The sequence below is a fragment of the Dreissena polymorpha genome, chromosome 7 (genome assembly GCF_020536995.1).
Source record: "Dreissena polymorpha isolate Duluth1 chromosome 7, UMN_Dpol_1.0, whole genome shotgun sequence".
Classification (NCBI taxonomy): Eukaryota; Metazoa; Mollusca; class Bivalvia; order Myida; family Dreissenidae; genus Dreissena; species Dreissena polymorpha.
Genome location: NC_068361.1, coordinates 111,194,745 through 111,266,363, shown reverse-complemented (window position 1 = coordinate 111,266,363; position 71,619 = coordinate 111,194,745). Strand labels below are relative to the sequence as shown.

Sequence of the window (71,619 nt, the reverse complement as noted above, 5' to 3'; positions counted from 1 at the left end):
CACGCTCTCTTGATTTCCATTGTTTTAAGTCAATTTATGCTCATCTTTCAACGTTCCTTATTGCTTATCAGGAATTGTAATTTTATATTCCGTGTGTCTCTGTTCAGATTGTCGCACATTATCTATATTGATCTATGCCTTGTGACATGTAGCTATATGACCTACCTGCATTGAATATCGTAAAGACATTGCGTATATAATGTAAAGATGACCATGATGTACTTTGTAATGTTCAATAGAGACAGACAAATAACATAACTTTAGAAGAAGCCACACGTATTTGCAAAAACCAAATAAATGGGTCGATAGCATTTGGCACAATGGCGTCAATGACAGTCAGTGAGAACAAGGAGGAAGTCATTGCAGATTGTATATTTGATGTACAGGTAACCACTGATTTAATTAGTATACGCTTAGAACAATGCAATCATATCAATTGAAATATATCCGTATCCACATGCCAGTTGTGCATTTTGCACTAAAACCTTTAACCTTTATTCTTAACTCTCATACGAGAAAAAGAATGTTGTGTATACATACCTTGACGTTTCTCCATTACGCTACGTTATACCTGTATATAATTGCGTAAGCATTTATTTCAAACGTGCTTACACTAAGATATAGTCCGCGGAAGTGCGAAATTATTTCTAAACAAGTGTACGTTCTTGATTTTGTATAAAACGTAATGTTTTAACGCGAAAACGTTAACATTGTATGATTATACAACACTGGAAAGAGTGTTTTTATACATATTCAAAAAATACTTGTTCTTACATCGTCATGCAGCTTCGACTTTCCCTTCTGAATCCGTATACAAGCATATAAATTTAAGTAGAAAGCATATATTTATTTATTTAATCCGGTTGAAATGCATTTTAAAATTGATTTATATCATGCAAGTTGTGAGTGTAATAACATTATACATCGAACCAATATGCAGATGATGTTTATTGGAAGCATATCATGCTCGTGTTATCGCAAAATAAAAATAGTACTTCATTTCGCATCAAACAACGAGCATAAGTACGCAAGTTAGTTGAGAAGCGACACATGTGGACAACTTGGACATTGTTAAGCAAAACTCATGTTCTATAATGCACGGTGAGGCAAACTTCACCTGTACATTATTCTGCATTGCGCAGCGCAGTAAAAACATTAGTAATACAAGTTGTATATCGTAGTCGATCATAATCGTTGAGATAATTTGGGATCTAATTCGCATTTATTAACAAAATATGTAACAACACCAATGACGTCACATCGATTATTCAATGATAATCAATGAAGTCGACTTTTTGTATGTTGTATTTTGTATGTTGTGTTGACGTCAAACAAACATTTGCAGATTAAAATAGTTTTGCTAGTGTACAGACCTATAGCAAATAATAAAAAAATTATTAACAGCTACGTACGAGTTATTGCGGTAATAAAATAACGGTTTGTAATATAGATTTTGTTGTATTCAAACCTCTCGCGATATTACCTTCGTGGTTTAATTTCTACTCATCGGAACTCTAACACGTTTGTTTTAACCGCAATTAGCAACACCTAGCCTTAAAGTATTTCTCAAATAATTACAGGGGCCTTTCCACGTTTTGGTAAATTGACAAAATATTTAATAAATGTTTCAGATTCGCACATTTTGGTTGTAGTTTTGATATTTTTGAGGAAACAGTAATACTGAATATTTACAGTGCTCTAAAATATCCATTATATGTATCTTTTGACGATTTAAAAACCTGAAAATTATAAAGCGCTGCAACGCGAAACGATTGAATAATTTGGAGAGTTCTGTTTTTGTCGTTATATTTTGTGATACTACGAGGATGGTTTATATAAAGTATAAAATACATCGATCGATCATTGTATGAGTACGGATGGCCGAGTGGTCTAAGCGATAGACTTTTACTCCCGGGGTCTGTGATTCGAGCCCTGTTGATGGTTACTTTTTTTTCTTTCTTTAATTTTATTCTTGTTTTTTTTTTACTGGAGCTTTTTAGATCCAATGTTAACATTTATCAATATAAAGCATTTAATGACAAACTTCAATACATTCCAAAATCTGTGAAAAGGCCCCGTTAATATATTTGATCGTGCAGATATCTGGTGATCCACTTCTGGCAGATGTTCATGTCGATACTGTCAACAACGTTGTGAAGACAATGCTGTACAACCAGCCAGATTTTGCAACAAACAACACGGAAAATGTAAATTTGTTTATGGAAGCGTCATGTCCATTGAATTGCTCGGGTGCAGGGAACTGTACATTGAAAAACGAAGAAGGTAATAACAAATAAAGGTTTACCCAATATTTATGGCTGAACACATCTGTGTACATACGGTTATTGTTGTTGCTCTTGATATAAATGGTACGTCTGAATTTATGTTATTTATTAACCAGGTGTTTGCTCGTGCAATCAATTCTATCATGGTGCTGCGTGCACAATAGATGAACGCACCCCAGTGATGATTGATGACATCGAGGGTGGAGGTGAATGTGACATCTCTGAGGGAGAAGATTGTACGTGCTTCACCATTCGCGTTGAAGCTCTTCTTCCAAATTTTAGATGCAATATCACAACTTATAAGGTATTGTTATTTTGTGATTAAAATAATTAATATTTGATTGAATAAAGTAAGCCATGTTCTTATTGACTGCGTTTATAAAGAATCTTCTGAATAGTGCAACGTTTGTATTTCCAGCATAACAAAAATGGCAGTGCACATTTAATCGATTCAAACCAAGTATTAGGCATACATGAGGACATATATACAGGACGCTGTTGTGCATTACAGGTTGGTTATAAATTGGTTCAAGGATTTATATTTGTGATTGTTTTGAGATCTTATTTTAATTTGTTTAATTATTGACTTAATTGTAATGTAAATAGTTCCAAAGGGGTTAATGTATAAAAAGACGTTTACACACTTTGAAAAACGCATGATTATTAGTTTTTAGAAAATTACCGAAATACGTTTTATCGTAATTGTGTATCCAGTATTTGAGCGTCATGTGTTTGTTTTTTATTTATCATAATGCTTTTGTCATTTGTAGACTGTTAAATTAAGATAATCATTAAATCTAGTGAAAGCAAAACAAACACGGTTATAAACGGGAAATGTACGCTCCCTTTATAATACCAACATGAGATTGTGTTTCTGAATACATACTCTTAAATTGACAAAGCATATCACAGCTAAATATTGCACATATACATAAAGTAAAACTCCAGCTGTCCCAGCATGAGTGAAACCTTAGTATGGTATACGGTCCTTAATATATGCCAAGCAACAAATTGCCAAACAGTGAAACACAAAACAAAATACACTACACAAGAGGCACTCAATAATAAATAAAACAGGTGTCATCGCCTTGGAATGGTCAATACACAGATTTGTGGGTTTAAGTCGATTTTAAGGAGCTCTAAATCACACACTATGTCCAATTGATTAAAAACTCGTTTCAGTATGTATACAAATTAAAGTCATTACATCAACATTCACAATACCCATAGTTAAGGGTAATTAAAATGGATAGATAGTAATAGTAGGACATAATTGCATCTGCTAAGTGCTGATTTTGTCAGGTAAAAACTGCAACTAGTATTTACGTTTAAAACTATACAAAGTTCTTATACAATCAATAAATGGGACTTAAAACATAAAGATAGTAGTTGGTAAACATTGCACCTAAATGTTCATTCTCTTACAATACAATACAATACACTAATCTGTAACAATGTGTCAGTCATACTTTTTCATCTCTTGTTGTGTCATCAAATGAGTTATGTTTCTGCAGGGTATAATCGATATCCAGGACGCATTTTCTATATCATATACCATAGCAGTCAGCAACGATGGTGTAAACTATGGGGAGGAAAAACACGCCTACGTGTACAACTCACTTTGTCAGAGAATCGAAGAGCCAGAAAACAAAAAAATCGTGCTCGTAGCAGCGGTATGACTTCTGTCTTAGTAATCAATTCATATTAATAAATTCATGTTGCCCACATAAAATGTTTTGTTCACACTTAAACACATTATGTGATTTACAGGATCGTGGTTGCTACATTGATGGAGGCTGCATTGTAAATGATCAGACTGCTGGATTCGACAGTTGCCTGGCATGCAATGGAACGCTAGATCCATTTTCATATGCACAAGGTATACATAAGTGAAATTATCCAATGAAACACAGTAACACTCCTTTTTTAACTAACACACTTTGAAGTCAGATATGTGTGTTCTTTCAGTGGTGTGCACAACTACAACCCCCAATATAAATGATAAAACCACTGCTGTTCAGGACAAAACAACGAATCAAGAAACAACTACTTTACCGAACACTGCCACTGAACCGACCACAACTACAGTGCCGACCACAACTACAATCCCCACAACAACTACAGAATCGACCACGACTACAGTGCCGACCACAACTACAATGCCGACCACAACTACAATGCCGACCACAACAACAGTTCCGACCACAACTACAATCCCGACCACAACTACAGAACCGACCACGACTACAATGCCGACCACAACTACAGTGCCGACCACAACTACAATGCCGACCACAACAACAATGCCGCCCACAACTACAGAGCCGACCACAACGACAGTACCGACCACAACTACAGTGCCGACCACAACTACAGTGCCGACCATAACTACAGTGCCAACTACAACTACAGTGCCGACCACAACTACAGTGCCCACCACAACTACAGAAACGACCACAACTACAATGCCAACCACATCTACAGTTCCGACAACAACTACAGTTCCGACCACATTTACCGTTCCAACCACAACTTCAGTGCCCACCACAACTTCAGTGCCGACCACTACAACAGTGTCGACCACCACAACTACATTGCCGACCACAACTACAGTGCCGACCACCGCAACTACATTGCGGACCACAACTACAGTGTCAACCACAACTACAGTGCCGACCACAACTACAGTGTCGACCACAACTGTACCGGACACAACCTCGGTTACTGACACAACTGTTGTACCGCAGACAACAAACACGGTGCAGGACAACACTACAGTACATGATAAAAATTCAACCACAAGTGCACATGAAGATTATGCCTTTATTACGCTTGTTGCTGTGATACCATCAGCCATTATTGGAAGCATAATCTTGGTTGTTGCAATCGCGCTTTGTATTGGTTGGCGACGAGCTCGATCAAAAAAGCATATTTTGAGGTATGTTAAAGTTTTTCCTCGTAAGCTGTGTATCATAAATATTATTTTGATATTAAATATTAATTTCAAACATACTATACAAACGAACCGGTACGTAACTAATCGTTGGACATCGTTTTTCCAGCAAGGCAGATACGAACTCGGACCCTAGTTTCCCGCCTCAAAAATGTAGTGTGTATTCGGCCAGCCAAGATAATAACACTTATCCGAGATCTTACTCGTCGCCTGCTTTTGTTTCAAGATACGGAACTAGAGATACGGACCTATGAAGAATATGTAAGTATTCGCTCTCTGGATTTGTTGCTTTGAAACAAATCGCTGCTGTTATCGGTTACAATTTGGAAAGATACAATTTTAAACTTGAACAATCAATTATATATTTTTTCAGGAGTCCATCTTCATCAAAGCAAGGCTGTTGCTACATGAGATGAATTGAAGACTGTGTTTTTTTGTTCTTAGCATAATTCTTCTGGAGTTTACTCTTTCTCTACTTGTTTGATCCGAAAATGTTTTTTGGGAATAATGACAATCCCGAATAATGCTCTCAAATACACGTGCTATGCTAAAGCCTTATCAAACATAAAGCCGGACAATCGTGTTTTAAAATATGTTTGAAACTATACAATATAATTGTACATAGTATATTATTTACATGTATAAGTTTTTGACAAATAACCTTGATGCCATATTTATGTGTTCACGAAAATGTATGTGTCATAATAAAGCAAATTAATGATTTACAATACTGAATTTCAAGTAAAATAATCACACATGTAAGAACCTGATGAAATTTTCTGTTATCATAGAGTTATTATTGAGTGGTCGCGTGTATCAGGAAGTTTGGGACTGGTATAAGAAATATAATGCTAGGTCAAAGATGAATAAGATATGTTTATGTTCTGTCCTTGAAAACACAAACCAGTCGCAAAAGCTCAGGTTAAGGTTTTCCTAACGTCGTTTACTAATCTCCATTACATACTATTTGCGCGTTCACAATATGTGTGCACATAATCTATTCTACAACCAAATTAATTCTTCACTCAGAAAAGAATAAACGTTTTCAGTTGCACTATTTGCAAACTTTGTGATAGATGAGGTATGAGTATATTATCTTCCTGTTCTATCCAAACTTAAAATGCAAACACAGTAACTATAGATGTGAGGAGATTATAAAAGCGCAAATTACACTATATTCATTTATATTTACTTTTTTATAGTCCAATAATTCAATGCAAAATCAGCACAAAGTACTTTGTAAACAACCAATGCAGCAAACACCTATTTCGGAAAAGCCACACACACACATGTTTGCCGAAAGTTAATTTAGTTGTGTATGGATGTGTAGGGATGTATGGGGGCGGCATATTTGCTGTGTCATATGGTTTGGCTTTTTTTACTTTGGGTGCACAAAGGACCTCATACTAATAATACAATTTATATCAGTTTAGCCCAAGTTCGTTTCACTTTGTTTACATTTTAGCTTAGGAGGAAGGCAATGTAAATGTACATAAATAACTCAAGTGTAAATAGTTAATAAAAATAATTGAAAATGTGTTTTTTGTGTGTTTAGATTAACTTTGTATAGCTATATGGCGGTTGTCGTGGTTTGTTGTGAGTTAAAATTTAGAACATTAACACGGTTTCAAACACTAAACCATAGGAATCTGCCTACACCTTCATGTCACGTTATTGTATGTCAAAATTCGTCTTGAATAGATTTTGACGCATATGCTATTTATGCTATTTTTTTAATTTTAACGAACGATGACTTCCATAACTCATTTCCTATCACAGTAGAAACGAATGGAATATGAATGGGTTTCATCCCGATGGTCTTTTCATAAGCAACTGTAAAAGGGCACTGTACCGTTAGCTTCCAATACATGTATTTGACAAACGACTTAAAATTGTATGAAATGTAATCAGATCTTTTGTTGCTATTGTGAAAATTTTCTAGTTACTGAATAAAACTGAATGGACGTTGTTTACGTTTTTCATCATCATCATCCCAATACACCCCTTATAGAACCTTAAAAAACGAAAAACAAAAACAAGTGTGGACATAATGGCTATGCTTCAAAATTTGGTGTATATGCGTAATGTCGCTTATTTGTGTGTCGATTTACAAACAGTTCAGCTGTCATTCAGCTTTGTCAGGATGCAAAATGCCATACTAAAATTGAATGAAATGTAAATGAATCATACATACCACCAACAACATACAGAAATTATCAGGTCATTCGTAGCTGATGACTTTTTCGATAAGTATTGCCAGTGAAGGGTGTTTTGTCATCTATCGTTGTTTAAGCGTACCTGAAGGTTTCTGCCTATGAAATATTACGTCTGTTCGTCCGCTTCGTATAACTGTGTATCATTCAGAATCTCTGTCAGAAAAAAACGTGATCCTGTCTGCAATAACTCAGAAAGTGCTTCAGATACTTTCATCAAACTTAGTAAACATAAAAACGAGAGAAGGGCCTTGCAGGATATTTTCCAAAATAAATCAATATCAGAACGCTGTAATTTAAAGCAGAGCAAACAACGGAATTATTTAAATTATTTAAAAATTACATACAGTGTATATGGTCATCATTTCAATATACAAATTTTACATTATTTCGGGATGTTTGTATGTCCAATAGATAACATGTCATTTTATAAATCAGCAACAAAAGAAAATTCACAAGATATTATCATAATACACATACATTGCATTTGGTATACATGAACATAATACTTGGTATACACATACATGATATTCGGTATACAAAAACACTATACTTGGTTTACACATACACGATACTTGGTATACACATACACGATGCTTAGTTTACATACATGATACTTTGTTTACGCATACACGACACTTAGAATACGCATACATGAAACTTGGTATACACTTACATGATACTTGTAATACACTTACATAATACTTCGTATAGATATACATAAAACGTGTATACAAATACACGATACTTAGTATACACATGCATTATACTTGGTTTACACATACATGATACTTGGTATACACATACATGACAATTGTATACACATACACGATACATGGTAAAGGCATACACGATTCTTGGTGTACACATACACGATACTTAGTATACACATACATGGTACTTGGTATTCACATACAAGATACTTGGTATACACATTCAAGATACTTGGTTTAGACAAACACGATTCTTGATATACACATACACGACACTTGGTATACACATGCATGATACTTGGATTGCACATATATGATACTTGGTATACACATACATGATACTTTGTATATGCATACCTGATACTTGTATACACATACACGATACATGGTTTGGGCATACACATTACTTGATGTACACATACACGATACTTGGTATACCCATACATATAACTTGGTATACACATACCTGGTACTTGGTATACCCATACATGATACTTGGTATACACATTCATGATACTTGGTATACACATACACGATACTTGGTATACACATTCATGATACTTGTATACACATTCATGATACTTGTATACACATTCATGATACTTGGTATACACATACATATTACTTGGTATACACATACATGATACTTGGTATACACATACACGATACTTGGTATACCCATACACGATACTTGGTATACCCATACATGATACTTGGTATACACATACATGATACTTGGTATACACATACATGACAATTGTATACACATACACGATACATGGTAAAGGCATACACGATTCTTGGTGTACACATACACGATACTTAGTACACACATACATGGTACTTGGTATTCACATACAAGATACTTGGTATACACATTCAAGATACTTGGTTTAGACAAACACGATTCTTGATATACACATACACGACACTTGGTATACACATTCATGATACTTGGTATACACATACATATTACTTGGTATACACATACATGATACTTGGTATACACATACACGATACTTGGTATACCCATACACGATACTTGGTATACCCATACATATAACTTGGTATACACATACATGATACTTGGTATACACATACATGATACTTGGTATACACATACACGATACTTGGTATACCCATACACGATACTTGGTATACACATTCATGATACTTGGTATACACATACACGATACTTGGTATACCCATACACGATACTTGGTATACCCATACATGATACTTGGTATACACATTCATGATACTTGGTATACACATACATGATACTTGGTATACACATACACGATACTTGGTATACCCATACACGATACTTGGTATACACATTCATGATACTTGGTATACACATACACGATACTTGGTATACCCATACATGATACTTGGTATACACATTCATGATACTTGGTATACACATACACGATACTTGGTATACACATTCATGATACTTGGTATACACATATGCGATACTTGGTATACACATACATATTACTTGGTATACACATACATGATACTCGGAAAACACATGCATGATACTTGGTAGACAGTTACATACTTGTTATACACAAACATGATACTTGGTTTACACATTTATTATACTTTGTATGCCCATGCAAGATACTTGTTATACACATACATGATACTCAGTATGCTCATACACGATATTTGAATGCTTGTTGTTTTTTAAGTTTGTAGTGGACTACTTCTTTGCATGCAATACTGCCAAAAACCTGTTTTTTGTTTGGCCCATATACTTCCCGCAATTAGATTGCGTGAGGCACGACAGTATCACGTCTAATATAGAGGTTCACAATTTTCAATTGTAATGCTAAGCAAACCTTTATGCGGCCGGTCAAGTCTATAAAGAATAAATTAAAACAGGCAGTGTTAAAGGGAACTTATATCTAATACAATACAATTTCTTACACCTACAGGGATTTCATCATACATTTTCAATGTGGTGTTTGCGGTTTTCCCATTTTATGTGCAAGCAGAGGTCAAGTAGATGGCCAATCGTAAAAAGGCATGAAGACAATTCAGGCATGGTTAACTTTCCATTTAAGGGTCAAATTTGAGTATTATATAATTGGCCTACAATACATTCATAGCAAACAAAAGCGTGACCTCTTACTGGCAAAACTGTATCTGGCTAACAATTTTCTGACGTGACGTGACAGTGATTTCTTATTGCTGCAGCTAAATACCGCGGAAATGATATGCAATTACTTCATGTTGAATTTCTATTTTTAACATTGATCATGGTAATGACGCATTACCTGGTCAATGTGGGCTTAATTTTATGTCTTTAACAGATAAAGGTATATACACCTAGATATAAGGAAATCGCTTCCCAATAACGATTAGGCTGTGGCTTTGAGATCAATTTGCGTAATCATTTGAGAGTTATCGATGCTACTGTCAAAGATTCGAAACCGTTGTTGTAGTTCATAGCACAAATAGTTTATTTACTGTTTATACAGCATTACTATAGACAAGTACCATACATGATAGCCGACGAATATGTAACCATATTTTTTCATAACTGAAAAAAAGACAAACACATGCCGCTTAAATGGTATGTAAACAAATGGAGATATTTTAAATTAGAAGTCACACTGGTTAAGAATCGAGCCCTTGCTTGTTTCAGCGCAATTTGATTCTTTTGAAACTCGTTTTTCAGGTTTAAAGTTTCAACCACTATTAATGTAAAATACTTGTTTGAATAGTTGACGCTCAATCCGTTCAGGACAAGGAAGTTTTCTTGCTACTTGTTTATTTCGATCCAGTCAAATGTAAGCATCTGCAATTCTCTGGTCTTGTATGGTATTGAATTTTAATTCAATGTAATTGTATCATGCATACAAAGATCGCAACTTGAATTATTATATCAGCTGAATGTTTGCCTTGAGCTGCCTGGGTGGTATGCAAAAATACGAACGTCGCAATAGTTATTGGAATAATGCCAAAATGGTTTGGATGTATTCCAAGAATAAAAAATGCCTATATTGTTATATAGCGTCGAAAATACATTAAACCATTTGAACAAGCAATCAATATATGTTTTGTGATTATTCCTCAATGAATTAAGTAAGCTTTGATGACAAACCGTATTGTTTACTTGTTATATACACCTAAGTCTGACCTTAATCCCGTGTAATTGCACATTCAAATGTGTTCATACAATCTCCATATTGTGTTGCCATGTTTCTATTTTTCTCCGGATTTAACAATGGGCTAGTTAAGGTATCGGTTAGTTTCAGCTGAACATAATAGTTTCCGTTGCATGTGTTGACGCATGTAATTGTATCAGGTTGCTTGCAGGTGCTTTTTCGATTACCGATTCAAACGCTTCATGACGATCCGGCAGGTAGATTGAATACCTTTAAGGCTAAATGTGTAATTTATGTTTACAAAAAGGAAGTTTTAAATATCATAAGTGGAATTTTATTCTTCCACAAACTGCTTGTGTTAAGATGTTTTACGGAGTATTATGGATTCACGACTGCAGATATACTGTGTTGTTTTAGTGGCGTTTTCTGTCGGTAAGTTCTTCTTTATAATATACAAATAAATGAAACTTTTGTTAGATACTATAAGCAACAATATCTTTCAAAAATATTAATATATATGAATCTACGTGTATAAATAGGTATGACATCACGTTTATTTTTGTAATTAGGTATAAACTCGTTTAGCAAGTCAGATTTTCTACTTCTACTTCGTACTTCATACAGTCAATTGCTGACTATTGCAGGAAGGCTTATTATAGGCAGATATGGACACTGTCGAGTCCGTTTCCTGGGAAGAACCAGTACTTGGTGTCTATGGAGGAGATAACAAAGCTTTCCATGAGTAGGGAGCGAACCCACAAACTCCCGATCGCTAGGCGAACACCTCATCCACTACACCACCGCGACCTCCGCGCATCTATACACAGAATGGTTCAGTAAACCACTCAATACCGTTATAAAACGCAGTATCAATTTTTCACAACATAACAAAACATGTGTCATGTTCATGATGGCGAGCTATAAACATGTAACACACTCTGATTTTCGGGAACAACGAATTTGATTTTTTTTGGGGCTTATTATACCATTAAACAAAATAACAATTCTACAAGACATTATTTACTTAAGAAAGGAATAGCATTTTTCTGCATTTCATCGGTAGGAACTTACAGGAAAATTACGCCTAATGCATAAATTAGGTGTATTTTTACCGACAGTTAATACACCGATGAAATGCAGAAAAAATGCAATTCAATTCTTATAATTACAACACAAAATGATCTTAAAGCTGAAATTCTATCGTGGTAAGGGTCATAAAAGTCCTTTTTAATCTAGCGTATGAATCTATTTTCAGTTTCGGTTTCATCTCCGTCAAACGGGTATATCGTTGAAGTTCGCGCAAAAAAATAACGTCATTTCGCTATGGACCAATAAAAAACAACAGCATTAAGTTTCGCGCAAAACATAACGTCATTTTGGCAACTTGTTTATGACCAGATAGTAGCGCCATGAATATTCATGTTTAACTTTGCATACGAAGTGGGTTCATTGAAAAACCGGCCTCGTGAACAAATTATCCAATCAGAATGCAGCATTTATATGAATGTGACACAAGTAATTATATAATTATGGTCTTTCCTCAAAAACAATATTACAGATAAGCAGCGAGAAATTAATATTCATACCAAAGAGCATGCCAGAAAATGTTAATTACCTTTTTGATGCCACTTACGATAAAGGGGAGATAACATAACAATTTTGTAACATTAATTTTAGTATTGTAAAAATCGCTCCCCCTGAATTGCAAACCCAAAGCGATATAATATTGCAATAAGTCATTGTTATTGTTTGAATTCTGTATTTAATTTATAAAATTTGCCTCTGTGAACACATCCGTTTTACTGACCCGTCGAAACCCCTTTGTCGGTCTTATACTTGGTATACACTTGCATGACACTTGGACTAAAATTGAGTTTAAACCGACTTGCACACATCAATGATTTCACTACTTGTTAACAAACCATACACCAATTCATAATAATAATGGCTAAGGCTACACAAACCTATAAGTGAACATAGTAAACACAAAGTTTCGCTATAATTAACGTCAATTTCATCATAATACATAAATAAAAGGAAAAGGAAAGCCGTGTTTCGAATAATGCACGCCCATACTTATTTAATTTGAAGACAATCGTTAAAGAACTAGGGATTGCAATTCTGATGAAAATAAACACAGCATTTTAGCATGTCCTGTATGTCTTGTACGCAATAAATGATGATCGCGAACTGATGACCTTGCATGTTGGTTAAAATATAAGCAATCCACCAAGTCCTTTAAGAAAACGTGATTATTGTGTCAACCGCCAATTTTTGTTTACGTTTTTAATTACCATTTCCGTTTGTGCATGTTGGTTAAAGATAAGCAATCAACCAAACTTCAACTCTTTATAGAACACGTGATCCTCGAGTCATCCGCCCATGTCCTGTATGTTATTAATTATAATTTCAGTTCGTTCGTGTCGGTTAAACGATAACCCATCACTCGGTAATATATCGGAGAGGCTGGTCAAGAACAATGCATCTGACGATTATCTCAGCGATTTCCAACTGTATGTAGGGTGGTATCGGGCTACGCAAAATGGGAGACTGTACACATTGGCCGATACCTCAACCAATATATCATATGGAATTTGTGGAACCTTCTATCCAACGTACTTGAAAGGTAAATATGTGCGTGTACAGACAAAGTAATAACTTATTAAAACACATCATTTACATCTGAAATGTACATGTAATTATTATATAACGCTAATATATTTACATGGCTGTTAAAATATTTGATTAAAATGAACTAAATGTATTTTGCATTTAAGACTTACATCCTAATCTCTCGTCAATACACTTCGATTATACTGACGTCAAGGCATGTGTCTTTGATGGCACGGAAGACTGCAGCATGGAATACAATTTACGTATTCGGAGATGTGGCCTGGACGTAGAGTACTATCTTCAAAGCACTGTTCCGTATTCGGCGTATTGTTTAGGTAATTTATTTGTGGCGGGCAATTTACATATTTATCATAGCACCAAGTGAATGAATACCTTATACACATGTGTCTGAGATAATTTTACTACATCAGATTGATCGAAGTCATGTGTAACATTTTGATAATTTCTCAATGAGGTTAAACCGGTAACGGTTTTATATCAAAGTTAAATCATAGTCAGTGGACCTGCTAAAGTGGGCCCCAAATAATATATACTGCATGTGCCTGGTAAGAACGTCTACTTTCAAACTATAATTATAAGGAATATGAACGAGATTTAAGTTATGATAATTGTATATGACTGATATCTTGTTCTGTTGTCCCTTTATTAGAAAATCGTCAATGGGATCATTCATATCAGTCTTACCAGATCACTATTTGTTATTATTCAAAGTTACAGATTTTTTTTCGTTATATTGTGAAAACAGTTTTAACGTTACAAGAACATTTGATCTTGACCACTGACTGTTCGACCTAAAAAGTAACAGGTTTCTTCCCTTTCTAAAGAAGAACCAACATGCTTATTTTTAAGTTTTTAAGGTCAAGACATTCTCTAACTGTTATGCAAAAAACTGGTATATTGAGAAACGTGTTCATGAACAAGCCTCCGCGACCTTGAACTTGTACCTGTTAAAACTTAGTAGAGGTTTACCTTCTATCTTTAATAAAAATCATATCAATTTGTCTGATCTTGTGTCAACCAATTTCAGAAGATACTTCGCGAAATGGAGCTTCGTGTTAAAAGGTCTTGCAGTCTTCCTTTCCTGCAGTCCCAGTTTTCAAGCATACCAATTTAGATGACAATCTGTCAAAACATTTTGTGGTTATCGTTTAAAGTAAGAATAACATCTTACACACCTTTGTTTGATTGAACAATTACATACAAATGTCTTCCATTCATCCAATCAGTGAACTAAATAACATTTTAGATGATCATAAGTCGAAGGGTTCCGTAGATATTGTGAAGAAATAATTTTCAATTAGTATGCACCTGTAACATTTACCTGTTGACTTCAAAGTCAAAACATGTCTTCATCTCATCTTTGTAACCAGAAGATCAATTTGATGATCTGATGGTAGAAAGTTTTCTTTACATCATGCAGTAGTTGATATCCAATTACACGCCCCTTTAACATTTTCCTTTTACCTGTTGATCTTTAAACCAGTGACTAGTGACCAGCTTACGACTTTGTATGCTGTTAAAACATGATGAAGTACGAAACGGACAAACGTAAACAACATGCCTTATATTCTTTCCTCTCATGTGGTACAAAAATAACGCATAAACATAACTTATTTTGAACAATTATAAATCGTTACAGGGAATCTTTATTTAAAATTGCAGTGCAGCAATGTGAACAAGGGTTTTATGGCCCCGATTGTCAACATGCGTGCCAGTGTAAAGCGCCTGGGACACACGTCTGCTTCCCGGACACGGGAGAATGTGAATGTCACATTGGATTCCATGGCCCATTGTGCGCAAACGACTTGGACGAATGCTCGACTGGCCCACATAATTGTTCGAGAGATATGATGTGCTACAACACACTGGGCTCGTATAAATGTCTGTGTCGAGTTGGTATGTCTTTTGACAATGCCAGTGGCAAGTGCATCTATCCAGGTGATTATATAATAAGTTGATTCTCTTCAATATCAAGTTACACATTCAGTTTTTGTGTGCATATTCCTTATCTTGGATTAAAGTTAATATACCCATTGTTTAATTACTAGGGGCTTATAAATGTAATCACCATTCATTTGAGGCAACTATTAGTTCATTTCATTCAACAATTTCATTACAAGCTTCTAAACCTTTCCTCTAATGATATTCATTACAATATACCCGTTCGACAAAATATTATTTTTCCTCGTGTATTTTGGGGGGATGGCATGATTTTTTAATATGGTTTATAGTGTTATTGTATACCTTATATATTTTTAATAGAGCGGCATTTGCAATCTTATCATGATTTCATCCGCCCATGTCCTGTATGCTATTAGTTATGATTTCAGTTCATTCGTGTCGGTTAAACGATAACCCATCACTTGGTAATATATCGGAGAGGCTGGTCAAGAACAATGCATCTGACGATTATCTCAGCGATTTCCAACTGAATGTAGGGTGGTATCGGGCTGCGCAAAATGGGAGACTGTACAAATTGGCCGATACCTCAACCAATATATCACATGGACTTTGTGGAACCTTCTATCCAATTTACTTGAAAGGTAAATATGTGCGTGTACAAAAAAAGTCATAACTTATCAAAACACATCATTTGCATCTGAAAGGTCCATGTAATTATTATAACGCTAATATATTTACATGGATGTTTAAATATTCGATTAAAATCAACTTAATGATATTTGCATTTAAGAATCACATCCTAATCTCTCGTCAATACACTTCGATTACACTGACGTAAAGGCATGTGTCTATGATGACACGGAAGACTGCACCATGGAATACAATTTACGTATTCGAAGATGTGGCCTGGACGTAGAGTACTATCTTCAAAGCACTGTTCCGTATTCGGCGTATTGTTTAGGTAAATTATTTGTGGCGGGCATTTACATATTTATCATAGCACCAAGTGGATGAATACCTAATACAAATGTGTCTGATATAATTTTTACTAAATCAGATTGATCACAGTCATGTGTAACATTTTGATAAATTCTCAATGAGGTTAAGCCGGTATCGGTTTTATATCAAAGTTAAATCTAAGTAATCATAAGGATTAATATAGTTCATAATAAGTAGTCCTGCCAAAGTGGGTTCCAAATAATATAAACTGCATATGCCTTGTACGAACATCTACTTTCAAAATATAATTATAAGGAATATGAACGAGATTTAAGTTATGATAATTGTATATGTCTGATATTTTGTTCTTTTATCCCTTTATTAGAAAATCGTCAATGGGATCATTCATATAAGTCTTACCAGATCATTATTTGTTATTATTCAAAGTTACAGATTTTTTTCCTTATATTGTGGAAACAGTTTTCACGTTACAAGAACCTTTGATATTGACCACTGACTGATTGACCTTAAAAATGACATGTTTCTTGCCTTTCTAAAGAAGAACCAAAATGCTTATTTAGATATTTAAGGTCAATACATTCTCTGTCATGCACAAAACTGGTTTATTGAGAAACGTGTTCATTAACAGGCCTCTGTGACCTTGAACTTGTACCTGTTGAAACTTAGTAGAGGTTTACCTTCTCTGTTTAATAAAAATCATATCAATCTGTCAGATCGTGTGTCAACAGTTTCCGAAGACACTTGGCGTAATGGAGCTTCGTGTTAAAATGTCTTAAAGTCTTTCTTTCCTGCAGTCCTATTTATCAAGCATACCAATTTAGATGACCATCGGTCAAAACGTTTTGTGTTTATCTTTTATATTAAGAATAACATCATAAACACCTTTGTTAGATTGAACACTTACCTACAAATGTCTTCCATTCATCCAGCCAGCGAACGAAATAACATTTTGGATGATCGTTAGTCGAAGGGTTCCGTAGGTATTGTGAAAAATAAATTTCAATAAGAATGCACTTGTAACATTTTCCTGTTGACTTCAAACGCAATACATGTCTTCATTTCATCTGTTTAACCAGAAGATAAATTTGATGATCTGATGGTAGAGCGTTCTCTTTACAACAAACAGAAGTTGATATCCAATTACACGCCCCTTTAACATTGACCTTACACCTGTTGATCTTTAAACTAGTGACTAGTGACCAGCTTACGACTTTGTATGTTGTTAGAAAATGATGAAGTACGATACGGACTTACGCAAACCACATGCCTTATATTTCGCCTCTCATGTGATACGTAAAATACGCATACACATGACTAATTTTGTACAATTATAAATCGCTAAGGGGAATCTTGATTTTAAATTTCAGTGCAGCAATGTGAACAAGGGTTTTATGGACCCGATTGTCAACATGCGTGCCAGTGTAAAGCGCCTGGGACACACGTCTGCTTCCCGGACACGGGAGAATGTGAATGTAACGTTGGATTCCATGGCCCACATTGCGAAAACGACGTGGACGAATGCTCGACTGGCACACATAATTGTTCAAGAGATATGATGTGCTACAACACACTGGGCTCGTATAAATGTCTGTGTCGAGATGGTATTACATTTGACAATGCCAGTGGCAAGTGCATCTATCCAGGTGATTATATAATAAGTTGATTCTCTTCAATATCAAGTTACACATTCAGTTTTTTGTGCATATTTCTTATCTTGGATTAAAGTCGATATACCCACTGTTTAATTACTAGGGGCTTATAAATATAATCATCATTCATTTGAGGCAACTATCAGTTCATTTCATTCAACAATTTCATTACAAGCTTCTAAACCTTTCCTCTGATGATATTCATTACAATATAACCGTTCGACAAAATATTATTTCTACTCCTATACTTTGGGGGGATTGCATGATTTTTAAATATGGTTTATAGTGTTATTGTATACCTTGAATATTTATAATACAGCGGCATTTGCAATCTTATCATGATGTCATCCGCCCATGTCCTGTATGCTTTTAGTAATGATTTCAGTTCGTTCGTGTCGGTAAAACGATAACCCATCACTTGGTAATATATCGGAGAGGCTGGTCAAGCACAATGCATCTGACGATTATCTCAGCGATTTCCAACTGAATGTAGGGTGGTATCGGGCTGCGCAAAATGGGAGACTGTACACATTGGCCGATACCCCAACCAATATATCACATGAACTTTGTGGAACCTTCTATCCAATTTACTTGAAAGGTAAATATGTGCGTGTACAGAAAAAGTCATAACTTATCAAAACACATCATTTGCATCTGAAATGTCCATGTAATTATTATAACGCTAATATATTTACATGGATGTTTAAATATTCGATTAAAATCAACTTAATGATATTTGCATTTAAGAATCACATCCTAATCTCTCGTCAATACACTTCGATTACACTGACGTAAAGGCATGTGTCTATGATGACACGGAAGACTGCAGCATGGAATACAATTTACGTATTCAAAGATGTTGCCTGGACGTAGAGTACTATCTTCAAAGCACTGTTCCGTATTCGGCGTATTGTTTAGGTAAATTATTTGTGGCGGGCAATTTGCATATTTATCATAGCAGCAAGTGAATGAATACCTAATACAAATGTGTCTGATATAATATTTACTAAATTAGATTGATCACAGTCATGTGTAACATTTTGATCAATTCTCAATGAGGTTAAGCCGGTATCGGTTTTATATCAAAGTTAAATCTAAGTAATCATAAGGATTAATATAGTTCATAATAAGTGGTCCTGCCAAAGTGGGTTCCAAATAATATATACTGCACGTGCCTTGTACAAACATCTACTTTCAAAATATAATTATAAGTAATATGAACGAGATTTAAGTTATGATATTTGTATATGTCTGATATCTTGTTCTTTTATCCCTTTATTAGAAAATTGTCTATTGGATCATTCAAATAAGTCTTACCAGATCATTATTCGTTATTATTCAAAGTTACAGATTTGATTCGTTTTATTGTGAAAAACACTCTTAACGTTACCTTTGATCATGACCACTGACTGGTTGAGCTTAAAAGTGACAGGTTTCTTCCCTTTCTAAAGAAGAGCAAACATGCTTATTTAGGTATTTAAGGTCAATACATTCTCTAACTGTTATGGAGAAAAAAACTGGTATATTGAGAAACGTGTTCATTAGCAAGCCTCCGCGACCTTGAACTTGTACCTGTTGAAACTTAGTAGAAGTTTACCATCTCTCCTTAATAAAAATCATACCAATTTGTCTGATAGTGTGTCAACAATTTCCGAAGATACTTTGCGGAATGGAGCTTTGTGTCTAATGGTCTTACAGTCTTCCTTTCATGCAATTCCAGTTTTCAAGCATACCAATTTAGATGACCATCGGTCAAAACATTTTGTGGTTATCGTTTATATAAAGAATAACATCTTACACGCCTTTGTTAGATTGAACACTTACCTACAAATGTCTTCCATTCATCCAATCAGTGAACAAAATAACATTTTAGATGATCGTAAGTCGAAGGGTTCCGTATATATTGTGAAGAAATACATTTCAATAAGTATGCACCTGTTACATTTACCTGTTGACTTCAAAGTCAATACATGCCTTCATTTCATCTTTGTAACCAGAAGATTAATTTGATGATTTGACGGTAGATCGTTCTCTTTACATCATGCAGAAGTTGATATCCAATTACACGCCCCTTTAACATTGACCTTACACCTGTTGATCTTTAAACCAGTGACTAGTGACCAGCTTACGACTTTGTATGATGTTAAAACATGATGAAGTACAATACGGACTTACGCAAACCACATGCCTTATATTTTGCATCTCATGTGATACAAAAAAAAACTCATAAACATAACTTATTTTGAACAATTATAAACCGTTACAGGTAATCTTTATTTAAAATTGCAGTGCAGCAATGTGAACAAGGGTTTTATGGCCCCGATTGTCAACATGCGTGCCAGTGTAAAGCGCCTGGGACACACGTCTGCTTTCCGGACACGGGAGAATGTGAATGTAACGTTGGATTCCATGGCCCACCTTGCGAAAACGACGTGGACGAATGCTCGACTGGCACACATAATTGTTCAAGAGATATGATGTGCTACAACACACTGGGCTCGTATAAATGTCTGTGTCGAGATGGTATGTCTTTTGACAATGCCAGAGTCAAATGCATCTATCCAGGTGATTATATAACGTGTTGATTCAACCCAATATCAAGTAACATATCCTGTGGCTGGTACCTATTATTAACATTCGATGAAAGTTTACATGCCCTTTTCTATTATTAGGGGCTTATTGGTTTAAACATAAATAATCACTTTTAAGACAAACACCAGTTTATTTCATTAAACATTTTTTTCATAATCTTTTATATTCAAAAACTTTTTTCCTTGTGATATTTTATTAAAATAAACTCGCAGTTGAATCGTGTTATTGTATACATTTATCGCGAAGCAGCTTTTGTAATCTGAAGTATTTGTTGTTGTGTTTTGATGTCGATGGAAAATCAGTACGATGTTAATTATGTATTGGACATAACGAAAACAATTTAATATAAAATATATGTAAAAAAACAATAATATTTGATAATATAAATGTGCCATTTAATGCTAAAACCACGACAAAAGCTATTAAAAATAGCGAAGATAGATGCACTCGCAAATTTACTTGTAAATATCTTTGCAGAATGTTTCAATGACACCTACGGAAATGGTTGCTCCTTAAGATGCAAATGTAATACAGAACACAGTATCAAACACAAAGGCAGCCAATGGTGTAACCCACTGTTTGGTGATTGCACCTGCAAACAAGGATGGACGGGATTCACATGCGATGCTGATATCGACGAATGCAATGACAACGGAGATTGCAATAAGGATAACAGTGTCTGCAAGAACATTCCCGGTATATTTTCATGTGAATGTAAAGAAGGCTACTCAAATGTAGGAGGGGAATGCGTAAGCGGTAAGAAATATATACCATATTTTCATTGTGTTATGCTTAAAGACTATTAGGTGCGAGATGCTAATTTACGCCTGAGATGTCGATACAATCAACTAATTAAGTTATAAGCATGGTAAATTTATAATTAAAATTTACTTGTTTGCTTATTAATAGTCTGTTGCTTCATCCTTGAACGGTAAATGTTCATCGCTTTAATTGTTTTATTTACTATTCAAAACATACAATGCGCTTATAAACCAGTTGTTAGTGGGTTTTTTATTCAATGCGTTTGTTTTGAATGGGGTAAATGTTGATACAGATGGGTAGTTACGTAAAGAAAAGCACGTGCAGCTAAGAAAGACACCAACCAAGATGTACATATACACAAAGATGAAATGAAGCATTATGCTTAAAATATGTTACATGTTTAGTTAAATTAATACAACAGGACTGGTTGTATTTTCAATGTATTCTTTACATATATTGTGTATGCTAGATTCCCGTAAAAGAACAGTAAATCACAGGCATGTTGTCTTCATGGAGAATTCACGATACTATGGTCAATACAACATTTAACTTTCGGGTGCGTGCCATTGACCTATAATTAAATAAAACGTTTGTGAAGCACATTGCTTCAACACTTGGAGGAAATACGCATTAATCTGAGCATAATCTGTAAGCATTTTTCTACAAACACTGAAAACTGGTGGCCAACAACATTTCAAAAGAATTTAAGTTTATAAATTATTGATAAATGAACATGTGTATATGAAAAGCATGAAACTTGTACAAATAGCCATACTTATCAAAGCAACTGTTTATTATACGTTACATTTGGAGGAAAAGGTTTTTTAAGGCTTTTTAAGAAATGGAATTTATTTTGTTTTTTTCTTGAATTGGGCTGAAACTGCTTAAAAGATCCGTAAACCTCATCGACGCAAGTGTAAAATACGTTTGTCTCTTTAAACCGTTTATTCCACTTTCACCATTTTCACCTTTTTGGGGGCATTAACGTAGTTCTATCTCACTAAACCTATTATTTAATTTCAGAACCTACAATTAATTACACAGCTGTGATTACATCATGTTCCGTCCTTCTTGTCGCAAGTTTGATTCTTGCCACCTTCATTGCTCTGTGGAAATGCAAAGGTAGCGTGTTTGAAAAGTTGTATACTGAATAGGTATAACCATTTCGAACCTTTGAGGTGTATTACTTGTTTTGTGTTATCAACACAGACGCTCCCGCAAAGAAACACTTGAGTCATGCATATATTCTATATATAATGCAGCCCGCATACATTTATATACCTTATACATACGTTAAATAATTCTGGGCATTGGTTCCTACGGACAATGGTTCCTATGTTTTTTAAACAAAAGACGAACATTGGTTCGTACGTTATTTTAATAACCCGGACAGTGGTTCCTTCTTGATTTTGACAGCCCGGAAATTGGCTCTTACATGTAATTGACAGTCCAGCTATTGATTCCTACATTACATTGATACCCGGACATTGGTTCCTACATAATTGGAAGTGAATTTTAAGGAGTGTCACATTACTATATATACACGTTGTCTTTACAGTTATGTATATTAGCCCTTAAAGGGGCCTTTTCACAGATTTTGGCATTTTTTTGAAGTTTGTCATTAAATGCTTTATACTGATAAATGTTAACATTGGGTCTAAAAAACTCCAGTAAAAAAACAAGAAAACAAAGAATTAAAAAAAAGTTACCCTCAACAGGGCTCGAACCACTGACCCTTGGAGCCATGGAGCAAAAGTCTACTGCTCTTTCCACTAGTCCATCGGCGCTCATAACATCAATGTCGAATTTTTTAAATTATATATGCAATCCTCGTAGTATCAAAAAATACAACGACAACAACAGAATTTTCCAAATTATTCAATCGTTTCGCGTTGCAACGCTTTATAATTTTCAGGTTTTTAAATCGTCAAAAGATGCACATAATGGATATTTTAGAGCATGGTAAATGTTCAGTATTACTGCTTCCTCACAAATATCATAACTTCAACGAAAATTTGCGAATCTGAAACATTTTTTTTTCAATTTTGTCAATTTAGCAAAGCGTGAAAAGGCCCCTTTAACGAATCTACTAATTGTCATTTAATTACATAATTAGTCAATTATTGAAATAACACTTGTTAACTTCTTATAAATCGTCTTACTTAAAACAATTTATATTAATTGAACTGTCGGCTAATTATGAGCTGACAACCGTTGATCAACGTAAACTATGTTGTAAAGTTTGGCATCTAATACAAGGAACTAATGTCAGGCGTGTAAATATAATATTGGAACCCATGTTTGGACTGTCAAAATAACGTTGCAGCAATTTGTCCGGGGTTTCAAAATAAATTGGGAGACCCACTGTCCACGTTGTAAAAAAAAAGTAGCAACAAATGTCCACCTGTGCCAAAACTAGCATAGGAAGTTTTGTCCGTAGGAAACAATGTCCGGATACCAAGTTTTGTAGGTACATACCAGTAAACCGTTTTAGAACTCGTAGAAATTTTAGTCAACAGTTATTATTAATAATGGGTTAAAGCTCTCTCATTTCGAACGGCAAATATAAATTATGTTAATAATTTGCAAAATTTTCTGCGAATCTATGTTTTTAATAATAGTTTGTTTTTGTTTTCTTTTCAGGCAAACACTTGTTAAAGAGAACAGCTCCCTATACGTACGTTTAAGTTTTCAATAATTGATGAACATAAACACACGTAAATTGTATAATAAATTTAAAAACCAAATATGAAAATATGTGAATAATTATTAACGCAATACAATTTATTGCAATCTTATTACAGATGCGCAGGTAGTGTTGATAGTTCGATCGACCTCCACTCGAACGACTATAGCTGTATCGGCGAAATCGGAGAGTTGCAGGCAGCTTCCAACCACATGTACAATGGATACCTTCAAGCACCTGGAAATACCCACACGGATCCGTTGAAGAACGTGTTTATAGTTCGCGATAACACCTGCTCATCGCCTTACGCCAAATGTGCTTATCAATGAGATTGCCCGGATGAACACGTTTACCTATCTCTCCAAACACAGAGCAAATAAAACACTCCTGTGTCGTATATGTTACGTATAGAATACGAGTTTTCATTTCATACCATTTTTATGTGCAATTAGTCGAGGCATTTTGTAAGCGAGAAAACTAGTTAAATAACTGTAGCTAGCTTAATCCAATATCGCACGTAATGATGACTATTGCCAGCTATTGTTCATCGCTAACTTTAAAATTGTGTAAGTTATCAAATCATCAATATCAAAGCTGAAAGTTGTATACTTACGTGCTTCGTCAGGCAAAACATTCGTAGTGTCGGTATATCATTTAACAAATCACATGTTATATTAATTATATTCACATGTAATCAATGTTGCATGTTTACCGTACATTAAGTTCAAGGATATCTGAATTAGTTATAACATAATATTTTATTTGTAAGTAGTGATGCATTTATTTAATACCAGATTTAGTCTGTTTACTCACATAGTATTGGTTTAAATTCATTGAGTGGATTAGTAGTATCTGCAAAACGTTGTTTAAAATATTTTCTTAAATAGTGTGTACCAATTGTCTTATATTATATTTAGCTATAAGAATTAGACTGTGATATGACTACGTTTTAAACAGCACGTTAATGAACGCTGTGATACGATATTTATATTTTTAAAAATCGTACGCAATTATGTTAACGTAAAACAAGCACGTTCATCTGTTTTTATTGAGAAAAGCTATTAAAGGCTTAAAAAGTGACACACACGTTTTATTTAACTGTGCATTGGCATAGACATTTAAAGATAATAAGACAAAGCCCTTGATAATTTGGGGTTTACAATGTAGGTTTGTCATTGTTAAATAACATGTGTTAACAAAGAAATGTAATATTAACACAATTTAATCTGATTTTTGCTGTAAATTTCGACACGGTTTCTTACATATCGTCACGCTTAGATAATTTACCCATTACATGGGCTTGTGTCAAAGCGATAAATAACGAATCCAAAGATACCACTAAATTTTACAAATAAGAATTACTTGTTATAATTTATATTTTGTTTTAATATATTTTTAATGTTCTTAATAAACTCTAATAGCTGTTTAATATGTTGTTTTACTGAAAAATGAACACGTTATTGGGCTCATCGACGCTATTTCGAAGAAAAGTTGCATACTTGATTCCGAAACAATTGTTGGAACAGTTAGTAAATATATTTTTTTCTATCATTGTAAAACATTTTCTCAGTAAAGGGAGACAATAATATATTCAAGAGCGAAAGTAAGTAACAAATACATACATATTGGTTATACTATTAATAACTAATTACTAAGCAGTATGTATGGGTCGCCTTTCCTATCAATTCCATATGGAAGCTCCATAACAGATGTACATAAGAAAAGTCCTTACATACCCCCTCGATGGCGTTTCATCACAACGAAGCACTTAAAACGCATGTGTTGATTTTATCGTATTATCTTTAATGAACATGACTTTTAAACATGAGTATTTCCTACATTTTTTTCGAATTTATAAATGCACGAACCCTTGCTCCTTATTCATTCAATGTTCAATAATAATGAATAACTCTTACCATGATTCCTGCACTGATATTCGTATCGATTTTTAAACATGTCAATTATTAAACCTCGTCCAGGTTCACTGACCAGCGTACGTAATAAAACTTATCGCAATAGCGATCTTATACAAACATCACTTAATGGATATTGAAATAAGACAACTGCTGTAATCTATGTAGAGCATGCAGTTCTAATCATTCAATGCATGGTGAAGTTATAGAGTAGACATTTATTGTAGGCAAAGTGGTTTTGTGTCTTACATACCGTATTATATAGGCGAGTATTTATGCTTATTGATTTAAAAACAAGCACATACATTGTAAAGTTAACGAATGGACAAGCCTTTTACTTGGACAAATAGCCTGACTGACAAATTGTATAATGACATTGAAAGTAGTCATGCGCTTCTTTCGCGCGACACACAGTCTGAAATATGTAAACATTAGAACCCCGTGTTAAATCGTTCGAAGAAAGATACAGTTTTAACGCGAAAAATACATATTTCGATCAAGAAAGTAATTTGATTTCTATTTGACCTAAACAATATTCTTAGACTTTATTGGTTGGCACGTGGCGTTTTTTTTTTAGCGGGGAACAACGTTTGTTTTAATACAGAAGGTTACCATGTTGTAATTGTGCGCGATAAACTGTGTCACATAGATTAATGTTCTGATTATACTAATGGTACATGTATTTCATGTAAGAAATTTCCTTGTCGCATAACGTTCAATGCACGGATTTTCAAGTACGGACACGTTGCGGGACAGACCTTCAGACTAACGAGATAAATGATTTCATCATATACCTCTTTCCTACTGTTTTACGGCCTTATCCGAATAATACTATCACAGCTCATAAACCCGAACGCAGTTCAAAAATATGGGGCAAAGAGGCATTTGAAGTACGCGTATTTTAAAGTTTTTTCTCATGTTTTTATATTTATTTTGAGTATAAAATCAAGCTGTTCACGGGTATAATGTCCTGTTGTATATGTTGATATACAGTCACTATTTGTTATACTTTACAATACATTTTTGCCTTATAAAAATAGTCCACTGGGTGTTACGTTATAATCCCTTGAAGATCACAGGGGCAGGTCAGCCAATAGATGCATTCCCGAAGACGAAGCGGGACTTCAAAGGTTACGCATGCGCAATTAGTTTCCTTCTATATTACATATAAAATAGTTGAAGTTCGATATCAATTTTTACCATGATCAAGCGCATACCCACTATATCATTTTACATCATTGGAAAGATAAATGCATGATCTTTTGAAAAAAATGCATGTCATTAAATTCTATACGCGCTAACTCAAAATATTTACCTTAGAATAGGCAAACCGGTTTTGACAGCTGTGCAGACATCCATTTTGGGCTCAAATAGTATGACCTAATTTCAAAGCCGGGAACCATCAACACAAAAAGTAGAGCACAAAAATGGCTTATTTTCTTATTGCTTACAAATATACCTTCAAGTTGATACCAAAACTAACCATTTGCAATGTATTTTACAAATCCTAGGCAGCATGCACTCAATAATGTGTGCTTAGTATCAAACTGACTGCATGTAACCCTAAAAACAGGAGTTCCGGTTTGGGGTTATGTGACCTTTAAGAGAACCCAACCCCTTCAAATTTGATTTAAAAGCACTTTTCCCACAGGTGTAAGCTGTTTTGAGAAAGATCACAAAGTTCTGGTACAATGACACACAGATTTATTCATAAAAGTTGCCGTTGAAAGCGCCATGCGTAACAGCGTTTCGCGTCAAGAATTAAGGTAGAAAAGCCAAACTTAGTTACATCATACATGCAGCACTTAGACTCCATACAAGGCATCACTTTCGATTCCAATAGGCAAAGCTGATGTAACATATGACTTAATAAGTGAAAAAAATCATCTATGGCAATATTTGTGCATCAAAGCAGGTTTTGAACCGGATTCGAACAAACTTTAAAAAAAAATTGGCACATTTTACGAAAAATCCATGTAGAAGCAACATTTCTAATGTCATTTGACCCAACAAAAGGGCTTGTTTGCATGAAAAAAACAACACACTTGACTTCCTGACTAAAAAAAAGTCATCGTCAGACATGAGCTTTAAGTCTTTTGTCACACCTGGACCTATGATTCCTCGGCTCGCGTTCCGTCTCGGACAGGCTCCGGAAAGTGTCAGTCTTGCCCGGGTGTTCAATTCCGTGTAATCTGAGAAAACAAAAAGGTTTTTTGTGCACATTTACCAATTGCTTTATTTGCTGCAAATGAATAATTCACCACGCCGGCATCGCATTTTCTGGCACACTGGCAAAGTTATCGCCACAAAATGTGGTTTAAGAGCTGCAGTAAATGTAAAACACCCAGTTTTCCTAATTTTGGTGACAAAAGTGTGCCAGGATATAAAAGAAATCATTTTACAATAGATTTAATTGAAAATAACGGCGTACTAACCTGCAAAGACACCGATCCTCTCGACACGACTGGGCGAGTGTTGAGGGCCATCTTCGAATCGGTCATGCTGTACAGTTTTTGATGGCCTGTCACTTCAGCCGGACTTGTAAACCAATCGGACGACAGTTCAGGGAGAGCTAAAGACCCATTTCGACACCGCCTACAAATGCACACTTAGGTTTACGCATAATATTGAGATCACTTCAATACAGATTCCCTGGTGTTTTTCACGCAGGGTCTATCACAACAACATTTTTCCAGGAAGAAGCATAATATTATTATCATTTTTGTGTTTTCAGCTGAATACTTGATTTTACTTAAACTCTGCAAGATATCCAAACAGGAAAAATAAGGCAAAGTAGTGTTATTCTGAGTAGATCTGCCTGACGGGGTTGAAGGCGAAGGCAGATAGCAGTGTCGGTCCAAAATTGGCAGGCATTTTTAACAGTAAAAGGCTCAAAAAGTAAACAATAATAATAAATACAGATGAGATAAAGACATGCATTAGGTTCATTATTGAGATTGATGCACATTTATGTCAAAATGTCACTAAAAAACAATACCGATTGTTTAAGTAGTCTTAGAATATGTCTCCGGAACAGGTTTTGGTGTGATTTTCCAGCATTTACCCCCTTATGACCCCAAGTGCAACAGCCCAGTTGCAAACAGCCCTAATTTGGGTCAAAATGACATCTGGCAGTTATGTTTTGCAATACAGAGAGTTTTTGATGGTCAATTGTCAAAATTCTGGCAGACGACTAACTTGGTCGGATGTGCTTAAAGGTTACGCATGCGCAATTAATTTCCTTCTATATTACATATAAAATAGTTGAAGTTCGATATCAATTTTTACCATGATCAAGCGCATACCCACTATATCATCATACATCATTGGAAAGATAAATGCATAATCTTTTGAAAAAAATGCATGTCATTAAATTCTATACGCGCTAACTCAAAATATTTACCTTAGAATAGGCAAACCGGTTTTGACAGCTTTGCAGACAACCATTTTGGGCTCAAATAGTATGACCTACTTTGAAAGCCGGGAACCATCAACACAAAAAGTAGAGCACAAAAATGGCTTATTTTCTTATTGCTTACAAATATACCTTCAAGTTGATACCAAAACTAACCATTTGCAATGTATTTTACAAATCCTAGGAAGCATGCACTCAACAATGTGTGCTAAGTATCAAACTGACTGCATGTAACCCTAAAAACAGGAGTTCCGGTTTGGGGTTTTGTGACCTCTAAATGAGCTCCGAAGATTACATTATACTAAATAATCGTGTCTTATAGGGCTGTACTCTCTTAAAAGATTTACTCGAATGCATTTACAATTCAAACTATTGTTCTGGCTTTATATTTTAGAGATAGTTGTAGGGCATGAATATGTGTTTACTACTTAATCCCAATCGTGCTGATCCAGAGTGTACTAAATCCCTGAAAGATGATAAACTTAGAGGCTATAGTAACAAATTGCACTGAAAAAGGTTACATTCCACTGGAAAACGGCCGGTGGAAAAGTTTCAAAAACAGTCGATGTTGATTTGTGTCAAGTTTTTTCTTGGTTTGTACATAACATATCTATTTATTGCATAAATAAATTCCGCTTAGAATGGCCTTTAAGAAAAGATAGGGTTATGGGGGTCTCTATGCGCAAAATGTTGCATTTATTTTCGCTTAAAGTTGTCGCTTTTACATTGAATTATATTGGGAAATTATTTGGTATATTATGACCTTAACGAAAAACAGGCCCCGTCACAAAGGAACAGTATTTACATAAAGCCACCATTTTTTTCGCTGGGTATTATGCGTTCGTTTCACGGAATAAATGAGTGCTTTTTTCATGAATTTAACGAGCATTGTGAACTTTAAAGAAAAATTGCTTATTATAAGAAAATAATTTTTAAAAAGTACAGAAACTCGTCTTGAGCACCTCTAAACGCACTAATTTGCACTGAAAGAAGCCTCAAACACGTTTTAACATTTATGTATTTTTTCTTCGACATAGCATGTAAGACTGTTACAGTATATTGACTTTTTTTTTGTTATACATGTTAATGTTTTTTCTCTTGAACGCCCTTTATTAATCAAAGCACCGACAGCGAAAGTCAGACGGCTTATCAGGCGTTATTATAAAATGCATTTTCAAGCATTATTACGTGAAAGATCGATCTGAAATTTGGCATTCACATTTAGGATAGATTGATAATGATAAAGAAGTGCATTTTTTTCGCGATTTAAACAGTTCAGGTTGTCATATAGGTTACATTATACTAAATAATCGAGTAATGTAGGGCTGTACTCTCTAAATGAACCATCATATTTTACTCGAAGCAATGTTTTACACTTAAGACTGGCTTAATCTCTTGGAAATATTTAAAGTGAAATAAAAGGTGTTCACTACTAAATCCCTGACATAGGAAAAAGTTAGAGACTAACGTACAAATTTTCACTGAAAAAGGTTACATTCCACGAGCAAATGGCCGGAAAAATTAAGATGTAAAAACAGTCGATTTTGATTTAAGTCAAGTTCTGTCTTGGTTTGAACATGACATATTTTGTATTGTTTAAATCGATTCCGCTTAGAATGACCTTTTAGAAAAGGTATGGTTATGGTGATCTTTTTGTGCAAAATGTTGCAGTTATTTTCGCTAAAAGTTGTCGCTTTTACATTGAATAATATACCGGTAGGACAATTATTAAGTATATTGTAACCTACAATGCTTTGCTGGTTCCTGGCGTAAATGAAGCTATTAATAAGCAACATTACAAACAGCCGATTCCTTATCAGATCAACGGGAGAAAAACGGAAAACACCAATACTATTTTACTTAGTGATATATAGAACCATTCTTTCATTATGTAAAGCAAAAAAATATTAGAAAAAAAAAGTTTTATTATAATATGCATATAAATCCGATATTATTATTGTTTCATAATGATAAGGTAAACGCTGTTGAGAACGATCGTGACAATCGGAAATAATTTACCAATATTCGCTTTAACTTCGCAGAAAACAACAAAAAGGTTTGTTTTTATCATTTTTGATATTTTTGCTTTTGATATATACTGAAATAATGCTTTGCATTTTGACTCGGTAACTAAATCGTCGGGGGAAAACATTATCGATTATCGATAAACGTTGATAACTAAGCATTGCATTCAAGATGAGGAAACAAATACTACCGAAATAATATACCAATGTTGTGTTATGATATGACGGAAATCGTTTTATTATCTAATAACAAATGTTTGCTGTACTCGTTCAATCTTGTTGGAAATCGTTCTTGAAAGACTTAAAAGGCTACCGAAATTTGCCAGTTTGCTAAAAATAAAACAGTTTAACTTCATTTTTTTATCGAAAGGTAATCAAATATTAAAATACCATTTCTTTTGATGGTGAAAAAACAACAACTCATAATGAGCAATGTGAGGACACATATGATTTGATCTCCCGTAGTATAATTTTCATTTACGAACATTTAGTGTGGTTTGAATATTCGTGCAATTTATAACACACATTTCATGCGGTGGATGTGCGACTAACAAGTGACAAAAACAACAACTAGTTAAACAAAAACCATCTTTAAAATGAATTATTTCAAAACGTATTTATTTCTACCGTTTTTTTTCAAAGTCAGGATATTATATTTTAGCGTTTTCGATCGCCAAAATCGCTAATGGCGATTGAATCTCTAAGCTGCCGATTAAAGTTGAAAATGTAAAAGAAAAGTTTGATTAAACAAATATTAAGGTTTCTCCTTAAATATATCAGTATTCCCTACTTTAAAAGTGCTCGGTCAGCAACTGGAGCGTACACATCGCAACCGCTGTGTGGCAAGCGGTTCGACGCATAATCCCAAAAAACTAGGTTTCTCATGAGAATGAGAACCTAGGTTCTCGCTTGAAGATTGCACATGGCTTCCAGAACCTTGGTTTTCAAATGAGAATCTAGGTTTTCATAAGAACCTAGGTTCTCATTTGAAAACCAAGGTTATGGTAAGAACCTAGGTTCTCAGAATGAGAACCTAGGTTCTCATGAAAAACCTAGTTTCTTGGGATTATGCGTCGAACTGCTTGCCATATCCGTGGTTTCATTTGGGAACCATAGTTCTCATGAGAACCTAGGTTTCCAGAATTACGCGTCTTTAATACTTAATCCGTGGTTTTCATTTGGGAACCATAGGTTCTCATGAGAACCGAGGTTTTCAGAAGTACGCGTCTTTTATACTAAATCCGTGGTTTTCATTTGGGAACCATAGGTTCTCATGAGAACCTAGGTTTCCAGAATTAAGCGTCAGACGGCGTAAACTTGCTCGCTTGGAATACGGGACACATATTATTCAGGGCGCAGGATCAATGGGGTTCACATATGATTACACACGGGCTGGACAGAATGAAAACAGGCCATTAACATGCGTTAAGAACTTTATTTTTGCAGATATCTCAAGTTATTTACATATGTTTGCAAAGTCTTTAGTGCATAAGTTTTTCTTGCAGTGTGGGCCGATATCTTACGATTGAATAATACATTATTACACATTATCAATAGAGATTAAACTTCTATTTATACCATAATAATTGCTTAATATATCACAGACATACTTAAAATAGAAAACAGTACCGTACAGTCGTTTGAGGCCCGAACAAGGGAACTGAAAATCTGAAACTCGTTTAATGCTGTAACAATGAATTATGTAACGATTGATCTCGTGATAACCTAGGTTCTCGTGAGAACATAGGTTCTCATGAGAAACTATGTTTTTCATGAGAACCTAGGTTCTCATGAGAAACTAGGTTTATGAAATCCCAAGAAACCAGGTTTTTCATGAGCACCTAGGTTCTCATGAGAAACTAGGTTCTCATTTGGAAACCTAAGTTTACGCTAGAGAACCTAGGTTCTCATAAGAACCTAGGTTTACATGAGAACCTAGGTTCTCATTTGAAAACCTAAGTTTACGCTAGATAACCTAGGTTCTCATGAGAAACTAGGTTTTCATGAGAACCTAGGTTCTCATTCTGAGAACTTAAGTTCTCGTTTGATATCCAAGGTTTTCACAAGAACCTTCGTTCTCGACAGCTTTTCGCGTCGTTCCTTCGGATAACCTAAGTTTTCATGAGAACCCAAGATTTCATTTGGGAACCAAAGTTCTCATGAGAATCTAGGTTTTCATTCTGAGAACCTAGGTTTTCATGAGAAACCAAGTTTCTTGGGATTATGCGTCGAACCGCTTGTCATACCGCTGTGAGTGTCACCCGCAGAAGATTTTCTTGAAGATTTATCCAAAGACTTTCCAAGCGAAAGTGTAATTGTCCGTAGGTGGATAGTGGTTTAACTACATCGTAAAAGGAGAGTCGGTTAGGGCAACTACTGCGGGCGGCTCTGTAAATCCAGCGAGTACCGTCCCTCGAACCGGACGTCAGCTCTCGCTGACTTCGCTGACTCCCAGAACTTGGAAAGATCGCCAAGCAGAATGGTAATTGTCCGAAGGAAGGTGGGCAGTTGTTTCACTACATCGCCGGAATAGGGACGGGCACAGCGGAGGTGACAGCGTAGAGGACGGACGGGGCAGACCTTGGGCAGAGATTCAGATCAGGATTTCGAGACGGATGACCTTATGAAGATAACGGAAGTGTCCCAGGACGGCGGTACTCAGTACGCTCAACGTGCAGGGTAAGCCGTTATGGGGTTCGGGTCGACTTCTTGTGACGCCTATAGAGGCTATAATGGCGGCGCAGCGCGCCAGGAGCAAAAGATGGTCTTTTTTTAATTATCATCACTCCCATGACGGAGTAACCTTGTCCGTTAAAGGGCAAATCAGACTTGAATTGTCTTTAAATTGACTACCAGTGCACATTAAGGTCTCGTTTGCCACCGTGCACTTGTCTCTTTTGATCAAAGTTATTTCTTTGGCGAGTACCCGGGCAGCAGTGGTAAATTTTACCTATGGTACTCTGGTTCAAAATAAAATATTTTTCCCTGAAAGATCACATGTTTTGGTTCAAAATTAAATATAATCCCCTGAAAGATCACAGGGGCAAGTCTGCACGTAGTGTAGTTGTGAAGACTCATCGATGACCTGAAATAAACTTCTGAATTACACAGGCACTTTAAAGGAGAACTGTATACCTTCTTCTTCGTGGAATCGCCATAAATGCCCCATGATGTAATAAATAATCCACTGATAACAGATAGCATAACAAACTTATCGAATTTTCAAGCCACATTACTGACACAGATGCGTCACGAAAAATTCTCAGGTTACTTTCTGGTCGCAAAACTGTGAGTTTCGCCGTCAGTACATAAAAATGAATACAAATAAAAATGGATCTAAATTAAATTAAAGCGAATTTGTTTATGTGGTATGATTGAGAATTCAATACAATGCGCGTTCATACCAATGTATTTATTATTATAATTATGTTGTGGTTCATTGTTTGTTAGACTCACAGACCCTTGCGCCAACTTAGATATATGTTGAAAAACATTTTTCATCTGGGTACTCATAAGCGGAGTTTGTGTGAATCATGCATAAAATGAGAAAGTGTCTATCAATGTCGTTTTCCTCCTTAATGTTTTTGAAAAATCTCACCACTGTCAGAAGTACGAGTGCAATACATTGGTGGTTGCATTTTCCGTGGGCTTTCGATTTGCCTACGTTAAAAAGTCGAACTTTATGTCCTGTGACTGTAAGTAATATTAAATACATTCAAAGAGAGAACAATTGAATTGCCTTCAGTGCTTTGATTTGATTAGATAGCATTGAGTAAAGTTACCTACTACATATCACTGGGAAAGCTTCTTATACATTTTGGGCAGTTATTTTACTTTTACATTTTACATAAAATTAATGCCATTCATTGACGACCATAGCATGCTTTACGATTTTAATGACAAAGCTATTGTTCAGTATTCTCCAGGACCTTCGACAATCAGCTATATCCCCCAAACCTCCCGGAAAAAGCGACGCTACGCAAAAAGGCAAAATAACGTTCTACGATGGAACGCTATCGTTTCTTTTTTACAATTACTCTGCATATGTGTCCCGTTTTTAATATTTTAAAATTCATTTGTCTGAGCCTGAACAAAGGTGGTTAGCGTGTGGCTATGATATTGATGAGTAAAAACATCAGTTTGAACGAAAAATAATCAAAATTTAACTAAAAATCAACTTCTCTGAAAAAAAATAATTATCAAATATATATATATATTGTGTTAACATATTGCAAGATATGTTCTATTCCAGAAAGGAAATTCAAGTCTGCGTTGAATAAGACCGAGTTTATGGAAATCGCTGTGCGATTGATGAAGTTATGGCTGTTCAAAGCGATGCACTCATTTTTCGGGTCATTTTGAGTTAAATACCTTGTTATATATATGATAGTGATTTGTTTTTTCAGAGAAGTTGATTTTTCGATATAATTTGATTATTTTTCATTGAAAATGATGTTTTTACTAATTAATATCATACCCACACAATAACCACCTGTAACTGTAACTGCACATTTTGTTAGACTGCTTAATATTATTGTCTCACATTGTTGTATGAATGTTTGGGTAGGTGTGTGTATGTAACTCAGAGTTTTATTACAGGTCCATATCGTCCTTGCGATTGCCCAATATGCGGACCTGTCTGCGGGAATGTTTGGGCCGGTATCAGGTCTTTTGTTATTATGCATCATAGTATATGTTACTATATGTACACATGCTCCTAGAATGATCCACTTACTTGCTTACATTTATGTTTTAAATACGAGTGGTAAGAGCTTTGAAAATGATTTTTAATGTGCAATGAAAGAATTAGAAGAATGTTCATCTAAATTTACATTAAGTGAACTTGGAGTATCTTCACGTTCAAATGACTAGACAATAATGTTGATCTGATTTACCAGTATCGGACGAAGTAAAATGTTGCCGTGAAATAGTATTATATGCAATTGTTCCATGGGCATTCTTAAACACTCAAAACTGGCCCCGAGATGGGTGTGATTTGGCAGGTATATAATGTCACACATTTAAATCAATGCAACCCATCGAAATACAAAAAAAAGCATACGGCGTGTGTGCGTTTGGAATTTCACGAAGCCCTTTCGCGCCGGCGGTTTCATTTAGGGTTAACAGAAAAGTGTTACAGCACTCCTTCCTACTAAATTTACACTATAAAGTTCGGACGAATAATGTAGTATAGTTGTAATTTACAGCTATTTTTAACTGAAAGATAATCAATTATATCATGGTGTGCTGTATTCGCAACTGGTATACATGCAGAAAACACAGCCAATCCGTTATTGTGACCTCTAACCAAACTCACATGCGACGGGAGCGGGGATCGAACCCCATGGGGTCCTATGTGAGAGGCGCGTGTACTAACAACTGCGCTAACCGGAAAGCCAACAAATTTACTTATTTTAGAACTACGCGTGTATTCAACTGTCGAAAGGACATCAGAATGATGTGTTCATTTAGCACAGTTATAACCCACCACATACTGCAAATAAGGTTACATCTTTGATCAGCGACATTTTGTTAATCGAAATACAGAAGCAGTTTACTTGCTAGCATTTGTTATTTTAACAAGGTAGGGCTCATTTTCGCATTTTCATTGCCGCATACGACGAAAATGGGTGGTACATGTATTCACAAAGCTCTCGAAGAATTTTTTTACTTTTGTTTTCAAATAATAATATTTTTTTTAATGTTCTACAGAGTATTACACTGTGGATATAAAAACATTGTACAATTCAATCAGTATTCATTTTGTTTGCGAAACAACAACCAAATTAAAAACTGCACACTTTGTGGAAAATAGCAAATTATATTTAACTTTTACACTTTGAGTGTTATATTAAATACATTAGTTTAGAGGTCATGAGGCAAGAACAGCCATTAACGCTTTAAAACAAACACTTAAACGATCTTTAAGAGATTTATTTTAGATTGAAAATACATAATAATAAAACAGAGGCTAATACAACAGTGTTAAACATTGTACAAAAATTGGATCTTTGAAAAATACACATCTATCATAATATAAAAAAAACACACAAGATTTTATCACAACACGAAATGAGATAAATTACAATTTTTACAATATATAGTTAAAAAAACTTTATGTTGTAAATATTGTATTCTATAAACTCTATATATTCTATAGTGTTCTATACACTTAATAGCATTCAAACCAATAGTGACCTATATAAGAATGAAATATGCAATATTATAACCTTTTAACTTCAGTTACTAGAGATGCTGAATAATTTTCATTTAATATTGGTATTGTTTAACATTCAAAGTGAACAGTGTGCGTTAAAACGTCGTACATTTATTTTACAATCTCTAAACGTTATTACGGATTCTATAAAGATCACATAAATGTTTTTTACAGCAGCAATATAAACATAAAAGAACTAACACATCTTTAGTTATCTTATACACTTTAGATTGAGCATAAATATTTAATTAATCAAAACAGGTCAATATCGTTATTGAAATGATTTAACGAAAAAGAACAAAAAGTACTTTGTCTAGGCAAATAATAATCAACAAAGAATCAATCATTTCGGAAAAATTAACGTGCAAAAATTGTTGATAATTATTGTCAGACTAAACATTAAGCTTTCTCTTTGTCACTAACATTCCTCTTGAAAATAAAAGACATGTGCATTAATATTAGCAAAGAATGCATAGGGAGTTTTTAAGAAAACACTGGATATCCCTTCACCATTCATAAAATGGGACCAAAGTCCCCAACAATAATAATGCAAACTGCCCCGAAACCAAAGGTCAAGCCATGTTATCAGGATGAGATTGTTATGTTAACTTAGCGACCACCTGCCACTGCATTACGGTCTCGTCTTTTCCCCCCGTGGAGATTACGCGAGAATCATCGCACAGAAACTTGGCCATGGTCACGTGACTGCTGTGGCCCTGGTACGAGTTACCCGTGGCCTGGAATAAGGATTGAGTTTTTGTTTTTGCAAGTTGCAGTTTAACATAAAGACTGTCAAAATACATTTAAATCAGCATCTGACGGATTTCTATTATACTGTATATAGCATGGAAGTTGCAAATACATGCGCTGTATATCGGACAGATTTTTGCCGTAGGTATGTCTTAATCCAAAACAGTATTATGTATAAATCTGTTATCCAAGCTTTAAAGAGCATACCGACCATACAGTATTTTTTCAACAATACTCTGTCTCACAAAACGCTTTAATGAAAATTCAAGCAAATAATAATAAATCACGATTTGCATATGTCTATCGTTCCAGATGACGTTGCAATACCTATACAAAAGCATCAATGCTTAATTATTCATATTTTACAAGCAATTGCTTTGAAATAAGACTCCAATAGCGTTTAAAACATGCGCATACGTCTAGTGCTTTTCTCGAGATTGTTTAAATCCATTTTTGTTCACTCATAGTTGGGTCAAAGTAGGTGTAGCGTTTTATTTTTAATTTCCGCATGTGAACAATTTATAAAGTACCACTATTGTTTTTATGTGATGGAAACTAATATAATAAATTATTGGTCATTATTTTTACATTAATTTAAATTTGCAGTTCCAACTCACAATCAAAGTACTGAAAGTACTGGTGGGGCGATTTTTGCTCAAATTGTGTGGTCGAAAATACACTATGCAGCGTGATGCCAACCAATCACCTTTGTTGAATAAAACATATGGAATTAAGGAAGGGTGACAGGCTGTCAACATAATATATGATTAAGCTATTGGGGTTTAAAGTAAATGCTGCTTTTTAAAACAAGTCATTGTCGTACGTGCCAATTCATAATTGTTAAACGTTTGTGAATACAATGTTGATTATTATCATTTGAACTGGTGACCAAGGTATTTACTCCGACTTAGTGTTATATGTATCTGAGATTTTGTGAAGACATACGTTGTCATAAGGTTTCTATACATCATGTAGATTCAATTATTATTCATACATATATATTCAATCGATGAATTTGCTGGATTTTAAGTCACACCGACACAGTATAGGTCAAAAAGAGACTTTATGGGAACAAAAAATAAATGTTGATAATGTTCTTCTGTTATGACGGACATATACGAGATTGTTTTGATTACTTGGAAAACATTAACGCAAATTAATTAGCTGCTGTGAAAGTTAAAACCACAACATGTATTTCGTGTGTAAGGAAACAGTTCAAAACTGGCATGAAAAAGCACGGGCGAATTGTCATATAAAAACTTTGTAGCGCACAGAACATTGAGATGTTTACTTTGACAGTAAAAATGTAGCTCGTGGTAATTAAATTTTGTCGCCCATATCGCGAAAGCAGTTGATTTCTTAAAACAAAAGAACATAAATGCGCTGTATCAGTTAAGTGTAGATACTTCAGTATTGAACCGATAATTCGTCGCTGTATACACCTTCCATGAGGACTGCGTGCCACTCGGGTGCTTATGCAACAGTGAAAAGACGATGCCATGGATGGAACGCGCACATCTGAGCTATTTTGTTTGCGAATGCAGAATATGGATGCAAAGTGGTTAAATGCAGTAACGGACAACATTCTTCGGTATACGTATATTATGTTACCTATTGGGCAAATTGCAGAAGGCAAGCGCCCAAAAAATCAGATGCGTTGTGTATCATTTGATATAAATATATATTCTACCATAGAGTTAGATGTGGATGGAATCATAATACTGTAAATATTTGCAATACGTGATTGACTTTAAGTCTCGTTCATAACAGTTATCAATATGATTTGGAGCCAGCCTCTGAAAAATGTGGTGGTGGTGTTGTCAGTCAATTAACATGCAGGGTTGACCATGCGCATGCAAGGTCCATCTTTCTGACATCATGAAGAAATTTAAAGCACATTACACAAGTCATTGGGGCTATTCCAGACAGAAAGTGAAGTTATTAATGTTCCTGTCGGATCTGCTCGTTTTTCCTGTAGTATTGTATTGCGTATTATAAATGCAAATAATGAATGATATACATAGTGCTAGTTGTATGATTTAATTGGAGTGGTTGCAAATGATTTTTTTTTCAGTATTCACGAATGCGTATACTGTTTTGTAACATTGCTTTCGAAAGAAATAATCAACATTGATGTTTAATTTCACTCAAGTTCTTTGTGTCCACCCATTTAAAGTGTAGCAAAATGTTATAACTATAATGTAATGTGTTTTCTTATTGGACACGACGCTTGAAGTTGGCTACATAAGTTTAAGCTTACAACTCATAATACAGCCGCGCTGAATGAATACAAGTTAAGTGCATGTAAAGAAGCAAGAAATATTGTTTCTTTCATATTAAAATTAAATTCAAAGAAGCTCATTAAATAAACAGATCTGATTAAATTGCTGGTAGCTAGTGATCCGTTTTAAGAGCCCTGAATGGAATTTTTGTCAGGAAGACAATGCATGCTTACCTTGGGATGGATGGACGGGAATGCGTACAGGTTGACCTTCCCAAAGTCGTCAGCGCTCACCAACAGCTTCTTGTCATGTGACACCGCACAGTTGTTTACGTCCGTACCGTCCGCATCAATAGGCCAGATTCCTGTAATTGGAAAGCCAGATATCCAATAAGTAATGAACTAGTATATAGTTATTCATAAGAAAATGGCGATATAATGTCAAATACTGTAAGGTCTTTATGCAATGGTTTCATATGCAATGTCTCTATCGTTTAATTAAACAATCAACCAGTTTGATTAAGCAAATAATGTGAAATATTGTTAATTTGAATACAACATACAATCGTAACAAGAAAAATAAAGCTTCAGGTTTACACAAAATTATATTTGTATACCAATTTTATTGGAAATAAAATTAATGAATAAACTAATACCGGAAAGAAAATTTGGAAAAAAGGATTTCTAATCTTGCTTCTTCCCATGATACGTTCAAACCAATTTAAAAACTAGTTTCAACACCTTACCCGCAGACTGGAATGAGAGGGTGCAGTTTTGCGTGGCCCACGCTCGGTCCCTCACAGCGTCCCTGAAGATTTCCTGCCCGCATGTCTTTGGATACCAGTACAGGACCTCGTAATCGCCCGAGTTGCTTCGAAGTATCTCGCCGTCCTCCGACCAGTCAATGTGGGTCACGAACGAGCTGTGGCCGGAACACGTGCCTACATTTTGGTACCCTTTACCATCATCGCTCACTTCGTATATGAAGATGCAGTTGTCATGACCTCCCACTGCCAGCATCTTGCCGTCTTGAGTTTATATGACGTTATTGCAGAACGTTGCAAGTATTTATTTGTAGTTTTGAGAACATAATTAGAATATGTTTAAGTAACTAAATACCATTTATTTAACTATTTTTGCAAATGAAGAGTAATTAAATTTATATAATCAGAAATCTTAACCATAGTTCACTGGCTAATAAACCATGCTCATTTGTGAACAGTTTATTACAATCATCTCACAGCCTACCAGGTGAGAACTGCATGCAATCCCTCTGATCTGTGCCATCGCTGTTCTCGGCGACGATCTCTTGCGTATTTAGGTCAAGTGCAAGCCACTTGCCCGTCTGCAGACCCACCACTGCGATTGGCAGACTCGGGTGGACGCAGCAACAACGGGCCGGATCCTTGAGCGAAACGTTTGTTTCTTTGGGTTTTGGCCATGTTTAGCACTACTTCAGTAGTATTATGATCAGCTTAACTACTCACAGTTTTCAATCGGTAGCTAGTTTATCAGTACTGAATGCGTACACATACACTTCTTTAATCAGAAGTAAGGTGGGAAGTGCCGTAGAAATAACAAAAATAAAAATACTATTTTAAAATTACGGATAGCAAAACATACATTGTTTTTATAAATTGTATCAGTACACATAACATCAGATTTCATTCACGTGGATTAAAATATGCATCAGTATGTAAATTCTGTACTGTTTATTATTAACGGGCAGAAATCGTGTTATCAGAGTATGTTCCACAAAACAGACTTCTTTAAGACCTAGTACACAATCAATCTACGTACGGAGATCTCCTTCCGCCAGACGACGGAGCGTGTCTGGGCGTCCCACAGATACACGTGCTTGTCGTATCCGCACGTTAGGAACTGGGACTGACTGGGGCTCACGTCCAGGCCCCATAACTCTTCTTTGTGACCCTTAAGGATATCAACAAGAGGGTCCTTGTGAACATAAGGCACTAACCGGAGTTCAAGGTACATCCAGTAAAATAACCATATTTACACAAATGTTATGACTCGTATTTAATAACTCACTTCTGAAATATTACAGCTATACATTAAAGACAAGATGACCAAACGCCCAAAGGACCTAAAATGAGACCCCAAGGGACTTTATTGTTTTGAACAGGTAGTGTTAACAGTAGCCTTAAAAGGACAACTTCACCAACACATAACAACCATGTTTCGAAAAAAATATTCATTTTAGAACTGAGCCCAGATATTATAACAAAATATTACTACATTCTACCTTTAATATTCTGAGCAAGTGTCATAATGAGCTGATCAATAATTTGACTTCTATAGTGGTTAAATGGTCTTACTATAGCAAAACTTCCCGGCTTTTGGCTGCCATTTTGCCAATGGACCCAAACCAATTCTTACTCTTCGTGGAAATACTTACAAAAAATAGTTTGATATTCTGAAAGTTTCAGAATATTGTGTGATCAAATTTGATTGCAAGAGAGCTAAAATCTGTTTATTTAATTTGACCTAGTTTTTGACCCAGTTTCGAATTCGGGTAAAATACCATTTAAAGAAATGTTTGGTAAAACTTTCATGTAGGATGGGAAATACATGTGGTATCTAGAGGGTTTTTAAATGTGATTTAGATACCTTATTTAGGATCCAACGTGACACAGTTTTGAATTTGTCATATTTTGTAGATAATTATTCATAAAAAATGGGAAACAAACGTGATCTCTTAAATAATCACACGTTTTTCTTTCAACTTAAACATGTGAGCTATTTTTTTTATCCCCATGTGGTCCAGTTACAAATCCGCCGTTGGAAAAATCGTATGAACAAGTTTCACGAATATTGGCAGTACATATTCTCTGGAGTTTTCACAAAGTTTTGTTTGAATTGGACCTAGTGACCTAGTTTTTCAACCTTTATGACTCAGTTTCCAACAAGGCTGAGATATCATTACGGCATATTTTTTTAATTAATATTTTGACCGCTGGGCAACAAAAGCTGTCTCAAGAATATGCACTAGTTTTTATATTTAATTTAATCGTTTGATCAATTTGGAACAAAATTAAACGAGGCTTAAATATGCCAATTTATCTGGGACAAACATTAAGACTTAATTTCATGAATATTGGAAATTAATGTGCCCTTTAAGTGTTCATAAGCTTTTTTTCCAAAAGACAAACATATTCATAGCAATAACAAAAGCTTAGCAAGAGCACGTTGTGAGTTTGTGAGAAATATTTAATAAAAATCGATCTAAGAGCAGAAGAGCATCCAGGGAAATAAGTAAGTACGTACGATGATTGCAACTCTGAAACTATTTAATGTTGCCACGGTCAGTTTATATAACAACCGGTGTAAAGGTTTGTTAAGTTTACCTCAACAACAGGTGAGACGTTTAGGTCCATATTCCCCTGTAAGATGCAGTTACGGATGGTTCCCACTAGAATCATGTTGTCCGGCTTCTGGCTTATCATCCGTACAGCTCCAAACTCCACAGGGATCTAATCATAATAGATAGACTTAATTTCTACAGTGCATTTACATGATATACAGGTTGACAGTGACCAAAATATGAATGTTTTGACATTGAAAATATGGGTTTCAATTATGTGTGTATTTCAATTTTAATTTTTGTTGCTTATTCATTTTTCCATCAATTTCATTATTATTTTCTACAATAGGACCACGATGACTTACTAGCCATGATAAAATTAATTCATATTTGGTTTCCACCAAAAATGCTTTTCACAAAAACTACCACCAAGATAACGAATCTTATCGACAGCTTTATGCAAAACAAATCTACATTACTTATACTAAAATTGTCCTATAAAGCATTTTTACTGGCCTCATTTTCTACTCCAGTTTTGTTGAACTCCGCGTCCCACTGAATGATTTTCCTGTCTGTCCCTCCTCCGGATAGAATGGTTCCATCTCTCGAACAACAGATGCTGAACACATCACCATCGTGGGCGTTTGGAATGGCCTTGCTGATCTTGTTGGTGCCTGGAACCGTACGTTGCACTATTAATCCACACACACAAGCTTTACAATCTGCAACATGCTACTTAATGAGCTAGGTATTATTTGTAAGGCTTTAAAACTTAACAGATTTTTCATTTGCTCCTAAAATGTATGGTTGTTTTTGAACACAAAATCTACGAAAATTTGTACCATACAATCATTTGTGAGTGTTCAGGAACAACTCCAACATATGTGGAAGAACACCATGCTGATACAGGTTTACCTTACTCTCAGACGTAGATATTACATTAACCTTTCTCCCAGAGGAATATAAGGGTTACATTTGTAACAGACATAGATATGAGGTTAAAATTGCTTACAGATATAGAAACGCGGTTTACCTTTTTTAACACGTACATTTGAGTTTCACCTTTCTTCCAGACGTAGATATTACATTTACCTTTATCCCAGAGCGATATGAGTATTACCTTTGTTACAGACATATATATGAGGCTAAAATTGCTTCCAGACATAGAAACGCGGTTAACCTTTTTTAACACGTACATTTGAGTTTTACCTTTCTTCCAGACGTAAATATGAGGTTTACCTTTCTCTGAAAATGTATTAGGTTAATCTTTCTCTCAGACGTAGATACGTTGTAAACATTTCTCCAAGACATAGATAACTGGTTTACCTTTCTCCCAGACGTAGATATTGCCACTGGAGTCTCCGGACACGACGTCCCCGTTCTCTGTGAAGCTGAAACAATGGACCGACTTTGGCTTCTCGTTTTTCTGCAATACACATGCACCATAATGATACTCACATAAATGCACACACATGGCACAATACTTGTGAATATTCTTAAGCTGAATCTTCATACTCTTAATTTATTTAAAATATAACACCCATAAAAATCATATGTAAAGTGTAACAGGCTTTAATACTAGTAATTGTACACATTTTATTTACATTTAATATTGATAAATGCTCAGACACATCTTTGGAAATGCCGGGAGTTAATAAAAGATTATTCGAAGAATGCAAATGCTCTTACATCTACTAGTATTTGCCTTATACTCAGACTTATCTAATTCATATGAAACACAACAAACAATTATGACATGCTCATGCTAGATACCCTGGGTCCTCACCCCAAAGATTCCGCCCTTCTTGGAAAGTCTCTCCCCCTCAAGCGTCCAGAATGTGATCTGTGACTTGCCACAGCAGACGATCTGATTCTCTTCTTTTGGGTGGAAGGCACACTGGGTCACAGGGTCATTTGACGACTATGTAACGAACATAAATAACAAACTTATATGACCCAGATATGTAACTTGCGATTATATTACTATAATATATGACTTTCGATTATGTGACCTAAATATGTGACTTGCGTTTATATAACCCAGATATATGACTTTCGATTATATGACACAAATATGTGATTTGCGATTATGTGACCCAAGTATGTGACTTGCGATTATATAACCCTGATATTTGACTTGCGATTATATGACACAGATGTGATTTGCGATTATATGACCCAAATATGTGACTTGCGATTATATGACCCAGATTTGTGACTTGCGATTATATGACCCAGATATGTGACTTGTGATTATATAACCCAGATGTGTGACTTATGATGATATGACCCAGATATGTGATTTACAATTAAATGACGAAGATAATTGACTTGCGATAATATGACACATATATATTACTTGCGTTCATATGAACCAAATATGTGCCTAATGATTATATGACCCAGATATGTGACTTGCGATTATATGACCTATATATATGACTTGCGATTATATGAGAAAGATTTGTGACTTGCGATTTTATGACCCAGATATGTGACTTGCGATTACGCAACCCAAAAATGTGACTTGCGATTATATGACCCAGATATAAGACTTGCAATTATATGACGCAGATATGTGAATTGCGATTATATGAGACAGATATGTGAGTTGCGATTATATAACCCAGATATTTGAATTGCGATTATATGAACCAAATATGTGACTTGAAATAATGTGACCCAAATATGTGACTTGCGATTATATGACCCAGATATGTGACTTGTTATGATATGAGACAGATATGTGACTTGCCATTATATGACCCATATATGTTACTAGCGATTATATGACCCAGATATGTGACTTGCGAATATATGACCCAGATATGTGACTTGCGATTATATGACCAAGATATTTTGGCTTGCGGTTATGTGACACAGAAATGTTACTTGCGATTATGTAACCCAGATATGTGACTTGCGATAATGTGACACAGACATGCGACTTGTGATTATATGACCCAGATATGTGACTTGACATTTATGACCCAGATATGTGACTTGCAATTATATGACCCAGGTATGTGACTTACGATTATATGACCAAGGTATGTGACTTGCGATTATATGACGCATATATGTGACTTGTAATTATATGACCCAGATATGTGACTTGCGAGTATATGACCAAGATATGTGACTTGCGATTACTAGTATATGACACAGATATGTGACTTGCGATAACAAACGATCGGATTGCCCTCATACGGGTCAACTGACGACTGTTCAACATTAGGTTTTATCATTTTTGAAAGACATTTTGTATGTTAATCAAAGAGAAAAACTCAGGAGACTCCTGATAAACAACCATCTCGTATCTAATTCAAAAGTAACTAGATAAAAAAAAACGGTTATATAATGCAAGAACGTCTCACTATGCATTATATATTAATACCTTGCAGTCGGTTATCTTGGAGAATTTGTTGTCTCGGCTGACATCCCAGACAGACAGGATATGTTCGTTACTTTCATCCACCGCCAGTAAGTTATTCCCATCAACCTAAGTAGTTATGTCGTCAATTAAATTCGGGCAAAGTTAACTCGTTTCGGATTGTAAGCATGACTTGCGAAGGTAAAATAAACTTAAATGGAAATACGGCACTTGTACATGAGAACACAATGTCACAACACAATTTTTAACTCACGGGCGAGAGAATTAGAACTCCTTTTTGGACACTTTCCACTTTACTTCAGAGGTCAGATCTATACTTTCACGTGATTTTGTTCTCATAAGAGAGATGAATGGATCTACTATGGATCTATAAAATACTTGCATTAGGCGTATTGCAACTAAATGAGGGAGTGATGGATCTCAGCTTTTATATAATATTTTATTTCTCAGGACAGAGAAGGATGCAGCTACATTTATGTCATAGAAAGATTCCTAATCACTTGAGCGCAGCATTAACTACTTTTGATACACATATTCCTACTCACTGGAGAGAAGGATAGAACTACGTTTTAGAGACATATTTCTACACAAACGAGAGAATGATGGAACTACTTTTTATATATATTCCTACTCACTGGAGAGAAGGAGACGCAGCAGACGTTCCTCTGGAACTCCCCCTCGCCGATCACGTGCAGCGTCGTAAGGTTGATGCTCTCCCACACCCTTACGTGCGCCTGGAATAAAGATAGAGACATCCATGCCTTATTCATTTCATTTAAATCTGTCCAATATTTGAAAGAAACCTTTGATTCACCAGTCGCGTGCAATTTGCTCGACCGATACTATTTGCATACTCCAACGTATGAACTGTGGGTCTCGTTAACAGCAATTGGTACTGTGCATATTTCATTCAAATATTTTGCTTTATAAATTATCAGCCTGTCATCAATTAAACAATTTGCATGCGTTTTCAAAAGAAGGATTTAACTGAACTTCGATTGACTAAATAAGATTTGTGCACAATATATTAGTCGTTCATACATACTTTCTTTTCATCATACAGAAATGAAGAAGTTGTAAGTTTCGAGGAAAGAAATTCAGAGTTTGATATTTCATGAAACATTGTCTAAGTAAGTACCACTTGGACCATGAACGCTGCAATTACTTCATTTATTTTTTTACAGATTTTATGTGATGGGATTTGCAAGATTGCTATAGCAGCAGGTTAAAGTGGTCCAATACCGAGGTCAAATATCATTATGAAGTTTATAAACAAGTTATCAAAACAAAACATTGAACTATGTTACAAATCTGGTATATATTTCTAAAGTTGATAATTTTACCTGACATTATAATAGACGCACGTCAATTAACCTACAAGCTACATATCAAGGGATGATCAGGACGACGTAATGCATTTATTTGATACATGAAGACCAGTTTTATGATTGACTTTCAATATTTGTATGACACAATGCATCTAAGCTCGATTATGTATCAAGGTACAAGGCAAGGACACGTGAAAGCCCAAACTCCTCGCAGTGTTTACATCCACTGGCGAGTAAACTATGGATACTTTATTCACACGTTAAGCCATTTAGTGATATGAGACCTACCTTGCCCTTTTTCTCATGACCAGTAACCTGTCCCGTTGCCACCTTAACTTGGTCTGGATGAATGGCCAGGCTGAAATCAGGATGGATCTCATTTTATTATGCCCCGCCATAGGCGGAGGGATATTGTTTTGGCGTTGTCCGTCTTTCCGTCCGTCCGTTCGTCCGGCACTTTTGTGTCCGGAGCCATATCTTAGAAGTGCTTTTGCGGATTTCATTGAAACTTGGTATGAGTATATATATGGTGAAGAGGATGATGCACACCAAATGGCATTGTACACCATATGTTAATAATGGAGTTATGGCCCTTTGTATCTTGAAAAAAAATGCTTTTTTGAGTGTCAAATATAACACTTTTGTGTCAAGAAGCATATTGGCGGGGGATATCAATGCAATGAATTTGCTTGTTATTTGTCAAAAGCGAAGTAATTCACAGCGGCACAAAGCAATTCATGGAATATTCTGGTAAAGTATGTACTATGTTAATATGCAGGGCCAAAACCGCTGGGGTACTCCATTACCGAATGTACTGTATTTGTATAATTGAGTCACACATTCTAGAAAACCTCACTTAGTACATTATTTAGGTTCAACTGGTTTTCTTTAAGCTTAAAAAGAACACAATTCTTTTAAATTCCAACCGTTTTGGATTTTAACATTGTTCAGTTTACTCAAATGTTGTTTTTAAAAGGATATAATGAATTTATATTCAATCCATAATGCTGTATTGTATCATAGTTCATGATAAATAGCTTCAAAACATGACAACTCCCTCCCCCTTCGAAGTAGTGAGGTATATTGCTTTGCATTTGTCGGTTGTTCGTGAGTTCTTCTCGGTCGGTCTACCGGTATGTATGCGTCCGTAGATCTTTCTTTTTCTCGCGATATTTGGAGACCGCTTTAACCAAAATCATGCAAATTATTGGTGACCTCGGGGGAAAGGAAGAAGCTATCCGATTTTGAAGTAAAAATATTAACGGTAAAGATAACAAGTGACTGTCACAGTAAATTTGTAATCTTAGATATCTTGCGAATGTTTTGACATAAAATCAAAACTATTTCTTTAGTGGTTACTTCTTAGAAAGCCTTTTGATTGTGAGGTCACCAGCTTTAAGATAAAGGTAAATTGGGATTTTAATATGTTGGCATTATTTTTAAGACCGCTTTTACTTACAGTTATGTAAACTTTTTACATTTGAAGAAAACATACACATTTTGAATTGACATTAAAGATCAAATTAGCTTGATTACAGAAATCGGTTTCTTTGTGATGAATAGAACCTATTATTATTTAAGTTGGTATGTTGTTTATTTTAGAAGAAAGAATGCCACCTATATACTTTCAAGTTAACGGGTCAAATGTCGAGGCCATAACAGAAAATCCCTTTCCACACAAAAACTTTAACCAATATATGCTCTATAATCACATAAATTGTGAGTGGTTGATTTAGTAGAAAGCTTGACACATGTTGGTGTCAGCACAATATCTAGAAATGTCTTGGAATCATATTTATCCTAGTATGCTTGTAAGTCTGGACGAATAATGAGCCCTCGTGATTTTCTAATCAATGCATCTAATGTGTAGGTCACATGTTTTATTTTTCTGCAAGTCGGGAGGTCATGATTTGCAAACATCTCTTATTACCTTTTGACATCATTATTGTGTTCTGTATAGTGTCTTTGAGTCTGCTCCGCAAAGTTATGGAGGACAACCACAGCCGCACTGAAGTAGATTACCTCCCCGGTTGCAATGGTGTAAAGGTTTGACATGCAGTCGCCACCCCGGTAACCGTACCTAAGTAACTTGGGTCAAGGTAATTGTGCTTTGAGAAGGTAAAACAGTAATTGCGGTCTACTCAATGTGACTATTGTATTACCGTTCCGTTAATGAAAATGAGATGAATGTTTTCTTGCCTGTTCTTAAATAGACTCTGATATCTAAATGTATTAATTAAATTCATTTATTTTTAATATTGACACTTTTGCTGTATATACATATTAGTATGCTTATAAAAACCCTGTACGTATTTTGTACATGAACTTCTTTACAGTCAAACTAGGTTCAGAATTTGAATTTGTTCTTGAGCAATACCTGAGTAGTTGCACAACTCGTGTAAAACACTTGTCTTACGACGGCTTCAACATTCGAACATAGTTGAATGGTATGTACGGTATGATTAAAGTTCTTTGCTTTATAAGTAGATCACTGCACGGGAAAAATCTGCATTGCACATATACACTTCAAAATGAAGTTTTAATTTATTCGGTTAAGATATATTGAAGTTATCCCCCCCCCCCACACACACACACTTCCAACATTTTATTATAATCATGGCTAAGTTCAAGTACAACAGCCTAGGAATAAGAGAAACTTTACGCGTGAAATTTCTGCAATGCACTTCTACACTTCACAGTGATCACATAGTTTAAGATTTAATTCGATCCACAAACGGTGAACATTGTATTATGCCTATGGGTTTATTTATAGCATATAACTCAACAAACGAGTGGACGATTGCGCGTGTAATTTCTGTCTGAACTTATAAGTGATTAAATATTTAAGTTTCAATTTAATAGCTTACTAAACCGGCAGTGACTCAAATATCCCCCCCTAAAACTTCTTTGCGGGGATATACTCGAAGCCGGAATACTTCACTAATTTTCATTGGTCAACTATTGCAAATGGAGACTCTGGTTTGATAAATGTCTTTGAAAGTGGGAATCCAATTTAATCAAACAGCCATACATTCCAGCCTATACTGTAAAGGATACACCCATTCTAGTTTGAGTTGCTGAGCAGGCGGGTCTTGAGGTGCCTTCACGTCGTACGGGCCTTCATCCTCGATGTTTGTGGGCGCGCACAAGGGCACTGGGCGGCCCTTTAGATATATTTTCAAAAACTTTTCCTCTGGAAACAGGCATGAACACAGATAATATACATATGAGAGACTCTCAGCGATAAAACACAATCTGTTAGTGAAATCAGTTACAACTTTGGAAAATTGAACTGTTTCAGTCGTGTTTTAACATAGGCCTCTTCCACCAAGAAATTTATTCCAAATGATGCAGGTTTCCTTAAATTTCAAGTTTCTGGTTGAAGGTTTTTCACTGCTAAGTTTTGCCAATACATGTTTCACTAAATTAAATGCTATGCCCTTTTTCTAACGTTCCAACAAAGCCCGCATTTTTGTGTGAAGGGTATGAAAACATGTCGCTGTCCTCGCAATAAAAACCAAGACGGCTTACAGTTAGTAAGGCGTTATGTAAAAAAGCTAGAGATGATAGAGTCCACTAATAAAACATTAGACCTGAAAATAGAGTGCTGAAACTACTTTGGAAATGTTGGACGAGATTTTGTCTACTTAGCAATTAACACTTAGGAGTGTTTATATTTTAAGTGACATGTAATGTTAAACATATACTTATTTCTGACTAACCTTAGCGATGAAAAAGAAGTACGGTAAATGTTCGGGAGAATTTTTAAATGTTTAGTACAACAAAGATCAAAAGAACCTTATGCAAAAATTATCACCTGAATTCCATGCAGGTGGTTCGTTCCTGAAACAAAAAAGAAATAATTTATTAATTCTAACATTAAATGGAACATTTTGCTAAAATATTGAATTATATTGAGGTAAAAACATCATTTATGGTGAATCTTGCCATTATGACTGATGTTTATTCTAATATGCTTTATGACAATTCTAACATGCGTGTTGTGTATTCGTTTATACATAATGAGTGTTGCAACATGTTTGGTGACTTTCCAATGTGTGTGTGTGTGTTCATCATTCCCCATTGATGATTGCATAGCACATAATTTCACTCTCATGCATATGTACTTACAAACGTGATGAAACTGCGTCAGTCATGATGAAACCAGTCATAATCGGTTTTGCCACATAGCGTCATTAACAACGACAATAAGCAACAGGCAGTAAGTATAATGCAAATAAGCCGAATGCCAGTTACCAAATTATGACAGCAGGTGGCGCACGTGTATTTTCAGTACCTTGAATAAAGTACTTTTTCGAGATGAAGGGAAAACATCCGAACCATATACTAAATATACTGAATTAGTTCCCTTTGTTATATAATCTTCAATCAACTAAATACGTTTATTTTTACCTTAAGACAAGTAGGCCTTTTGAGTACACAAGACTTCTGTGAATGTTTTTGATATTGGTAAGTTGCCGTTGTACTCCAAAAAATAAACATGTACTTTATGTAGTACATAACGGAGCTTCCTCTATAGGAAGTGTGGCCCATCCTTAGTCCAAATAATTACAGTAGACGTAATCTACCGATGTATATTGTATATCGATCTCATATTTATTAAGTGGCCCAAAACCCATTGCCACACACCGATGCGTGAAACTTTTAGATTTCTCTAGTCTATTTACCAGGCTATAATAACAATGTATATAAACACATATGTATCATTTTATGTCTACATAATCTCTGTTGTATTTATTAAAACCTGAAAATTACAAGTACTCGTGTCTATTATTACTATTGTACCCCTCGTTGAGAAAACAAGAGTCTTATACTATAAAATATCTTAGAATCAAATTTTCAATCAAATTTAGAAAAAAGTAAAATAAACAGGTCCTGTAGGGGTGGTCTCGCGGGCCTCGTCTCGCGGGCCTCATCGCCCGGGCCGGGCTACCGAGCTCAAGAGACCTGAACGCTGAGAAGATTCTCGCGGAGCGCCGATGAACGGCGGCTGTAAATATGGGACCGCTTGTCTCTGCCTGGTACCGCGGACTCCCTGCCGAACACAGCGGGCGAGCCAGCGTAAGCGGCCGAAGGGCCTCGTCTCAGCGGTGGCTTCCGAAGGCATGCTTTCGGCCGATAATATATAGGTTGTCGCGATCTACAGATGAGCGGATATAACCCCGTCTTGGACGGTACCGATGGAGACGAAATCATTCCTATATATATGGCGACATGCCTAGTCTCCCGGGCAGTAGCTGATCGTTCCGGACCGATGTTCGAGAGCAGGGACATCGCGCGCTTGTACAGCGGGAGCCTAGCCAGGGCTCCCTCAGAGGGGGCGACCAGCCTGATGAACAACTTGGCAAAGGCAAGAAGCTCGGCCGCCGAAGTGGTCCCGGCCGCATACACACACGGCAAGCGGGAAGAAGCCACAGGCCTTCCCTTGGCGGTGCGAACGGGACTTGAACTAGTCGGTCCCGAGACGCTCAGTCGGACATGGCTTCCGTGCCTTTGATGCGGAGAGCCTTGACGCGTCCTTTCTGCTGGTCTTTCAATCGTAGCCGGACGGCGACCAGTCAAATTCACGAGGGAGCTCGCGCAGCGGTTTCGAAAAATCGGCCGTCTCTCGCATAGCGCAGCTTCCAAATGGGTTGGTGAGTCGGTCGATTAGCCAGCCGGCTGGCCGCGCGTTCCTTGTGAAAACACCGTCGCATCACGGGCGACTTGCATGGCGAAAATACACGTTTATTTTTAAGATTCATTCTATCCCATGCAAGTTACCGAGAAACGGCTCCCGACAAACACGGACGTAGGGACGAACGGCGGACGGATGGAAACGCCAAAACAGTATCCCTCCAACTTCGGCAGGGAAAACAATTTTTAAATCGATAGGTAGATACAGGTAGATGGACACAAACAATTAAAGGTGAATTCTAACAGTAAAATTCACAAAACATAGTTATAAAATAAATATCAAGACGATAGTGATAAAATGTTTCCCACCTTAAGTAGGTAATCTACTTTACCGTTCGATATTAGGACCAACTATTTATGTCTAAAGGGGCGCAACTTATGCAAAAACATAAAATTTCCGTTGTACGATTGATGTATCATGCATGATTCTATGATGTTTTGTGCCTGGATGAAACTCACTTCTTGATGGTGCTGTAAACAAAGTTTCACATTTTGGCACGTGGCTCGTATGAGCAAAACTTAAATAGAAATCCTCTTGATGACTATCATTTTAGCCATTAAATTTGACAAACACCTATATAAATTATAATGAAATGTGTCTACCGAGAGGAAGCCTTTCAGCTTATCCCAAAAAACATGTTAAACGTTCGACACCATTATGCATTACGTTAGTCCGCCACTGTTCTAAATCCCCCTTTATAAGTTAAGTAGTATTTAAAATATTGCTTTGTTAGTATTGATCAATACAGACAGGTAAGCAATAGAATTGACAATTGTTATAGTGTTTATCTGGTGATTATTTAAATATTGAGTAAGTTCTGTACCTACTGTTATTTCGGCTTGTGTAGTTGCCTCCTATTTTGGTTATTGTTATCATTGTTATGATATTCTCACTAATGATTACGTTCCCGAAGTGGGTGGTATTTGGTCGAGCCAATATTTTTCATGAAATACGTTTGAGTTTAACTTGGCGTGATTTTTATTTGCTCCTAAATGTTATGTACGACGTCAGTTTTAGTATTAAAGCGCATTTGACAAGTTCGATTATATTTAAGATTGAATGGTATTTTGAATATATACCCATACCACTCAAAAGCTGTCTTATTTGTTTTTCTGTTAATGACTTAACCTGGATACAACATGAACTAATACAATACAAATGTTAAATGCACGTATTTATAGTCTGATTTTTATATTAGACACATCCTCAATCGACTTTGACATTTACCCCCCGATCACTGGGATATAAGTCGTCCGTTTACAGCGACAATCACAAACCATGACCTTCGCCTGAATCAAGAAGTTCGACAAAGGTTGAAGCCCTGCGACCAATTGGTAAAGAACAACAGGAACAAAACCATTAAGTCTTCCGACTAGAGTTAAATGTAGCCAAACTAGGGGTATTTGTTTTTTGATATCGGCTGGAATCAATATCAATATTGATTGTTTTAATGACCTCTTGCTATTTGCAAAGAGAATTCAAAGATAGAGAGGCGTGACTTTCGGGAAAATTGTAAATAAGGATAACAAATATGTATCGGTCTAAAAGTAAAATGCAAACCATATTTAAACTTTTAAAAAGTTTACCATAGCTTTCGTTGACAGAAACAAAGGTTAAATTAATCTTTGAAAATATTTTTGAGACGAGTTTTGTATTGTTTTCGTTGTTTGTTTTCAAAGTAAAAACATCGAATTAGATGAATTTTAAACCTTAGCAATACATCGTATTTTGCAATTTTTGGAGGAACGTGTATACGTTATATATTATACTTTTTGAAAGGCCCTTGCAATCTACATCTTTACAATATTATATAATTATATAATTATTACTACATTCAACAAATTTTATGAATAAACATTTGCATAAAACACACATCCGAACACAGCATTGTGTTCATTATTAAGAATACACATAATTGAATATAAATTATAACGTAGTTAAGAATGAACAAACAAGTTATTTTCCAAATAATTGTACCTTTGACATTTTATATTGCGGTTGCGGGATCAGCCCGTTTGATAGTTTAGACCACATATAGCTAACGCCGCCATGATTTTCATGATAAGCCGACACTTCATACTTTTCATCTCGTGTTGCATTAAGAGGTTTTGGTTAGGAATGTTTTGTTCAAAAATATGCGATAGAGTGAAATTACAGAGTGAAAAACGATCTAATCATCAAAACTGGCTTTATTCAAAATCGATATCTACTTGACTTATTTTAATTCGCACATATCGCTTACGTTGCTCTTAAAACAGTATCCACATATATAATTTATTAACAATATTACCTCTTGTTCCTTTGCATATTGACTAAGTTTATTCTGTCCAAACACTACCCGCACAACTTTCTCTCTGATAGTAAGGTATAATTACCTTCAATACAGAGTGTGGCTAAGTGGCAGCATGACATTGATAATGCGCTTAACCATTCATAAAGCCATAATGGCATTGTTTAAAACAAAATTGGTTTTGTCACCAGTGTTTGGGGTGTAAAGCCAAATAAATAGGCGTAGCTTTTAATGAAACAGAAGCATTTAAACTAGATAAAAATATTTTTTCACGACGAAATTAGTTTAAAAATGTATTGTTTAATACATTAATTGCATACATTACATACATAGATACTAGTAATAGAAACACGGGTATCAAGCTAAAACAATACTATATGCTTTAAGCGACAACATAGCTGGAAGAACTGTGATATTTTGTGTAGAAAGACAATTCAGCTACAATAGAACGACTGCCCCGTGACGCGTATGAGTTCAGATCGAATGACAAAAATCTTTTTTGTCAATGAAACAAATGAAACGTTGAATATTATGTGAACTAATACACCCAGGAAACCCGATACCTTGTGAGCAGTGTAATACCATTGGTGCAGTGCTCGTTATTTACCGGTAAGCATTAAAGTGATATTATGGGCATTTTTCACTGTTGAATTGAGCTGAAAAGAATTAAAGGGATCTTTTCACGCTTTGGTAAATTGACAAAATTGAAAAAAGTTGTTTCAGATTCGTAAGTTTTCGTTTTAGTTATGATATTTGTGAGGAAACAGTAATACTGAACATTAACCATGCTCTAATAAAGCCATTATATGCATCTTTTGACGATTTTAAAACCTAAAAATTATAAAGCGTTGCAACGCGAAACGATTGAATAATTTGGAGAGTTCTGTTTTTGTCGTTAAATTTTGTGAAACTACGAAGATTGCTTATATAAGGTATAAAATACGTCTAATATGTGTACTCGGCGGAATAGCTCTGTAGGCTAAAGCGTTTTTACTTCAGGACTCTGGCAGGACTCCAGGGGTCACTGGTTCGAAACCTGCTCCGGGCAATGTTCTTTTTCTTTTTTTAATTTTTTTCTTGATTTTTTACTGGAGCTTTTATGATCCAATGTTTACATTTATCAATATAAAGCATTTAATGAATAAGTTAAAAAAATGCCAAAATCTGTGAAAAGGCCCCTTTAACAGGTCAAAAGAGTTAGTTAAAATGTGGTTACTGACCAATTATCTGCAACTCCTCTTGTTACCAGTTGTTTATAAAAATAAATTTTATATTCGATATTCTTACGTGACTCACCCAGTCCTCTAAGCCGAAATGATCCGTAAAACAAAATTGTGTCTTTGTGTCGTATGAACGAATCTGCACTAAAACTAAATTTAGGTTCACATCGTACATGCATGATCAGTTGTCAAACGAAAGTACGGTTGATATTCAAATGCATTATTTTTCTCTTTCCGGGATATTGTTTTAGTATGTTGATGCTGCATTAACAAATACAAGTGTATATGAAGTGAAAACACCAAAAATAAACAACGGTTGCGATAGACACCTATAAACTGTTAGATGCCCATAATACCACTTTAACTAACATAGGGTAAGAAAATTTGAAAAAATAAAATTGTCAAAGTCCAATTTGAAACAACTGTGTAATACCATTGATAACAAAGGTATTGGCTTTCATGTAGAACAAATCCTGACAAATTTTCTTAGAAAATGAGCGAAACGTGGCTCCCTGAAGTAGAAGATCGGGCAAATGGGCCATGGTCAGGCATTTAGGGGAGAAAAACTGCATTAATTTGCAAGCCACTGCAATAGTTAAAGGATTTATACAAACTTACACATGTATGCCATAACCTCTCAGCAGGTTTTCTCCAACCAACTATTTTTGTGTGGATAAATTTGCGTTTTTAATGACCATGTTGGGAAAACATGTATACCATCTGGAAAAGACCAGGATACCTTATATGAGCAGTGACTTTATTATTCTTTTTGGTGACAAAAAACCTAATTTCCAGCCATTTTGTTGCAATGGCTTTGCTTTGTAGATGCATAGAAAAGTGTATGTGGGCGCATATGCATACACTACTTTTTAATGCGCTATGTATTATAAATAGTGCCTTTTCAACATTCTCGTGTTTTATTTCTTTATAACAACACTATTTTGGAAAATTAAAAGAAAGACTTGACTGCTTTGTCACATAAATTAATTGGTTAGGTACATAAAATGATGTCTAAATAAGTGTATAAGGGGGTTGTATTTATAATATTTAATTAGTTACAGTTTTAAAGTATGTGGTAGTGATGATCGCAATCCTTACTTCATTGATTCACTTTTTTTAAGAGCCTCAAAAACTTGTCATTACCTTATTACCGAAAAATTAAGGACTTTTTTCAACCTGCTGACAACAACCAACTGCCATAGATAGGAGTTGGGTGGTGTAGAGAGATGGCTGTTGTTTTCAGATGGTTTGAGTAAGAGGTATTTAATTGAACAGTTTCTTATACATTTCATATATATATATCTCAATTGACAAAAGTCATGACTTTGGGAGACACATGTCAATAAGTTAAACAATTGATAGACACTGTGAGCGAGTTGTAAAGGAAAATGGGATACACTTAAGTCAAAAATTTATAGATACCCGTTTAAAATTCATTTTTGAAATGTTGAAATGGGGAGAGGTATCAAGCCTTGTTTTGCATAGCATATATCTGATAAGATAAGGGGAGGTACACCAAACTAAGAGGTAGCCATTAGTGAACTTGTTTTGAGATGACTGTTTGTTGTTGACAGTGACTGTTAGTGGATGTTTCACTGTATAATAACTTCCTTACAACCTGACTTTTAAGTTACTTATAAATGCCGATGTACATATATCATCACTACCACCTGCTTTTAAACTGTGACTAATTAAATAGTATATTAACAACCCCCATATACACTTATTAAGACATCATTCTATGTACATAACCAATTAATTAATGTGACAAAGCGGTCAAGACTTTTTTTAAATTTTCCAAAATAGTGTTGGTAACAAAAAATAAAACACGAGAATGTTGAAAAGGCACAATTGATACTACATAGCGCATTTAAAAGTACATTTGTATGCATATGTGCCCACAAACACTTATTCTATGCCTCTACAAAGCAATGACATTGCAACAAAATGGCTGGAAATGATTTTTTCCGCGCACCAAAAAGAATTATTAAGTCACTGCTCATATAAGGTGTCCTGGTCTTCTCCAGATGGTTTCCAATGTTTTCGCAACATGGTCATTAAAAACGCAAATTTCTCCAAAAGAAATAGTTTTCTGGAGAAACCCTGCTGAGAGGTTATGGCAGACATGTGTAAGTTTGTTTAAATTATTTAATTATTGAAGTGGCTTGCAAATTAAAGCAGTTTTTCTCCCCTAAATGCCTGAATATGGGCCCATTTTGCCCGATCTTCTACTTCCGGGAGCCACATTTCGCTCAATTTTTTTAAGAAAAATTGTCAGGATTTTTTCTACATGTAGGTCAATACCTTTTTTATCAATGGTAATACACAGTTGTTTCAAATTGGACTTTGATAATTTTATTTTTTTTAATTTACTTACCCTATGTAAGTTCATGCTAAAATAACGTGCACTGCTCCAATGGTATTACACTGATCACAAGGTATCGGCTTTCCTGGGGTGTAATAATAAGGCATATTATTTAGGCTGTAAGCGATTTAATCGTGATATCAAATAATTCTTTTTTTCTCTTTTGTCTTTAAGCAAGTTTTTTCATCGATCAATACTTATTTGCTCATTCCAGGTAGCAGGTTTAATTGTGCTTAATCAGTTACTGATTCTAAAAATAGAAATAAGTTAAAACCTTTTCCCAAATGTGCTTTGTTACTTTCTACTATACTGTTTCGCCATGTTTGGGCTACAGAGAGCATACGTGGATTTAAATGTTACCAGGGCTTTTATTTATATAGAATCTTAGTTATTTGTAAGTTATTAGTATCATGCATGTACATTCACACTCAAATAGTGCATATCTACACCCTCGCAATACAGTCAGAGTAACTTTAAACCTCAATGCTATATGAATTGGCCGTTTCAATGTGGTTACTCCAGCTTTAGTAAATTTATGTTTTATCCTTTGCTTTATGTTTTGTTTGTGTTGTGTAGGTTATCGGCATTAAATAAAAGATCAGCGGGCACAATGAGAAGCTCTCTCTGGCAAGTGTTTCTTGAGCTTCGTAATTCCTATTTATTGAACTTTGCAACAAACGTTTTAAATATTAACGCATAAAATAGTAACACATAATTGGTAAATGTGTTTATCACTGAATTTTTTATGACGCATTTTGAATTTTTTTCAAATATTTGAATTTTTAGTAGTATTTATCAGGATATTTTTTTAAATTATATTGTTGTTGTTTTTAAATATTTTATTTGAAACATGTCATCGACGTAATGATATCCAATTATCTTCGATTAATTCACTCCTTTTGAAGTTATATTAAACGATTAATATTCAAAAGTATAAACCATTAACCTAGTAGCGCATACATATCGACATGTGATTATTTCACGTTCGGTGCCCCTTTAAACGAACTCGTTGAAAGACAATATCGAATATTGTACATGTCACACCTAGTGATACGGTTTTCGATGTAAGAGATACGATTTGTATTATTCAGCGCCAATTTATTTGTAAAACAATACAAACTTAGCATAGAGTAAAACTTTGCCCCCATACCATTACTACAATTTAATTCATGTTCAAACAAATAAGTCTTATCTTAAATATTTGTAAGAAGATATCCCACAATAGTTAAGTTTGTTAAATACATGTATTGATTTAGTAATTTTGTCATTGATTGTAGGAGAATACGGCCATTAATTGTAACGTTTAAATATATTTTAGCATTCAATTTGCACCAACGCCATTTACTTTATTCGTGTCATACAATACCATCAACCGGACCAATAATGCAATTTAATAATACCACCTGCCGTACAATACTACCAGTATGTAGAATGTTTTATCGAATACAGTTGTCTGTATTTTTTCCGTGAGATAATATTGTGTGGTTGCTATGGTTACATAAATAATTGAACACTTAAATATGGATCATGCGATTACGCAAAAATAATAAGCCACTTTAATAACACTCGATGTGTTCATAGGTGGTCATTTGAGGACTGTGAATATTACATCATTGTTTTCATTATTTAAATTTGGGTTGCTATGGTTATATAGAAATAATTGAAAACTAAGATATGTTTTAAATTGATTGTGAGCATCTCAAAATCAGAGCCGAATACATCGGTCGCTCTGTAAACTGTTATGTGAAGATTTTCACAGTTTTCACAATATTCATATAATTCTCAGGGCAAAGCCTTCTTTAACCCAAAGATATGATTTAAACAATTGGCAGAGACTTAATATTCGATGTTACATGCCAAATACCAAACCTATTTGCCTTGTGGTTTCAGAGAAATGATAAAACAAAAATGTTCACTATATATAAATAACTCAAATAAGAAACCTCAGTGCAGGGCCAGTGTAGACCCAAGGGGGGTCAAACAAAAGCTTGGTAGAGACCATCATATAGAGATATCATTAAAACAAGTGACCTCTTATGCACAAGTTTTGACCGCCGGGCCATGATTTGAACACTCTTTGTAATATGCCTTAATATGATTTAAAACGCTGAATCGAATACCTTTGCGCCATGCGGCTTAACTCTTTCAGTGCGGGAACCGAATTTTGAAGGCCTTTGCAAACAAATTGGATCCAGATGAGACGCCACAGAACGTGGCGTCTCATCTGGATCCAAACTGTTTGTTATTCTGATAGTATTCTTTGAAAAAAAAAATCGAAGAAAATGCTAATTTTAGAAATTCAGCAGACGACATTTTAGCAGACGACAAATTTCCCAGCATGCAAAGAGTTAAGATTGTAATAGCTCAGAAATAGAAGACGAATAGAAAGCCAATGTATGTGCAATGGAATATTTAACATTATAATTATTGTATACTTAATAAGACTATTATAATATATTATGAGTCCTCAGCAAAATATGTTTGAATTAATATTTAAAACATTGCTTCAATGATAATTCGTTGGCGCGGGAAAATCATTTCCAGCAGAAAATTGGCAATACCGGTACATGAACTTCAAATGAAAATGATAGAAGATACATTACATATTTATATCATTAATTGTCGTGCATGTTTGTATAGGGGTGGGTATAAGTCCGACTGAGACCTTGTAACGAAAATTTGACTTTTAATGTTTTTCTCCTCATTACTTCATACACTTGGGGACTTTTCAATCGCAGCACCTTTCAAACTTGAATACCACAGTTATGATCTAAGTTATGAGTTAAGATTATGTTTCGAAGTTTTACATGTGATCATGTAATTTCATTGTATGCAAGTTGACGATAAAGTCATCCAACCCTGACGATCGGACACTTCAGCACGACGGAAATGGTAAAATGCGATATAATTTTCAACTAAATTTCAATTTCATCATTTTAGGTCGTGTATTTCACCAGGAAAACATAACATTCATCCTAAAAACTTGTATGGCTCATAAAATTATTTAGGAGTGCAACCACGCATTTTTGCATTTTGCAGGCTACCTGAAAGTGTATTTGTGACTTTTCTAACGCAATACTTTTCAAACTCACTTATGAGTATTGATTTTATTTTTAACTGTACGTGTGATAATTTGAGCCGCGTTTTGAGAAAACTGGACTTAATGCATATGCGTAAAGTGTCATACCAGATTAGCCTGTGCAGACCGCACATAACTTATGAAAGTGCATGATTATGGTTCTTGTGCATGGTACTTCTTCCCATTGATTTCTACACACCCATGAAGTTTCATGTTGAAATGTTGTATACTATCTTATATATAGCCCTTAAAAGTTTCATCATACAAAACCAAGGGCAATAACTTGAAGAAAGTGTAAGGTTATGGTTTTTGTGCATGGCACTTCTCCTCCTCATTGATATCTATCCGTCAATGAAGTTTTATGTTGATATCCTATATAGTTTCTGAGATATAGGCCTTCAATGTTTAGTGACAGACGGACGGACGGATCGACGGACGGGCGGGCATACGGACGGGCGGACCGACGGACAAACAAGACCAATTCTATATACCTCCGCCTTTGGCGGCGAATAATAATAAAGCATGGCCAGGCGACTCAAATATAATATGTCATGAAAACAGCATCACTTTTAATTTTTGAAATGAGGAAATATATAAATTAATGAAATCAAAACAGTATCACTTTTATTTTGGATATGAGGCAATATATCCATTTATCGCATAAAACAAAGAATTTTTTGTTTAAAGCGTTTTAAGTTCGTTCTATAACATATTTTCAGAAAGATATGTCTATGTACCAATCTCAAAATTAGAGAGTTTAGTGAAAAGATTTATTAAGCAATAACATTATGTGAGCTTTTTTCTTTAAAAACAAAACAACTTATAACAGTGATTGTGAGCCCTGCACATTATGTTTGTACTAACCATGTTTTTATATTGGTTACACATCAGTTTTAGTGATTATTTCAATTTTTATTCTATATGATTTTATATGATTTTATATATAACTTCATAGTGCATGCTATTCCAGATTGTTGGCATGCTAAGTTATGTAAAATACTTTAAAAGTTGGTATGGCTTATTGTAATTTTCAGGGGTGATTTTGCATTTACCTTTTTATTTTTATTTAATCAGACATTCTAAATAAGGTTAATTGTAACAAAGAGACATTTTTAATCATTGGTTCAATAATGTTTTTTTCTATCAACCTTAATATATAATAAAACATTATTATCAATCTTTTGGGTAGAAAGGGGTGATTCAACGGCATCTGTGTTGATAATTTGGGTAAAATCTGTTCAAATTAAAAAATTCCGTTGCCATTAGGATATTTTATTATTTACTTGACAAATACATTGAAAGTTTTATTAAATCACAAGTTGTATTTCATTTGTATTTTCAAAGTAAACAAAGCTTTACATCGCCTGATATCAACAAATCAACCTTTATTTATTGCACAATAAAGACTGGTACTGTATGGAAAAATATCATCTGCCATGTTATTTAAAAATGGCGGAAATTCTCATATCACATTTAGCCTGAGGTAAGCGATTTGTTTATATTGGTTCTAATAGTTCATAGTACGTGTTAAAAATATTGTTTCATCGTGTAAATGGGAAATTACAACATGAGTCGCTGAAATTGCTTCCGTTTCAATTGATAACCAACATAAATGTTTATATAACAAGACCGCAAACAAGGAAATAACAACATAAATTGTTCAAAGAAACCAAGCAAAATAATCATTGTGAAAACACATTTATATGAACTCGGAATAAGACATCAATCTTCAAACATGTTTTATATGTACGTTTACCTAATATACTTATTAAGTTCACTAAATTATAAGTACAATAGAAAACTGCATATATATTTGCATAATTCAAATAATAAAATGTGAAAACACTTTTATGTGAAGTTCGAATAAGATTTTATGAACTTTTAATTACGATTAACATGCAGATTTGCATGTTGTATTTATTAATTTTGAAATATAATATGAAAATTAGATACCTTCTTACAAACTTTTATCAAGATTTACCTTGATCTTACCAAAAGCTGTATGATGTTTTTAATATTTTAATCCCCTACACATGAAACTGCTTCGATTATTGCATCAAAAGAGTTTTGCAAAATAGTTTAAATTTTTGAACATGTATATTTTTAATGAAAACGGCATGCTCAATTACTCATAATACCAAAAACAATAAACAATATCTTGTAACAAAAGGGTCTGAAATGCCCAAAGTCGCCCAACTGAGATCCAAAGGAACTCACTTGTTCTGTGCAGCCCAATATTTCATTAGAACACATGTTCTAACCAAGTTTCATGAAAATTGAACTATAAATGTAACTTCTTCCGCGCCCCCTGGCTGTCATGTTTTTCAACAGACCAGAACTATTTTCGAACCCATTCAAGATATCATAAACAAATGTTTTGACAAAGTTTCATGATGATTTGACAATAAATGTGACTGTAAGAGTGTTAACAAGTTTTTACTATAGCCATATAGGGAAAAATAGATATCACTAGGACAAATTTTCGGACCAAGTGTGATGAAGGTCGGACAATTAATGTGGACGTTAAAGGGTTAACAAAGTTTTACTATAGCCATATATAGACATATGTATGCCCCGTCATTGGCGGCAATGTTTTTCAATCAACTGAAACACTTTTCAAACTCATCCAAGATATTATTGCGACAAATATTCTGACCAAGTTTCATGATGATCGGACAATAAATGTGGCCTCTACAGTGTTAACAAGGTTTTACTATAACCATATATAGCCATATTAGAAAAAAATGCCCCGCCCCCTGGCGGCCATGTTTTTTAAAAGATCGGATCCATTTTCGATCTCATCCAAGATATCATTAAAACAAACGTTCTAACCTAGTTTCGTGAAAAATGGATTATAAGTGTGACTTTAAGAGGGTTTACATTTTTTTTTTATTATAGCCATTTAAGGATAAATGATATAAGGAAAAATGCTCCGACCACTAGCGGCCATGTTTTTCAACCAACCGGAACCATTTTAAAACTTGTCGAAAATATCATAGGGACTAATGTTCTTACCAAGTTTGATGAAGATCGGACGATAAATGTGGATTCTAGAGTGTGAACAAGGTTTTACCGTAGCCATATAAGGAAAAATGCCCCGCGCCCCCCCCCCCCCCCCTGACGGCCATGTTTTTCAAGCAACTATAACCATTTTCAAAATCGTCCAAGATATGACTTGAAAAATATCTGTTTACCAAATTTCATGAAGATCGGACACAAAATGTGGCCTCCAGAGTATTGACGAGGTAAATATTCACGCCGCAAACGCACAACGGACAAAAAGGCGATCACCAAAGCTCACTATGAGCACACTGTGCTCAGTTGAGCTAAAAAACGTGTTTAATACAAAATGAGCAGTTTTTGGTGAACAATTGAACAAAATGATGTGTGTTCTAAGTTTTTCAAAAATATCTCTTCAAATTTAAATGAGTTAACATATTAAGAAGGTGACTTGACGTTGTTAATATTTTTCATAGTTTTACAAAATATTCTCCAGAAATATTATCCGTAGAGAAAGTCCTGTGCCCAAATCTTGTATTTAAGGTATATGAATAACAAATGTGTAAAATAATAAGCGATTAGCTAACTCTGATTATAATATCAGTGGTTTAAGATTAATGCATTGTACTTTACGCAACATTACATAAGTCAGTGTGTATTAACATGTACAAAATGTAAAAAAAACAACATCCTACCTATTTATAAATTTCATTATACGAAGATGATACGCAGATAAGGCATTTATTACATAAACATGCAAAATCCAACCAAGTTCAAAAACCTAGAAATAGCCCTTGTTACCGTCCAAATGATACTGGTAAATATCACGCGTGCACTTTAACGTCCATAATGTCAAAACCTTTTAAAGCCAGATTATACGATTTGTATGTCCCCCACCACTATAGTGGGGGACATATTGTTTTTGCCCTGTCTGTCTGTTGTTGGTTTGCGCCAACTTTAACGCCCTGAGCCGATTGTGACGAAAATTAACCACCCGAGCCGATTGTGACGAAGATATTTCGTACATATTTTCCTACAATAACCGATACATTGGTCTTTTAGGTTAATGTTCGTGTGTCGTCATTTTGGCAACTTGTTTATGACCAGAAAGTCGCGCTATGAATATTCATGTTTTAATTTGCGTACGAAGTGGGTTCATCGGAAAATGTAAAACCGGTCACGTAAACAAATTATCCAATCAGAATGCAGCATTCATATGAAAGTGACAGAAGTTGTAATTATATAGGCTTATGGTTAAGTTTTTACGAGGTCATTGTTATTTCGCTTCATATCCCCACGACGTATATGTATGCATAGTATTAATTTTGCACATGGGTAAAGCTTGTTCAATTCTTACTATTTTGATAGATGCATATTTCTTTAATTTAATACTATCAAATTCAGCTCCTTTCAACATTGGCGACGTTCGGAAAAAAAATGCAAACCGCATTTTTGGTATTTAAAATAGTGTGCTTTTGTAACGATAAGTTGCAAATTAGTTTACAAAACATATTCAGAAAATCAATCATATTTCGAAGCGGAACAAGACATCTTTTAGGACTTTGTCAGCGTTAAAATAAATAGCAATGCTGGAACACTCCAAACGGATACATGTAATTCCAACAAATATACAAATTAAGAATTGATTTGTTTGTCAGAATTGGGCCCAATCACGTAGCTTTTATAATTAAGTTGGTTTTGGTTGTAAAGAACCAAGAATAAAACGTTTTATTGCATATGTTACTATATTTAGTAACAAAATTGGCCGTTTTAACTCGTGAAAATCTCGGTATTGAGCAAGTGTGCAAATAACCGGTTATTGGCGAACTGTGCCAAAATCGGTTATTTTCAAACTTCCGGTAGGCTTTAGCCCGAGTGCAAATAATCACCATGTGTGCCAATAACCACTTAAGGCACACTTTCTCCATATAATAACCTATACATATTGCTATGTTATTAAATAGCTCTACCGATACAACTGATTTATGAATGGTGAATATTTAGGCGAAAACTTTAGACACAGTTAACACATAATCATCTACACCGATAAGCGTGATATTCAACGACTCCATCTTATTTGTCTTTTGTAAACAAAACAACATCATGGTTTGTGACTTTATTTTCTGATGAATTTGAAATACTGATGGATGCCTCTGCAGAACTTTATCAGGTAGTGTATTCGCAATAAATTGCCGCATTATTTTCGATGTCGGCGGAAGTCGGCATTCTTCGTTGATTTTACGTGTGTGTGTGTGTGTGTGTGTGTGTGTGTGTGTGTGTGTGTGTGTGTGTGTGTGTGTGTGTGTGTGTGTGTGTGTGTGTGTGTGTGTGTGTGTGTGTGTGTGTGTGTGTGTGTGTGTGTGTGTGTGTGTGTGTGTGTGTGTGTGTGTGTGTGTGTGTGTGTGTGTGTGTGTGTGTGTGTGTGTGTGTGTGTGTGGTGTGTGTGTGTGCGTGTGTGCGTGCGTGCGTGCGTGCATGCGTGCGTGCGTGCGTGCGTGCGTGCGTGCGTGCGTGTGTGTGTGTGTGTATGGCTACATTTATTGCGCCTTCAAAGCAAGAATGAATTCGAAAAATAAGGATTTGGGAAATGCAATCATGTTTAAAGACTTATAACATATGATAAGTACTTAGTCAATGGTAGTTTTCAGATCTTCTTTAATTTTATACTTGACATTATGGTTGAAATGCCCACTTAACTAATGTTTTAATAAAATACTTTTGTCAAATGAATTAAAAACGAATTTGGCTGATGTATATTTGTATATACACTATTGTGAACCTAAATTTATAAATTACATTCATAGTTTTATTTTAAGTCATAAATAATAATATTTCACTTCTCTTAGTAAGATAAAAATACTACAACATGTGAGTATTAATATTTTAACAAAATGTTAAAACCGTACATATGATCGTGCATACACTTAGCATGTTTGTAACATTTGTTTGAGAAGCACTGTGAACATTATAAATTATATATTGACATGTATGCACATGCATTAAATAGTATTTGTAGGTTGCGTATATAAGAGAATGCCATCGACCCCTAATACCTTTTGATGAGAACATAATAAAACTCACAAAACGAAATCGATCAGTTCATTTATTTGGGAAAGAAAACATCAGTTGTGACTGTCACAAACTTAACTAAAGGAAATACCAGTCTAGTTGTGGACGATGGCCTTTGAGTTAAGTTTTTTTTAAATAAAATCGTTCAATAAATCTGTTTCAGGGGTTTATTTTTTATTTAATTTTGTCAATAACTTATAAATGGCCTGTGCTAAATGTAAAACAGCATGGAAAAAATATATCATATATAAAACTTCAAGGACCAACAATTGCATAAGCTTTTTAAACAGATTATTAACATAAATTAATCGATCAAATGTGCGCAAAATCTTATGGTGTCGAGAGTGCCTCTCAGAAATGTCTCCGAACGAATTAAGCTCTCGTTTGTATGATGAAACGATTTGTCAAATATTTCAAAGCATGTTGTTTTAAATGTTAAGCTTTTTATAATATTATTACATGCTTTAAATCACTTAATATTCGGAAAACTGTGGCTAAATTAAAGGTCGTATCTCTTTGGCTGGTGCTGTCAAAAAAAAGATTTAATTTCCTTGTATGTGCAGCAATACTATCGTTTATCATGTCTGAAACAAATTGCTATTTGGATGTTATCAAAATACGTGATGATGGCATGATTATTGTTCAGAAACATATATGTGCAACAGTTTGCTATTTCATGACATGGCTGTAAATTAAACTCAATCATAATCAATTTTAATTAAGTGTTTAATGTGTTGCGTCTGTCCAAAGACCTATAGATTATATGTAATCTATAGGTCTTTGGTCTGTCTGGTATAATGCCCATAATCTCGACATTCGAGACATTTGATTTTGTGTTATAATTAGTAGACGCCAAGCAATTATCAATATTTGCGCACTTAATTAGCATAATAAATTGTGATAGAGTGTTTGTTTTTTACAGCTCTGTCATCGAAATTGTGGTGTAACCGCACATCTGTTGCATATTTCTTAATATATGCAGCATATGTACGACATACTAACTGTACCAGTTGGAGACAAGACAACGGCAGCAGTAACGGTTAATGTATTTATATCATAAAAATGATGTATTATGTGCTAAAAAGCAAGACAATGTATGTCTGTGTCAATCATCTGTATCCTCATATTGCGATTGCTTAAATTTAATGATGCACTCCAAAACTTTTCAGAAAACGCTTGAATCGTTAATTTGATTGCTAAGTTTTCGCCGTTTTCATCAGCATTTCAGTCATTTTACTATAGTCACTAAGAAAACTTACCTCTGGAAAAGTTGACATTTGAAATCGGTCTACCAGTTTGAAGTGCACATATCTTAAAAGTATCTGAACATTTCGGAACTTTTTTGATTGGCAGGGGTACTATCCGAAAAAGAATGGTCACAACCGCAACGGCCCGTAAGTCTCTTGGCCGTTTTGAGAGTCGACTGCAAAATTTCCGGATTGACAGTCCTACGCTATAGAAACTTTTTTTTCCGAGCCCGGTTAACAGTCCATATGTTCAAATAAGTTTTTTTACATCTAATTTACAGCGTGGGGCTGCTGTAAAATGAATGGAGTATTAATGCCCCGGCATAGAAATACGCCATAAAGAAGGGAGAGACAAACGATCCTCAGGAGGGGAGGGGGGGCATTCTCGTACATATAAAGTCTCATCTTTGTGTCATTGAGTGTCCGGACCTACGAATAGAAGATATTTAATTCTTTTTAGAGACCACCGCACCATAGTCCTTTTATACTAGAATGCATAAAAAATCCACATCACTAGCAGTGGACACAGGTATTGAGCACTTGATTATCACAGGTGACTTCAATCTCGACATTAATAAAACAAACTGTTAGATCCA

The 71,619-nt window shown here is 35.0% G+C and overlaps 3 protein-coding genes across 3 annotated transcripts; 2 read left to right on the top strand and 1 right to left on the bottom strand.

Annotated features, from left to right (window-relative positions):
• Nucleotides 1-2,473: 2,473 nt before the first annotated feature.
• On the top strand, nt 2,474-7,005 carry LOC127840041 (probable serine/threonine-protein kinase fhkB). The gene is made up of 5 exons (XM_052368430.1): nt 2,474-2,589; nt 4,056-4,088; nt 4,374-5,223; nt 5,348-5,499; nt 5,612-7,005. The coding sequence occupies exons 1-3, from the start codon at nt 2,474-2,476 to the stop codon at nt 5,011-5,013; spliced, it is 789 nt and encodes a 262-aa protein (XP_052224390.1). The 3' UTR covers nt 5,014-5,223; nt 5,348-5,499; nt 5,612-7,005.
• A 4,566-nt stretch (nt 7,006-11,571) lies between these two features.
• Nucleotides 11,572-25,900, top strand: LOC127837437 (fibrillin-2-like). Its single transcript, XM_052364562.1, has 11 exons — nt 11,572-11,718; nt 13,700-13,912; nt 14,064-14,234; nt 15,583-15,858; nt 16,251-16,463; nt 16,613-16,783; nt 20,721-20,996; nt 21,501-21,779; nt 22,809-22,907; nt 24,429-24,462; nt 24,590-25,900. Exons 1-11 carry the CDS (start codon nt 11,667-11,669, stop codon nt 24,798-24,800), a joined length of 1,995 nt encoding a protein of 664 aa, XP_052220522.1. The 5' UTR covers nt 11,572-11,666; the 3' UTR covers nt 24,801-25,900.
• A 12,319-nt stretch (nt 25,901-38,219) lies between these two features.
• Nucleotides 38,220-57,129, bottom strand: LOC127840040 (echinoderm microtubule-associated protein-like 2). The gene is made up of 16 exons (XM_052368429.1): nt 57,044-57,129; nt 52,873-52,898; nt 52,113-52,248; nt 50,986-51,135; nt 49,344-49,413; nt 48,363-48,461; nt 47,731-47,835; nt 46,120-46,254; nt 45,660-45,759; nt 44,850-45,007; nt 44,377-44,502; nt 42,812-42,943; nt 42,260-42,416; nt 41,758-42,039; nt 41,246-41,376; nt 38,220-38,777 (listed from the first exon to the last, which is right to left on the bottom strand). The coding sequence occupies exons 1-16, from the start codon at nt 57,058-57,060 to the stop codon at nt 38,640-38,642; spliced, it is 1,962 nt and encodes a 653-aa protein (XP_052224389.1). The 5' UTR covers nt 57,061-57,129; the 3' UTR covers nt 38,220-38,639.
• Between the last annotated feature and the right edge of the window lie 14,490 nt (nt 57,130-71,619).

Coding starts and splice junctions, on each gene's coding strand:
- LOC127840041 (XM_052368430.1), top strand. CDS start 2,474: ATGACATCGAGGGTGGAGGTGAATGTGACATCTCTGAGGGAGAAGATT. Junction 2,590..4,055: donor GCAATATCACAACTTATAAG/GTATTGTTATTT, acceptor TGTGATTTACAG/GATCGTGGTTGCTACATTGA. Junction 4,089..4,373: donor ACATTGATGGAGGCTGCATT/GTAAATGATCAG, acceptor CCACAACTACAG/TGCCGACCACAACTACAATC.
- LOC127840040 (XM_052368429.1), bottom strand. Junction 51,136..52,112: donor CAACTCAAACTAGAATGGGT/GTATCCTTTACA, acceptor CAAGTTACTTAG/GTACGGTTACCGGGGTGGCG. Junction 45,008..45,659: donor TATCTACGTCTGGGAGAAAG/GTAAACCAGTTA, acceptor GTACGGTTCCAG/GCACCAACAAGATCAGCAAG.
- LOC127837437 (XM_052364562.1), top strand. CDS start 11,667: ATGGATTCACGACTGCAGATATACTGTGTTGTTTTAGTGGCGTTTTCT. Junction 16,784..20,720: donor GTATTCGGCGTATTGTTTAG/GTAAATTATTTG, acceptor TTAAAATTGCAG/TGCAGCAATGTGAACAAGGG. Junction 24,463..24,589: donor AAGAGAACAGCTCCCTATAC/GTACGTTTAAGT, acceptor ATCTTATTACAG/ATGCGCAGGTAGTGTTGATA.